The sequence below is a fragment of the Arachis stenosperma genome, chromosome 7 (assembly GCF_014773155.1).
Source record: "Arachis stenosperma cultivar V10309 chromosome 7, arast.V10309.gnm1.PFL2, whole genome shotgun sequence".
NCBI classification, from domain to species: domain Eukaryota; kingdom Viridiplantae; phylum Streptophyta; class Magnoliopsida; order Fabales; family Fabaceae; genus Arachis; species Arachis stenosperma.
The window spans coordinates 26,884,364-26,956,452 of NC_080383.1; the positions used below are offsets into that span (position 1 = coordinate 26,884,364).

Below are 72,089 nucleotides of genomic sequence, written 5' to 3' on the forward strand. Positions count from 1 at the left end.
GAAGCAAGCTATGGTTATCTTGTAAATCTTAGTCAGGCAGACTCAAATGTATATGGTGATGAACGAAAATAACATAAAAGATAAAGATAGAGATACTTATGTATATCATTGGTAAGAGCTTCAGATAAGCGAATGAAGATGCCTTCCCTTCCGTCTCTCTGCTTTCCTACTGTCTTCATCCAATCCTTCTTACTCCTTTCCATGGCAAGCTTATGCAAGGGTTTCACCGTTGTCAGTGGCTACCTCCCATCCTCTCATTGGAAATGTTCAACGCACCCTGTCACGGCACGGCTATCCATCTGTCGGTTCTCAATCAGGCCGGAATAGAATCCAGTGATTCTTTTGCGTCTGTCACTAACGCCCCGCCCTCAGGAGTTTGAAGCACGTCACAGTCATTCAATCATTGAATCCTACTCAGAATACCACAGACAAGGTTAGACCTTCCGGATTCTCTTGAATGCCGCCATCAGTTCTCGCCTATACCACGAAGATTCCGGTTAAAGAATCCAAGAGATATTCACTAAGCCTTGTATGCTTGTAGAACAAGAGTGGTTGTCAGTCACTTTGTTCATGAGTGAGAATGATGATGAGTGTCACGGATCATCACATTCATCAAGTTGAAGAGCAAGTGATATCTTGGATAAAGAACAAGCGGAATTGAATAGAAGAACAATAGTAATTGCATTAATACTCGAGGTACAGCAGAGCTCCACACCTTAATCTATGGTGTGTAGAAACTCCACCGTTGAAAATACATAAGAACAAAGTCTAGGCATGGCCGAATGGCCAGCCTCCCAATGAGGGTTCAATCATCAAAACATGATCAAAAGATTCAAAATACAATAGTAAAAGGTCCTACTTATAGAAAACTAGTAGCCTAGGGTGTACAGAGATGAGTAAATGACATAAAAATCCACTTCCGGGCCCACTTGGTGTGTGCTTGGGCTGAGCAATGAAGCATTTTCGTGTAAAGACTCTTCTTGGAGTTAAACGCCAGCTTTTATGCCAGTTTGGGCGTTTAACTCCCATTTTGGTGCCAGTTCCGGCGTTTAACGCTGGAATTTCTTGAGGTGACTTTGAACGCCGGTTTGGGCCATCAAATCTTGGGCAAAGTATGGACTATCATATATTGCTGGAAAGCCCAGGATGTCTACTTTCCAACGCCGTTGAGAGCGCGCCAATTGGGCTTCTGTAGCTCCAGAAAATCTACTTCGAGTGCAGGGAGGTCAGAATCCAACAGCATCTGCAGTCCTTTTGAGTCTCTGAATCAGATTTTTGCTCAGATCCCTCAATTTCAGCCAGAAAATACCTGAAATCACAGAAAAACACACAAACTCATAGTAAAGTCCAGAAAAGTGAATTTTAACTAAAAACTAATAAAAATATACTAAGAACTCAACTAAAACTACTAAAAACATACTAAAAACAATGCCAAAAAGCGTACAAATTATCCGCTCATCAGTCCGGTAGCTACCCCTGGACAGTCCTTCCGTGCGCGCATCCCTAAGAGTCTATGCATAGATTTTACAATCAATCATCAAATTTAGCTTATTGGGGGAATGTCTGGAGAGTTAAAGTGTCCGGCCACATCTTGCGACGTAGGATCAACAGAGTATCGAATCTCAACCTGGAGCGAGTGGTGGCTACTGGTGCACGAATTTGTGATTCGCACAACTAGCCAGCAAGTGCACTGGGTCGTCCAAGTAATACCTTACGTGAGTAAGGGTCGATCCCACGGAGATTATTGGCTTGAAGCAATCAATATTTATTTTATTTGTCTTAGTCAGGATGTCAACAAAATTGTTTGGATTACTTGAACAATAGAGTTACTTGTTTATAAAGGGCTGTGGAATATGTTGGAGTTTTGGAGATGCTTAGTCCTTTGACTTCAACTTTTCCTTAAAATCCTTCATCACACGCAAGGTCCTTCCATGGCAAGCTCTATGTAGGGTGTCACCGTTGTCAATGGCTACCTCCCATCCTCTCAGTGAAAATGTTCCTATGCTCTGTCACAGCACGGCTAATCATCTGTCGGTTCTCAATCGGGTTGGAATAGAATCCATTGATTCTTTTGCGTCTGTCACTAACGCCCAGCCCTCAGGAGTTTGAAGCACGTCACAGTCATTCAATCCCAGAATCCTACTCGGAATACCACAGACAAGGTTTAGACTTTCCGGATTCTCATGAATGCCGCCATCAATCCAGCTTATACCACGAAGATTCTGTTGGGGAATCTAAGAGATATTCATTCAGTCTGATGTAGAACAGAGGTGGTTGTCAGGCACGCGTTCATGGATTGAGGAAGGTGATGAGTGTCACGGATCATCACCTTCTTCACAATTAAGCGCGAATAAACATCTTAGATAAGAACAAGCGTGTTTGAATGGAAAACAAAGGAATTGTATTAAATCATCGAGACGCTGCAGAGCTCCTCACCCCCAACAATGGAGTTTAGAGACTCATGCCGTCAAAAGTATGTAATTCAGATCTGAAAAATGTCATGAGGTACCAGAAATGTCTGTAAAAGTTGTTTAAATAGTAAACTAGTAACCTAGGTTTACAGAAAATGAATAAACTAAGATAATTGGTGCAGAAATCCACTTCTGGGGCCCACTTGGTGTGTGCTGGGGCTGAGATTAAAGCTATCCACGAGTAGAGGCTTTTCCTGGCGTTAAACTCCAGGTTATGACGTGTTTTGGGCGTTCAACTCCGGATCATGACGTTTTTCTGGCGTTTAACTCCAGATAGCAACATGTACTTGGCGTTCAACGCCAAGTTACGTCGTCTATCTTCGCGCAAAGTATGGACTATTATATATTGCTGGAAAGCCCTGGATGTCTACTTTCCAACGCCGTTAAGAGCGCGCCAATTGGGCTCCTGTAGCTCCAGAAAATCTATTTTGAGTGCAGGGAGGTCAGGATCCAACAGCATCAGCAGTCCTTTTTCAGCCTAAGTCAGATTTTTGCTCAGCTCCCTCAATTTCAGCCAGAAAATACCTGAAATCACAGAAAAACACACAAACTCATAGTAAAGTCCAGAAATATGATTTTTGCCTAAAAACTAATAATATTTAACTAAAAACTAATTAAAACATGCTAAAATCTACATGAAATTACCCCCAAAAAGCGTATAAAATATCCGCTCATCACAACACCAAACTTAAACTGTTGCTTGTCCTCAAGCAACTAGATGAATAAAATAGGTTCTAACAGAAATTAAGAAGTAATAAATATTTTTAGAGTTTTTAAATGAAGCTCAAATTCTTATTAGATGAGCGGGGCTTATAGCTTTTTGTTTCTGAATAGTTTTGGCATCCCTCTGTATCTTTAAATTTTCAGAATGATTGGCATCCTTAGGAACTCAGAATTCAGATAGGATTATTGACTCTCTTAGTGTAGTATGTTGATTCTTGAACACAGTTGTTTCATGAGTCTTGGCTGTGGCCCTAAGCACTTTGTTTTCCAGTATTACCACCGGATACATAAATGCCACAGACACATAACTGGGTGAACCTTTTCAGATTGTGACTTAGCTTTGCTAAAGTCCCCAGTTAGTGGTGTCCAGAGCTCTTAAGCACACTCTTTTGCTTTGGATCACGACTTTAACCACTCAGTCTCAAGCTTGTAACTTGGACCTGCATGCCACAAGCATATGGTTAGGGACAGCTTGGTTTAGCCGCTTAGGCCTGGATTTTATTTCCTTGGGCCCTCCTATCCATTGATGCTCAAAGCCTTGGATCCCTTTTTTTACTCTTGGCTAGTGCTCATGGATTGTGAATATTTTTTTTTGACTGCTTTTTCTTGCTTCAAGAATCAATTTCATGATTTTTCAGATCATCAATAATATTTTTCGTGTTCCTCATCCTTTCAGGAGCCAATATTCATCAAATTCAAAATACAATTTATGCACTATTCAAGCATTCATTCAGAGAATAAAAAGTATTGCCACCACATGTAATTAATTATAATTTTTATTATTAAGAACTCGAAAAATATAGATTACTTCTTTATTCTAAAAAAAATCTTCTACTTTATTCATGCCTGATGATGATGAGAAAAATAAATTATAGCTTAATTGGAAATAAAATCAAATAGACAAACTAAATATCTCCTAAGGTAAATTTCTATAATTATCCTATCACTAAGTTAAAAGCAGGAAAAGGAAAGGAAAAAGAAGAAAAAAAAATTGGAACTCAGCAACCTGTTGTTTTGAGGAGTAGGTGTTCCTCTAATATGTGTGGTGCTTTTTCATGGATTAATCTTTTGGCGCTTCAGCTCCCTTAGATCACGCCCTTGCTCCTCCTGTTCCTTGAGTAGTTTGCAAATCATGCTACTTTGATTATTCTGTTCTTCCTTTATTTGATCCATAGCTTCTTGCAATCTGGAAATAGAAGCCTCAAGATGTTCCCAATATTCGAATTGGGGCAGTTCTGGGAGGGCTTCTTGTGCTCTCCTCTTGGTTGAATCATCTTGTTGCTGTTGTCTGACCATTGATATTCCAGTAATGGGCTTTTCAATTAGGATATATTCAGTTATTCCCATCTTTACTCCAGCATCTTTGCAGAGCATAGAAATTAAGCTTGGATATGCCAATCTGGCGTCTTTAGAATTCCTGTTTGCTATTTTATATAGCTCACATGAGATCAGCTGATGGACTTCCACTTCTTTTCCCAGCATGATGCAGTGAATCATGACAGCTCTTTTGATGGTAACTTCAGAACGGTTGCTGGTGGGCAATATGGAACGCCCAATGAAATCCAGCCAGCCTCTGGCCACTGGTTTTAGATCTTCTCTTTTGAGTTGAACTGGGATGCCAGTTGTACTGGTAGTCCACTTGGCTCCAGGGACGCATATATCTTCCAAGATCTTGTCCAATCCTTTATTGACCCTCATCATTCTCCTATTAAAGGAGTCTGGGTCATCCTTCAGTTGAGGAATCTTGAATATCTCCCTGATTTTATCAGCATTGGTATGAATGATCTTTCCTCTGACTACGGTCTTATGGTCAAAGAGAGCAGCTCCAATGATTCTTTGCCTTTCTGTCTGCCATAGATTAGCATAGAATTCCTGAACCATGTTCCTTCCCACTTTCGTTTCAGGATTGGTCAGAATTTCCCAATTCCTGTTTCGAATCTGCTCTTGGATCTCCGGATATTCATCTTCTTTCAGATCAAATCTGACTTCCGGGATCACTGATCTGTGACACATTATCTTGTAGTAATGGTCTGAATGTTCTTTAGTTAAGAACTTCCCTTGATTCCAAAGTGGCTTTGGAGTGCTTTCTTTCTTGCCTCTTGGGTTGGGTTGTTTCCCTTTAGGAGCCATGATCAAGAGACACAATAGTTTTTGTGATCACGGGTAAAACACACCAAACTTAGAGCTTTGCTTGTCCTCAAGCAAAAGAGAAGAAAGAAGAGGGATAGGAGGAGAGCAATGTGGAATGGTGATGATGAGGAGGGCGCCGAATAAAATAAATAGGGAGGGGGGTGGGAGTTTTTCGAAAAATAAGAAAGAAATAAAATAGAAGATATGATTTTAAAAGATATGATCAGAAAAAGATAAAATTTAAAAAAAAAAGATATGAATCATAATTTAAAAGATATATTTAAAATTTAATTTTGAAAAGGATTTAAAAAGAAAGTTGAGTTTTGAAAACAAATTTTAAAAGAGTTGGATTGGATTGGAAAACCATTTGGTTTTATAAATTAAGATACATTTGATATTTTTGAAAAAGGGATTTTTAGAAATTAGGATTTTTAGAACACTAATTTGGATTGAAGGATGATAATTTAAAATATGTTTATGCAATAAATCATGAATTGAAACATAAAAAATAAAAATTTTGGATTAAAAACGAAATTGTACCTCCTCCCACCATCCTGGCGTTAAACGCCCAAACGATGCATGTTTTGGGCGTTTAACGCCCAATAGTTGCTTCTCCTGGGCGTTCAACGCCCATTTGGTGCTTCTTTCTGGCGTTGAACGCCAGGAAGTCCTTTGTCACTGGGCGTTTTTCTGAACGCCCAGGATGCTAGCAGACTGGCGTTAAACGCCCAGAAGGTGCATCTTTCTGGCGTTTAACACCCAGAAGATGCTCCTTTCTGGCGTTTAACGCCCAGATGGCTACCCTTACTGGCGTTAAACGCCCAGTGGGTGCTTCTGTTGGGCGTTTGACGCCCAAAGTGTTTCTTACTGGCTTTTTCACGCCAGTAAGCTTCCAATTTCCCTGTACTCTGTAACTTCAACTAATTATTATTTCACCTTTGAAGATACTTAGACTCAAACCTGAAACAAAATCAATTAATTAATTAATACGAATAAAATTAAATTTTGTAAATGGCTGGGTTGCCTCCCAGTAAGCGCTTCTTTAATGTCATTAGCTGGACTGTCACTGATCTTCAATGAAGTCTCAGTCTTGAGCATTCTTGCTCGAAATTATCCTCAAGATAGTGCTTAACTCTTTGTCCATTAACAATGAACTTTTTGTTGGATTCATTATCCTGAAGCTCTACGTATCCATATGGTGATACGCTTGTGATCATATATGGACCTCTCCACTGGGATTTTAATTTTCCGGGGAATAATTTGAGCCTGGAATTAAATAGCAGAACTTTCTGCCCCGGCTCAAAGACTCTGGATGACAATTTCTTATCATGCCATCTTTTTGCTTTCTCTTTGTAAATTTTTGCATTCTCGAAAGCATTGAGTCTAAATTCCTCGAGCTCATTTAACTGGAGCAATCGTCTTTCTCCAGCTAACTTGGCATCAAGGTTCAGGAATCTGGTTGCCCAGTAGGCCTTGTGTTCCAGTTCCACTGGCAAGTGACATGCCTTTCCATACACAAGCTGGTATGGAGAGGTCCCTATAGGGGTCTTAAATGCTGTTCTGTATGCCCACAGAGCATCATCCAAGCTTCTTGCCCAATCCTTTCTACGGTTAATTACAGTCCGTTCCAGGATTCTTTTGAGTTCTCTATTTGAGACTTCAGCTTGCCCATTAGTTTGTGGATGATATGGAGTAGCTACCCTGTGGTTGACTCCATAACGTACCAGAGCAGAGTAAAGCTGTTTATTACAGAAATGAGTGCCCCCATCACTGATTAATACTCTAGGGATACCAAATCTGCTGAAGATATGTTTCTGGAGGAATTTCAACACTGTTTTAGTGTCATTAGTGGGTGTTGCAATAGCCTCCACCCATTTGGATACATAATCCACTGCCACCAGAATATAAGTGTTTGAGTATGATGGTGGGAAAGGTCCCATGAAGTCAATGCCCCATACATCAAACAACTCAATCTCCAAGATTCCTTGTTGAGGCATGGCATAACTGTGAGGTAGGTTGCCTGATCTTTGGCAACTGTCACAATTAAGCACAAATGCTCGGGAATCTTTATAGAGAGTAGGCCAGTAGAAGCCACTTTGGAGGACTCTTGTGGCTGTTCACTCACTTCCAAAATGTCCTCCATACTGTGATCCATGGCAATGCCAAAGGATCTTCTGTGCTTCCTCTTTAGGCACACATCTACGGATTACTCCGTCTGCACATCGCTTGAAGAGATATGGTTCATCCCAAAGATAGTACTTTGCATCTGTGATTAATTTCTTTGATTGCACCCTACTGTACTCTTTGGGTATGAATCTCACTGCCTTGTAGTTTGCAATGTCTGCAAACCATGGCACTTCCTGGATGGCAAACAGTTGCTCATCCGGAAAGGTTTCAGAGATCTCAGTGAGAGGGAGGGACGCCCCTTCTACTGGTTTTATTCGGGACAGGTGATCTGCTACTTGATTTTCTGTCCCTTTTCTGTCTCTTATTTCTATATCAAACTCTTGCAGAAGCAACACCCATCTGATGAGTTTGGGTTTTGAATCCTGCTTTGTGAGTAGATATTTAAGAGCAGCTTGGTCAGTGTACACAATCACTTTTGATCCTACTAAATAGGATCTGAATTTGTCAATGGCGTAAACCACTGCAAGTAGCTCTTTTTCTATGGTTGTGTAATTCTTTTGTGCATCATTTAGAACACGGCTGGCATAGTAAATGATGTGCAGAAGCTTGTCATGCCTTTGTCCCAACACTGCACCAATGGCATGGTCACTGGCATCACACATCAGTTCAAATGGTAATGTCCAGTCTGGTGCAGAGATTATTGGTGCTGTAACCAATTTAGCTTTCAGAGTCTTAAATGCCTGCAGACACTCTTTATCAAAGATAAATGGCGTGTCAGCAGCTAGCAGGTTGCTCAGAGGTTTGGCGATTTTTGAAAAATCCTTTATGAACCTCCTATAGAATCCTGCATGTCCCAGAAAGCTTCTAATGGCCTTAACATTAGCAGGTGGTGGTAATTTCTCAATTACCTCTACCTTAGCTTGATCCACCTCTATTCCCTTGTTCGAAATTTTGTGCCCAAGGACAATTCCTTCAGTCACCATAAAGTGACATTTCTCCCAGTTTAAAACCAGGTTAGTCTCTTGGCATCTTTTCAGAACATGTGCTAAATGGTTAAGGCAGGAGCTAAATGAGTCTCCAAATACTGAAAAGTCATCCATGAAGACTTCCAGGAATTTTTCCACCATATCAGAGAAAATTGAGAGCATGCACCTCTGAAAGGTTGCAAGTGCATTGCACAGGCCAAATGGCATCCTTCTGTATGCAAACACTCCAGATGGGCATGTGAATGCCGTTTTCTCCTGATCCTGGGGATCTACTGCAATTTGATTATAACCTGAATATCCATCCAGGAAGCAGTAGTATTCATGACCTGCTAGTCTTTCTAGCATCTGGTCTATGAATGGTAAAGGAAAATGATCTTTTCTGGTGGCTGTATTGAGCCTTCTATAATCAATACACATACGCCACCCTGTAACTGTTCTTGTGGGAACCAGTTCATTTTTCTCATTATGAACCACTGTCATGCCACCTTTCTTAGGGACAACTTGGACAGGGCTCACCCAGGGGCTGTCAGAAATAGGATAAATAATCACAGCCTCTAGTAATTTAGTGACCTCTTTCTGCACCACTTCTTTCATAGCTGGATTCAGCCGCCTTTGTGGTTAAACCACTGGCTTGGCGTCATCCTCCAGCAAGATTTTGTGCATGCATCTGGCTGGGCTAATGCCTTTAAGATTACTAATGGACCACCCAAGAGCTGTCTTGTGCGTCCTTAGCACTTGAATTAGTGCTTCCTCTTCCTGTGGCTCTAAGGTAGAGCTTATAATTACAGGAAAGGTTTCACCTTCTCCCAGAAAGGCATATTTTAGGGAATGTGGTAATGGTTTGAGCTCGGGTTTAGGAGGTTTCTCCTCTTCCTGAGGGATTTTCAGAGGTTCCATTATTTTCTCTGACTCCTCCAGATCAGGCTGGACGTCTTTAAAGATGTCCTCTAGCTCTGATTCAGGACTCTCAGCCATATTGACCTCTTTTACCAGAGAGTCAATAATATCAACACTCATGCAGTCATTTGGGGTGTCTGGATGTTGCATTGCTTTGACAACATTCAACTTGAACTCCTCCTCATTGACTCTCAAGGTTACTTCCCCTTTTTGGACATCAATGAGGGTTCGTCCAGTTGCTAGGAAAGGTCTTCCTAGAATGAGAGTTGCACTCTTGTGCTCCTCCATTTCCAGCACCACAAAGTCAGTAGGAAAGGCGAATGGCCCAACCTTGACAATCATGTCTTCAATCACGCCTGATGGGTATTTAATGGAGCCATCAGCAAGTTGAAGACATATCCTGGTTGGTTTAATTTCTTCAGTTAAACCAAGCTTTCTGATAGTAGATGCAGGTATTAAGTTGATACTTGCCCCAAGATCACATAAAGCTTGTTTGGTACAATTACCCTCTAATGTGCATGGTATCATAAAGCTCCCAGGATCTTTAAGCTTCTCAGGTAAGCTTTTCAGAATGACTGCACTGCATTCTTCAGTGAGGTAGACTTTTTCAGTTTCCCTCCAATCCTTCTTATGACTTAAGATTTCTTTCATGAACTTAGCATAAGAAGGTATTTGCTCAAGTGCTTCTGCAAACGGAATCTTTATTTCAAGAGTCCTGAGATAGTCTGCAAAGCGGGCAAATTGCTTATCCTGTTCCGCTTGGCGAAGTTTTTGAGGATAAGGCATTTTGGCTTTGTATTCCTCAACCTTAGTTGCTGCAGGTTTATTACCTACAGAAGTAGGTTGGGAGGCCTTCTTAGAAAGGTTGTTATCAGCACTTGTATGTGACTGATTCCCCACTGGCATTTGAATGCCAGTGGTGGGAGCTGGAGTGGCGTTAGATGCCACTTCCTTGTTTGTTACTGGCGTTTGAACGCCAGAACCATGCTCCCTTTGGGCGTTTAACGCCGGATTCATGCTTGTTTCTGGCGTTGAACGCCAGGAATGAGCATGGTCTGGGCGTTTAGCGCCAGCTTTGTTCCTCTCTGGGCTCTGATTGTCCTCAGAGGGATTTTGAGTATCCTCTTGTTCATTTCTTGGTTTCCTGCTACTTTGAAGTGAGGTATTTAATGTTTTCCCACTTCTTAATTGAACTGCTTGGCATTCTTCTGTTATTTGTTTTGACAGTTGCTTTTCTGTCTGCTTTAATTGTACTTCCATGTTCCTGTTAGCCATTCTTGTTTCCTGTAATATTTCCTTGAATTCGGCTAGCTGCTGGGTTAGAAAATCTAATTGCTGATTGAATTCATTAGCCTGATCCACTAGACTGAGTTCTGCAGTTACTGTTTTAGCTTCTTCTTTCATAGAGGATTCACTGCTTAGGTACAGATGCTGATTTCTGGAAACTGTATCAATAAGCTCCTGAGCTTCTTCAATTGTTTTTCTCATGTGTATAGATCCACCAGCTGAGTGGTCTAGAGAAATCTGAGCTTTTTCTGTAAGCCCATAGTAGAAGATGTCTAATTGCACCCATTCTGAAAACATTTCAGAGGGGCATTTCCTTAGCATCTCTCTGTATCTTTCCCATGCATCATAAAGAGATTCATTATCTCCTTGTTTGAAGCCTTGGATGTTTAGCCTTAGCTGTGTCATCCGTTTGGGAGGGAAATAGTGATTTAGGAATTTTTCTGACAGCTGTTTCCATGTTTTTATGCTGTTCTTAGGCTGGTTATTTAACCACCTCTTAGCTTGATCTTTTACAGCAAATGAAAACAGTAATAATCTGTAGACATCCTGATCTACTTCCTTATCATGTACTGTATCAGCAATTTGCAGAAATTGTGCCAGAAACTCTGTAGGTTCTTCATGTGGAAGACCAGAATACTGGCAGTTTTGCTGCACCATGATAATGAGCTGAGGATTCAGCTCAAAGCTACTAACTCCAATGGAGGGTATACAGATACTACTCCCATATGAAGCAGTAGTGGGGTTAGCATATGACCCCAGAGTCCTCTTGGACTGTCCATTCATACTTACTTCCATAATGGAATACAAGTTGAGAATTTATATGTTGAGGATTATTTATTTTATAGTAATGGAATAACAAAAAATGGGATATAGATATAAAAATATTTTGAAGATATTTTGTGAAAGAAAATTATATTTTTTTTTAAAAAAAATAAAATTAAAATTTGAATTTTATGATGAAAGAGAAAAACTCACAAAAGACACAAAACTTAAAATTTTTAGATCTAATGTTCCTTAATTTTCGAAAATTTTTGGAGGGAAAACACCAAGGAACACCAAACTTAAAAATTTTAAGATCAAGACACAAGAAAAACTCAAGAACACTTTGAAGATTCACAAGAACACCAAAAACGCAAGAAAGAACACCAAACTTAAAATTTTTAGAAAATCAAGACAAGTTTTCGAAAATTAAAGAAAGATTAATAAGAAAACACCAAACTTAGAGTTTGGCACAAGATTGAATCAAGAAAAATTATTTTTGAAAAAGGTTCCAAAGCGTAAATCCAATTATCAGGAACAACTTGAAGATCAATGAAGAACCAAGAGCAATAACACGAAAATTTTAGAGAAAATATAAAATATGCAATTAACACCAAACTTAGAACAAGACACTAAACTCACGAAAATTAGCAATTAATTAAAAGAAAAATAATAAATTTTGAAAAGTAATTTTTGAAAAGAAACTATTCTATCAATATTGATTTAATGACTCTATAAAAATAAGAACAAAAATAAAAATAAATTATTCCTAATCTAAGAAATAAAATAAGCCTTTAGTTGTCCAAACTCAATAATCCCCGGCAACGGCGCCAAAAACTTGGTGCACGAATTTGTGATTCGCACAACTAACCAGCAAGTGCACTGGGTCGTCCAAGTAATACCTTACGTGAGTAAGGGTCGATCCCACGGAGATTATTGGCTTGAAGCAATCAATATTTATTTTATTTGTCTTAGTCAGGATGTCAACAAAATTGTTTGGATTACTTGAACAATAGAGTTACTTGTTTATAAAGGGCTGTGGAATATGTTGGAGTTTTGGAGATGCTTAGTCATTTGACTTCAACTTTTCCTTAAAATCCTTCATCACACGCAAGGTCCTTCCATGGCAAGCTCTATGTAGGGTGTCACCGTTGTCAATGGCTACCTCCCATCCTCTCAGTGAAAACGTTCCTATGCTCTGTCACAGCACGGCTAATCATTTGTCGGTTCTCAATCGGGTTGGAATAGAATCCATTGATTCTTTTGCGTCTGTCACTAACGCCCAGCCCTCAGGAGTTTGAAGCACGTCACAGTCATTCAATCCCAGAATCCTACTCGGAATACCACAGACAAGGTTTAGACTTTCCGGATTCTCATGAATGCCGCCATCAATCCAGCTTATACCACGAAGATTCTGTTGGGGAATCTAAGAGATATTCATTCAGTCTGATGTAGAACGGAGGTGGTTATCAGGCACGCGTTCATGGATTGAGGAAGGTGATGAGTGTCACGGATCATCACCTTCTTCACAATTAAGCGCGAATAAACATCTTAGATAAGAACAAGCGTGTTTGAATGGAAAACAAAGGAATTGTATTAAATCATCGAGATGCTGCAGAGCTCCTCACCCCCAACAATGGAGTTTAGAGACTCATGCCGTCAAAAGTATGTAATTCAGATCTGAAAAATGTCATGAGGTACCAGAAATGTCTGTAAAAGTTGTTTAAATAGTAAACTAGTAACCTAGGTTTACAGAAAATGAATAAACTAAGATAATTGGTGCAGAAATCCACTTCTGGGGCCCACTTGGTGTGTGCTGGGGCTGAGATTAAAGCTATCCACGAGTAGAGGCCTTTCCTGGCGTTAAACTCCAGGTTATGACGTGTTTTGGGCGTTCAACTCCGGATCATGACGTTTTTCTGGCGTTTAACTCCAGACAGCAACATGTACTTGGCGTTCAACGCCAAGTTACGTCGTCTATCTTCGCGCAAAGTATGGACTATTATATATTGCTGGAAAGCCCTGGATGTCTACTTTCCAACGCCGTTGAGAGCGCGCCAATTGGGCTCCTGTAGCTCCAGAAAATCCATTTCGAGTGCAGGGAGGTCAGGATCCAACAGCATCAGTAGTCCTTTTTCAGCCTACGTCAGATTTTTGCTCAGCTCCCTCAATTTCAGCCAGAAAATACCTGAAATCACAGAAAAACACACAAACTCATAGTAAAGTCCAGAAATATGATTTTTGCCTAAAAACTAATAATATTTAACTAAAAACTAATTAAAACATGCTAAAATCTACATGAAATTACCCCCAAAAAGCGTATAAAATATCCGCTCATCAGCTAGCCACTGCATCTACCCAGGAAAACTCGTATCTCAGATAAGTGAAAGTGTATAAGCCAATAATTAATTCAATATCAATCATTCATTATCATTTTTGTCATTATACATAACACCATTATCATTTTCGCACTTTCTCAACCATAATTCATTACTTCAAAACTTTATTCACCATCAAGTAAATTCCTTCTCTAAGTTTTACCCCTCTCTATGATTTAAAAACTAAATTGGGACTTTAGTAGGTAATTATAGAGGTTTGGAAGTTAGAAAATAGGTTGAAAATCACAAAATTTTTAAAATATGGGTTCCGCGTACTGATGCCATATTTTGCGTATACGGGGGTGTCATTTGCTCAACTCGCGTACGTGACCATTGTCCACGTACGCGAGCCCCTTGGACAGAGGAGATGTCTCGCATCGTGTGGCACTTGCTCGCGTACGCGCGTGCGAGCCTGTAAAACTCCCCTCTCGCGTATGCATGCATACGTCTGCGTACGCGAGATGTCTAGACAGAGCCGAACATCCACGCCGCATGTGTGTTTGCTTACGCATGTCCTCCATAAAGGTTAGAAAGCTACTAAATCCTGCAGAATTCACTTTTGCACACCAAACTTCTGAAGCGCATAACTTTTTCTTTAAAAATTATTTTTTGTCCGTTCTTTTAACGGTGTAAACTTCACGGAACCTATTTTGTTTTAAAATAAGTTTGGAAAAGTTTGAAGATCCAGAAGCTAAGTTAGCCAGCCAAAGTTTGGTCAAAAATAAGTTTTTTCCCAAAAATACAAACCTCTATTTTTACCAACTTTCATTCAAAAACCAAAATCTCACACCACAAATCATCATCAAATATCACAAATATTTATGCATGGTCTAATGTTATACTCTACTTAATATTTTCATCAACATTACCAAACATTAACATAATTACACATTCCAACCAATCATATGGTCGTCTAGCCTAAGTTTTCACATGACATTATATATTATCTACGAGAAACCAAAACATACCTTGGATGATTTTTTCCTAAGCCAAAATCACCTCCATTCTACCGTTCCTTAAGTGTCCACATCCCCAAAGCCTCTCCAAATGGAATTCCAGCCTCCAAGGTTCAATCTCTAACTTTTAATACTGCCAATGGGCCTTAATTCAACATAATTCAATCTATTTCCACAACATGTCACCACAATAAACATCAAAGCTTACTAATTCAATAATCCATAAGGAGTTTAAGAATTTTTACCTTCCTCAAGCATCAATAGAACCAAACCCAATCATTTTCTCAATCTAATTCAAACATAGAACATAAAAATCACATAATTTATCAAATTCAAAATCTTAAATTTTCGAATTCTAGGAGAGGAAGGCTGAGTGATAAATTGAGATTTTCTTGTCAAATTGTTTTAATTGGTTTTGTAGAGATCGATGCAGTGGTCGCGTGATCGCAAACGGTGTGGCGATCGGAACTCTGGATTTGAAGTTATATGAGATTGAGTGAGAGGTTAGGGTTTGAGCTCTTGCTCCTTCCCTTTCATGGAGTTTCAGCGTGTTTCCCTTTTGATTTGGGGAAGAAGAGCTGAACTTTATGTTTATATATTGGGCCACAGGCCCAGTTTGGGTTTGGTTCAATCGGTTTGGCCCGTTGGTCTAGTTTTAGGCCAAATTCTTTAAAATTAGTATTAAAATTCGTACTTTTAGTATTTCTACCTCTTTAGACTAATAAAATTTAATTTTGTAATTTATTTGATTAATAAGTAAAATATTGGCTAATTACTCTTTAATTACGCGTGGTTTATAATTTACTCTATCTAATTCACTACTGCATTGCAAGTTAAATCGATTAAGCCAAGAGAGAAGCCGAGCATCATCATTTTTCTCAATTTTTTTATATTTTCTTGTTTAATTTTAGAAACTTCAGTATTCATTAAAGGGTCATTTTTTAATTTTAATATTGGATAGATGGTTGTATTTTGCTTTGTTATTGGAAGTTAGTCTGTTTCACTCAACTGTGCAAGTCACATTCAAAGAACTCAGAGGGTCAATTTTCATTCACATGAGACCGGACCCTCCGATTTGTACAACCTCAAATCTGAACTTATCACTCAAAAAATTTGATTCTCAAATTTTAATTGATATTTCGTCTAACCCCAAATCTAAGCCTCAGATTTGACTTTCACAACTAAAAAATAAAAAATCACCTCCATATTGAATTAAAATACCCCTAGCTTTTCCATGACTAACGATAACACAACAACAATTGCTATTAAAAAAAATGAGCCTTCTAGCATACTATACCCTTTGAAGCTTATTTTTTTAGTAATGAAAATTGTTATTGTGTTATCGTTAGTCATGGAAAACTTGGGTGTTTTAATTCAATATAAATGTGATTTTTTTATTGCAAAAATCAAATCTGAGGTCACATTGGGAGTTAGGAAAATTTTCAATTAAAATATGAGGGTCAGATTTCTAGAGTGATAAGTTCAAATTTGAGGGTGTACAAATCGAAGGGTTTGATTTGTAGGTAGTTAATTTTTTTATTTTCACCGTAAGACAAATCGATAGGTCAAATTTTAAAATAAAAAAAAATTAAAATTCATTAAGAATGCATTAGGTTTAGCATGGAACGGTGTCGTTTTAAGGTTGCGGGATTTTTTTGTCCCTAAACCTTTCTACCACTTCAACGTGGGACACTGTTACGGCCATGTCAACATAACAACATCCACGTCAGATATCTCCGTTACGTTTCACAATCTCAATTGGACAGAAGGATCCAAATGTCCTGGTTTTGTGAAAGATATCTGACAGTGGAGGCGTACCTACATTCACACTATCTTGATTTGTTGTTCTTAATCTTAATGTGTGATTCTTTAATTTTCTTCAACCAAAATCTACCAAATTCTTATTTATGCTAAATAACAACTCTCTGATGGAGCCAGGGTTGCAAAGTGATTTTGGTATGTAGGAACCAAAAACTTGGAGTTCTATTTATACTTATTTATTGGTTTTCATTAAACCCTAAAGGCCCCAAGTAAAATAGAATCTGATTTTACTCTCATTTAAACCCAAATCAAAAGTAATAATGGTTTATTCTATTTAACATTTATAACCATAAATGAGATTAACTATATATAAATCATATAATATGAAATAGCTAATGTGATTATAATTGATTATATGTATTGCCCACAAATAAATTAAAAATTATAATTTTCTAACAATATAGTGACTCATTTTGTGTACACATAAAACGATCAATAAACAATGATTGTTAATCAACAAATAACAATACATAAGAATGAAAAATCATGTATTTGTTTTCTCAACTAGATTTATGTCGTTTTTGTCTTTTCCGTAGGCTTTTTCCTTCCAAATGTTTGAAACTTCTTCAAAGGTCAATCCTTTTGTCTCTGGCATGTAAATGATCACAAAAATAATTGCAACCACAGTGACTCCCAAGAGAATCATGAAACTCCCACCAAGCCCTATAGCATCAACTACTGAAAGAAAACTAATAGACATTATAACACTACAAATCCAATTCACAGTTGCAGACATGCCACCATATATTCCTCTATACTCTTCAGGATAAATCTCTGAGTTCACTGCCCATGGCACAGGACCCATACCAGGGGCAAAGAATATGATATACAAAGCCAAACCAACAATCGCAAGCCAAGCATATACTTGACTGGCATTGCCATGTCCTATAATAAAGCATTCCACAAAGAGGATGGTCAAAGATATAGCCACACCTGATAAGCTACCAAGAGTAAGCTTTTTACGGCCTGGAGCATCGATAAGATAGATTCCAAGAATTGTGCCACCGGCATTCAAGCCAGAAACAACGAGGGACAAGAACAATGCAGCGTCATTTGGATTATTATTGGACTATAATACATGACAATGCTAATACCGGTAAATTGTTGGAATGCTTGAAGTCCAGCCCCACATATAAACGCAACTCTAATTTCTTTCAGTTTGAACACATCATTGTAGTTAACTTTGACCTTATTTTTCTGTTCTTTCTCCAAGTGAAATTCGAGAATCTCAATCTCATCTTCTAAACGAGGTGATGGGTAAATCTTGGATAGAACATTAGCGGCTGCTTCTTTCTTATTCTGTAGGTTAAAGAAAAAAAATTCACATACAAGAAGAATAACAATGAATTTCGAATATGTTTTACATGTATTGACATGTATAGGTTTTACCTTAAAATAGAGCCATCTTGGGGATTCGGGGAGGAAGATCATAAAAACTAATTGGACCACTGCAGGTGATCCTGCAACTCCGAGCATCCAACGCCACGTACCCGGGACCTACATGCAAAAATTGATTTTATCAGGAAACTATTTTTACTAAAAAGTTAAATTGATAGGAGGAGGTGTATGAATGATTATATCTCTAATACATTCTTTTTTTCAAAAACATATGGTGTGTTTACCTTAATTTTTACATATATAGGTCATTATTATCTTTTTATTTGTCTTATATTAAATTCTTTCTTTTGGAGTCAACAAGATTTGAATTCTAGACCTTTAAATTATAGAAACTACGATACCATGTTGTAAAATTACTTCGCCCAAAAATTTAAGTTTAAAGAAAAAATATATAAATAATTATATCTCTAACAGATTTAATTAGATATCATAAAATCATGATTGAGTACTTAACAAGAAAAACTGTTATTATTGTTGTTACACTTATTATTAACAATCTAGTGGTGGTTAGCAAATTATGTATGCTTACCTTTGTCAAGGCATAATTGATGACAAATGAAAGAAATTGTCCACCGGTAATCATAAGAGCATTGAAGCCAACTAATCCTCCTCTTATTTCAGATGGTGATACTTCTGCAATATAAACAGGAGCAGTAACGGAAGTTGCACCAACACCAAGGCCAACCAAAAAAGGGCCTATTATAATAACATAAGGATTTGGTGCAATCGCCATAATAAGTGATCCTACGGCAAAACAAAAATCTGCCACTACAATAGCCATCTTACGCCCTAAAACATCATTAATGTAACCGCCAATGGTAGCACCAAATATTGCACCAACCAAGGCCATAGCAACAATAAGTTCCTGCAAATATGAACACATAAATACACACAAATATATAAAACATAAAAATAAAAAAGTAAAGTCTATGGTTATTATTATGATGATTATGGTGGCTATCATATTTAAAAGAATTATTTGATAATAAAAATATTATTTTAAATTTTACAATATTTTACGAAAATTAAAGTTACTGTGTAAACGCCATAACAATAGATATCATATTATGCGCCCAAAACAAAAACTAACATTCATGTATAGGTTACTGAATTCTTCTTCTTCTTTTCCTTACCTTTTTCATAATTTTCAATCAATTCCAAAAAGTCTAGCATTGTTAAGTCGTACTGGGTGTCTTATTTTTTTTCACTTAGGTCGGTCTTGTATTTGTAAGATTTTTATTTTTTTTTTCTTTTTGAGACTTTATTTTAAGGTTATGTGGAGATGATATTGTAAATTATCAGATAATTTGACATGTTTAACTGAATGATCTAACAGTTTGTAATTATAGAAGTAGCTATATTTTTTTAATAAATGCTTAATTTTTTTTGCCATGTTTGACTAAATGAAAATCAAATTATCCGCTCATCACAACACCAAACTTAAATTGTTTCTTGTCCCCAAGCAACTGAAAATCAAATAGGATAAAAAGAAGAGAATATACTATAAATTTCAAAATATCAATGAATATTAATTCTAATTAGATGAGCGGGACTTTTAGCTTTTTGCTTCTGAACAGTTTTGGCATCTCACTTTTTCCTTTGAAGTTTAGAATGATTGGCATCTCTAGGAACTTAGAATTTCAGATAGTGTTATTGATTCTCCTAGTTAAGTATGTTGATTCTTGAACACAGCTACTTTTATGAGTCTTGGCCGTGGCCCTAAGCACTTTGTTTTCCAGTATTACCACCAGATACATAAATGCCACAGACACATAACTGGGTGAACCTTTTCAGATTGTGACTTAGCTTTGCTAAAGTCCCCAGTTAGAGGTATCCAGAGATCTTAAGCACACTCTTTTTGCTTTGGATCACGACTTTAACCACTCAGTCTCAAGCTTTTCACTTGGACCTGCATGCCACAAGCACATGGTTAGGGACAGCTTGATTTAGCCGCTTAGGCCTGGATTTTATTTCCTTGGGCCCTCCTATCCATTGATGCTCAAAGCCTTGGATCCTTTTTACCCTTGCCTTTTGGTTTTAAGGGCTATTGGCTTTTTCTGATTGCTTTTTCTTTCTTTCTTTCTATTTTTTTCGCCAATTATTTTTTTATTTTTTTTCACCATTCACTGCTTTTTCTTGCTTCAAGAATCAAATTTATGATTTTTCAGATTGTCAATAACATTTCTCTTTGTTCATCATTCTTTCAAGAGCCAACAATTTTAACATTCATAAACAACAAGATCAAAATTTATGCACTGTTCAAGCATTCATTCAGAAAACAAAAAGTATTGTCACCACATCAATATAATTAAACTAAATTCAAGGATAAATTTGAAATTCATGTACTTCTTGTTCTTTTGAATTAAAAATATTTTTCATTTAAGAGAGGTGAAGGATTCATAGAATTATTCATAGCCTTAAGACATAGTTACTAAATAATAATAATCATGTAATAAAGACATAAACATAGATAAACATATAACATATAAAAAAACGAAAAGCAGAAAAAAAATTTAAGAACAAGGAATGAGTCCACCTTAGTGAGGGTGGTGCCTTCTTGAAGGACCATTGATGCTTTTTGGGCTCCTTTATGTCTCTTCCTTGCCTCTGTTGCTTGATCCCTAGTGATTTTAGTGCTCTTATCTTTATTTGCTCCCAATAGTTGTGTGGAGGATAATTTATCCCCTTAGGTATCTCAGGGATCTCTTGATTTGCAGTCAAATATTCTACCACTGAGCTATAAACCCTTTAGATGAGTCTTTCCATCTCCCATGACTCGGAGGTTGAGGCTTATTGTCTTCCCTTTTTTCTTTTCTTTTTCTTTTTTTTTTTGAGGTTTCTCTGAATTGTTGATTTTTAGTTTCTCTTGACTTTCTCTTCAGAGTCCTTTCAGGTTCAGGATCTGCTTCAATAAGAATGTTCTTGTCCTTGCTCCTGCTCATATGAAAAAGAAGGGAATAGAAAATAATAATAGGGATCCTCTTTGTCCAGATATAGAGGTTCCTTTATGTGAGTAGAAAAGAAGAAGAATAAGAAGGAGAAGAAGAAAATTCGAACTCAGAGAGAGGGGGTTCGAATTTTAGGATGAAGAGAAGTGTTAGTAAATAAATAAAATAAATAGAAAGAGATGAGGGGGAGAGAAATTCGAAAATAATTTTGAAAAATGGGTTAGTAATTTCGAAAATTAAAGGAAGAAATAAAATTAAAATTAAAATTTGAAATAATTACTTAATTAAAAAGAATTTTGAAAAAGAAGTGGGATATTTTCGAAAATTGAAGAGGGAAAAGTAGTTAGGTGGTTTTGAAAAAGATAAAAGATAAAACAAACAAATAAATCAATTAGTTAGTTGAAAAAGATTTGAAAATTAATTTTGAAAAGATAAGAAGTTAGAAAATATTTTTGAAATTAAAGTTTGAAAAAGATATGATATGAAAAGATATGATTAAAAAAAGATATGATTTTGGAAAGATAAGATTTGAAAAGATATTTTTGAAAAGATATGATTTTAAAAGATATGGTTTTAAAAAGATATGATTGAAATTTGTTTTGAAAAAGATTTGAATTTTAAAATCACAATTAATGACTTGACTCACAAGAAATCACAAGATATGATTCTAGAACTTAAAATTTGGATCTTTCTTAACAAGAAAGTAACAAACTTGAAATTTTTGAATCAAAACATTAATTTTTGTTGTTATTTTCGAAAATATGATGTAAAGATAAGAAAAAGATTTTGAAAAAGATTTTTGAAATTTTCGAAAATAATAAAAAATGGAAAAGATATGATTTTTGAAAAAGATTTTAAAAAGATATGATTTAAAAAGATAAGATATTTTTGATTTTTGATTTTTTTTGAATTTTTTTATGATGAGAGAGAAAAACACTGAAAATACTCAATGCATGAAAATTTTGGATCAAAACACATGATGGATGCAAGAACACTATGAATGTCAAGATGAACACCAAGAACACTTTGAAGATCATGATGAACATCAAGAACATATTTTTGAAAAATTTTCAATGTAAAGAAAACATGCAAAACACCAAACTTAGAAATTTTTCATGTTTAGACTCTATGAATGCAAGAATGCATATGAAAAACACCATACAACACAAAACAAGAAAATATGAAGATCAAACAAGAGGATTCATCAAGAACAACTTGAAGATCATGAAGAACACCATGAATGCATTAAGTTTTCGAAAATTTTATGCAAGAAAAAGATGAACATGCAATTGACACCAAACTTATGACTTGACACAAGACTCAAACAAGAAACACAAAATATTTTTTATTTTTATGATTTTATAATTTTTTTTGTATTTTATTTGATTTTTTTCGAAAAACATATAAGAAAAAGAAAATAAGAAATTCAAAATTTTTAATAAGGATTCCAGGAATCTTCGCAATGTTAGTCTAAAGCTCTGGTCCAGGAATTAGACATGGCTTAATAGCCAGCCAAGCTTTCAATGAAAGCTCCAGTCCAAAACACTAGACATGGCTAATGGCCAGCCAAACTTTAGCATACAGCTAATATTCAAATTAGTTTGCCTCTATGAAGATGGTTTTGAAGCCTCAGTCCAAAAGAATTTAGACATGGCTTTACAGCCAGCCAGGCTTCAACATGCTTCATGAAACTCTATAATCCATTCTTAAAAATTCTGAAGAACAGGATAAGTAATATAATTTTTTTTTCGAAATTTAAGAATAATAAAACAAAATAAAATAAAATAAAATTACCCAATCTGAGCAACAAGATGAGCCGTCAGTTGTCCATACTCGAACAATCCCCGGCAACGGCGCCAAAAACTTGGTGGGCGAAATTGTGATTCATGCTTGAATTGTTGTTCAAAATTAATTCTCTAAAGCTCCGGTCCAGGAATTAGACATGGCTTAATAGCCAGCCAAGCTTTCAATGAAAGCTCCAGTCCAAAACACTAGACATGGCTAATGGCCAGCCAAGCTTTAGCATACAACTAATATTCAAATTAGTTTGCCTCTATGAAGATGGTTTTGAAGCCTCAGTCCAAAAGAATTTAGACATGGCTTTACAGCCAGCCAAGCTTCAACATGCTTCATGAAACTCTATAATCCATTCTTAAAAATTCTGAAGAACAGGATAAGTAATATAATTTTTTTTTCGAAATTTAAGAATAATAAAACAAAATAAAATAAAATAAAATTACCCAATCTGAGCAACAAGATGAGCCGTCAGTTGTCCATACTCAAACAATCCCCGGCAACGGCGCCAAAAACTTAGTGCACGAAATTGTGATTCATATGTTTATGTAAAATTCATCACTCTTTTTTTCCTTGGAAATGGCGCCAAAAACTTGGTGCCAATACCATGATTCACAACTTCGCACAACTAACCAGCAAGTGCACTGGGTCGTCCAAGTAATACCTTACGTGAGTAAGGGTCAATCCCACGGAGATTGTTGGTATGAAGCAAGCTATGGTCATTGATGAGCGGATAATTTGTACGCTTTTTGGCATTGTTTTTAGGGTGTTTTTGGTAGTTTTAGTTGAGTTTTTATTATATTTTTATTAGTTTTTAGTTAAAATTCACTTTTCTGGACTTTACTATGAGTTTGTGTGTTTTTCTGTGATTTCAGGTATTTTCTGGCTGAAATTGAGGGATCTGAGCAAAAATCTGATCCAGAGACTCAAAAGGACTGCAGATGCTGTTGGATTCTGACCTCCCTGCACTCGAAGTGGATTTTCTGGAGCTACAGAAGCCCAATTGGCGCGCTCTTAACGGCGTTGGAAAGTAGACATCCTGGGCTTTCCAGCAATATATGATAGTCTATACTTTGCCCAAGATTTGATGGCCCAAACCGGCGTTCAAAGTCACCTACAGAAATCCCAGCGTTAAACGCCGGAACTGGCACCTAAATGGGAGTTAAACGCCCAAACTGGCACCAAAATGGGAGTTAAACGCCAAGAGGAGTCTCTACACGAAAATTACTTCATTGCTCAGCCCAAGCACACACCAAGTGGGCCCGGAAGTGGATTTTTATGTCATTTACTCACCTTTGTACACCTTAGGCTACTAGTTTTCTATATATAGTACCTTTTACTATTGTATTTTAATCTTTGGACATCTAGTTCTTAGATCAGATCTTGGTTCTTCTGGTTCCCTCTCTGGGGCCGAAACCAATGATCACTTTTGTTCTTATGTATTTTCAACGGTGGAGTTTCTACACACCATAGATTAAGGTGTGGAGCTCTGCTGTACCTCGAGTATTAATGCAATTACTATTGTTCTTCTATTCAATTCCACTTGTTCTTTGTCCAAGATATCACTTGTTCTTCAACATGATGAAGGTGATGATTGACGCCCATCACCATTCTCAACTATGAACAAAGTGACTGACAACCACTCTTGTTCTACACGCATCTGAGGCTTAGTGAATATCTCTTGGATTCTTTAATCGGAATCTTCGTGGTATAGGCAGGACCTGATGGCGGCATTCAAGAGAATCCGGAAGGTCTAAACCTTGTCTGTGGTGTTCTGAGTAGGATTCAATGACTGAATGACTGTGACGTGCTTCAAACCTGTAACCTACTGGGTGTTAGTGACAGACGCAAAAGAGTGATTCTATTCCGGTAGGGGAGGGAACCAAACCGGTGATTGGCAGTACTGTGACAGAGTGCGTGCATTAGCTTTCACTGCGCGGATGGGAGGTAGCTGCTGACAACAGTGAAACCCTACACGAGCTTGCCATGGAAAGGAGTAAGAAGGATTGGATGAAGACAGTAGGAAAGCAGAGAGACGGAAGGGAAGGCATCTTCATGCGCTTATCTGAAGTTCCTACCAATGAATTACATAAGTATCTCTATCTTTATCTTTTATATTATTTTCGTTCATCATCATCATACATTTGAGTCTGCCTGACTGAGATTTACAAGGTGACCATAGCTTGCTTCATACCAACAATCTCCGTGGGATCAACCCTTACTCACGTAAGGTATTACTTGGACGACCCAGTGCACTTGCTGGTTAGTTGTGCGAAGTTGTAGTGATCACAATTTCGCGCACCAAGTTTTTGGCGCCGTTGCCGGGGATTGTTTGTGTATGGACAACTGACGGTTCATCTTGTTGCTTAGATTAGGTATTTTTTTTTCAGAGTTCTTAAGAATGAATTCTAGTGTTTCAAGGTGATGTTCTTATCATCACCAAAGCTGATTGATCATCATCAATTTAGCTCTTGAATGCAATGTCTTGCTGAAGCTTAGCTAGCTATGTCTAATTCCTTTAGACTAAAGCTTTAGACTAACATTGCATGATTCCTGGAATCCTCATTAAGAATTTTGATATCTTTATTTTCTTTTCCACTTAATTTTCGAAAAAAAAGCCAAAAAAAATTACAAAATTATAAAAACCAAAAATATTACTTGTTTAAGTCTAGTGTCTCATTTTAAGTTTGGTGTCAATTGCATGTTTCTGTTCTTCTTGCATTTTTCGAATTTATGCATGTGTCTTAATTAATCTTCAAAGTTGTTCTTGATGATTTCCTTGTTTTGATCTTTGAATTCTATTGACTTGAGTGTTTTGTTGTGTCTCATATGCATTAGTGTCAGTAGTGTTCAAACTGCTAAGTTTGGTGTCTTGCATGCATTGTTATTTGATTCTTGTTGCATTTTGATTTCTCCTTATTATTAAAAATCCAAAAATATTTTAATTTGTGTCTTTTCAAGTCAATAATACAGAGAATTGAAGATTCAGAACATACTGCAGAGGAATCACACAGAAAAAGCTGGGCATTCAAAAATGCCCAGTGAAGAAGACAGACTGGCGTTTAAACGCCAGCCAGGGTGCCTGGTTGGGCGTTTAACGCCCAAAAAGGTATAGGTTTGGGCGTTAAACGCCAGAATGTGCACCATTCTGGGCGTTTAACGCCAGGATGGCAAAGGGGGAAGATTTTGTTTTCAAAATCAATTTTTTTCAAGTTTTCAAAGTTTTTCAAAATCAAATCTTTTTCAAATCATATCTTTTCAATCAAATGTTTTCAAAATCAATTTCTTTCCTTTTTCAAAGATACTTACTAACAATTAATGATTTGATTGAACATTTTTTGCCTTTTCTGTTGAGGAAGGTTTTATGTTTGAATCATATCTTTTCTTGTTAGGCAAGTCATTAAATTTTAAAATCATATCTTCTCAAATTGTTTTCAAATCATATCTTTTAAAATTGTTTTCAAATCATATTTTCTCAATCACATTTTTTTAAAACCAATCATATCTTTTTAATCACATCTTTTTTCAAAATAGATTTCAATCAAATCTTTTTAAACTTCTAATTTCAAAATCTTTTTCAAAAATCACTTGATTTCTTTCCCACTCTTATTTTCGAAAATCAATTAGTGTTTTTCAAAAATTTTTCAAAATCTTTTACTTAATTTTTGAAAATTACTTCCCTTCTTCTCACATCCTTCTATTTATGGACTAACACTATCCCTTAATGCAAAATTCGAACTCCATCTTCTTTGATAAGTTCGAATTTTCTACTTCTGTCTTCTACTTTTCTTTTCCTCTGACACCTCAAGGAATCTCTATACTGTGACATAGAGGATTCCATATTTTCTTGTTCTCTTCTCTTTCATATGAGCAGGAACAAAGACAAAAGCATTCTTGTTGAGGCTGACCCTGAACCTGAAAGGACCTTGAAGAGAAAGCTAAGAGAAGCCAAAGCACAACTCTTTTTAGAGGACCTGACCGAATTCTTCAAGGAAGAAGAACCCATGGCAGCCGAAAACAACAACAATGCCAACAATGCAAGGAAGATGCTGGGTGACTTTACTGCACCTACTCCCAATTTCTATGGGAGAAGCATCTCTGTCCCTGCCATTGGAGCAAACAACTTTGAGCTTAAGCCTCAATTAGTTTCTCTAATGCAACAGAATTGCAAGTTCCATGGACTTCCATTGGAAGATCCTCATCAGTTCTTAGCTGAATTCTTGCAAATCTGTGACACAGTCAAGACTAATGGGGGTTGACCCTAAGGTCTACAGACTGATGCTATTCCCTTTTGCTGTAAGAGACAGAGCTAGAATATGGTTGGACTCTCAACCTAAAGAAAGCCTGGACTCTTGGGAAAAGCTAGTCAATGCCTTCTTGGCAAAGTTCTTTCCACCTCAAAAATTGAGTAAGCTTAGAGTGGAAGTCCAAACCTTCAGACAGAAGGATGGAGAATCCCTCTATGAAGCTTGGGAAAGATACAAACAATTAATCAGAAGATGTCCCTCAGACATGCTTTCTGAATGGAGCATCATAGGTATTTTCTATGATGGTCTCTCTGAACTATCCAAGATGTCTTTGGATAGCTCTGCTGGAGGATCTCTTCATCTGAAGAAGACGCCTACAGAGGCTCAAGAGCTGATTGAAATGGTTGCAAATAACCAATTCATGTACACTTCTGAAAGGAATCCTGTGAACAATGGGACTAGTCAGAAGAAAGGAGTTCTTGAGATTGACACTCTGAATGCCATACTGGCTCAGAACAAGATATTGACTCAACAAGTCAATTTGATTTCTCAAAGTCTGTCTGGAATGCAAAATGCACCTGGCAGTACTAAGGAAGCTTCATCTGAGGAAGAAGCTTATGATCCTGAGAATCCTTCAATGGAAGAGGTGAATTACCTAGGAGAACCCTATGGAAACACCTATAATTCTTCATGGAGAAATCACCCAAATTTCTCATAGAAGAATCAAGAGAAACCTCAACAAGGTTTCAATAATAATAATGGTGGAAGAAACAGGTTTAGCAATGGCAAGCCTTTTCCATCATCTTCTCAGCAACAGACAGAGAGTTCTAAGCAGAGTACTTCTGACTTAGCAACAATGGTCTCTGATCTAATAAAGACCACTCAAAGTTTCATGAATGAAACAAGGTCCTCCATCAGAAATTTGGAAGGACAAGTGGGACAGCTGAGCAAGAAAATTACTGAACTCCCTCCTAGTACTCTCCCAAGTAATACAGAAGAAAATCCAAAAGGAGAGTGCAAAGCCATAAACATGGCCGAATATGGAGAGGAAAGAGAAGAGGTGGACGCCACTGAGGAAGACCTCAATGGGCGTGCACCAACCTCCTCTGAGTTCCCCAATGAGGAACCATGGGAATCTGAGGCTCAAAATGAGACCATAGAGATTCCATTGGACTTACTTCTGCCTTTCATGAGCTCTGATGAGTATTCTTCCTCTGAAGAGGATGAGTATGTCACTGAAGAGCAAGTTGCTAAATACCTTGGAGCAATCATGAAGCTAAATGACAAGTTATTTGGAAATGAGACTTGGGAAGATGAACCTCCCTTGCTCACCAAAGAACTGGATGACTTGTCTAGGCAGAAATTACCTCAAAAGAGACAAGATCCTGGGAAGTGCATGGATGAATCCATCATCCTTGGCAGACCCTTCCTAGCCACAGCAAAGGCTGTGATTGATGTTGATAGAGGAGAGTTGATCATTCAAGTGAATGAAGAATCCTTGGTGTTTAAGGCTCAAGGATATCCCTCTGTCACCATGAAGAGGAAGCTTGAAGAGCTTCTCTCAAATCAGAGACAAACAGAGCCCCCACAGTCAAACTCTAAGTTTGGTGTTGGGAGGCCACAACCAAACTCTAAGTTTGGTGTTGAACCCCCACATTCAAACTCTAAGTTTGGTGTTGGGAGGTTCCCACATTGCTCTGAGTATCTGTGAGGCTCCATGAGAGTCCTCTGTCAAGCTAATGACATTAAAGAAGCGCTAGTTGGGAGGCAACCCAATGTTTTATAATTAACTATTTCCTTTTGTTATTTTATCTTTTTTGTAGGTTGATGATCATAAGAAGTCACAAAATCAATGAAAAAAGCAAAAACAGAATGAAAAACAGGAAGAAAAACAGCACACCCTGGAGGAAGAAGCTGCTGGCGTTTAAACGCCAGTAAGCCTAGCAGTTGGGCGTTTAACGCCCAGTCTGGCACCATTCTGGGCGTTTAACGCTAGAAAGGGGCACCAGACTGGCGTTAAACGCCAGAAAAGGGCTAGAACCTGGCGTTAAACGCCAGGAATGGGCACCAGCCCGGCGTTTAACGCCAGAAATAGCTCAAAACGTGGATTTTGATGCTATTTGGTGCAGGGATGACTTTTCCTTGACACCTAAGGATCTGTGGACCCCACAGGATCCCCACAAACCCCTCACCTATCAAATCCCATCTCTCCCTTCACCACTCACCTCCATAAAACCCCACTTACCTCACCATCCAAATTCAAACCACTACTTCTTCACAAGGCCATATCCCTCTCCTCCATTTCTTCTTCTTCTACTCTCTTCTTTCTTCTTTTGCTCGAGGACGAGCAAACCTTTTAAGTTTGGTGTGGTAAAAGCATTGCTTTTTGTTTTTCCATAACCATTTATGGCATCCAAAGCCGGTTCAACTGAGAAGGCATAACCTCAAGCCCATCACTAAGAAGAAGATGGAGCAAACAAGAGACCCCTCTCATCAAGAAATCCCTGAGATACCTCAAGGGATGCACTTTCCTCCACAAGACTACTGGGAGCAAATTAACACCTCCCTAGGAAAATTAAGTTCCAACATGGGACAACTAAGGGTGGAGCACCAAGAACATGCCATCCTCCTCCATGAAATTGGAGAAGATCAAAGGATCATGAGAGATAAGCAACAAAGACAAGGAAGAGACATTGAGGAGCTCAAGCACTCCATAGGATCTTCAAGAGAAAGAAAGAGCCGCCATCACTAAGGTGGACCCGTTCTTTAAATCTCCTTGTTCTTTATTCTTCTGTTTTTCGAAATTTTCACGCTTTATGTTTATCCATGTTTGTGTCTTATGATCATTAGTGTCTTAGTGTCTATGCCTTAAAGCTATGAATATGAATCCATCACCTTTCTTAAATGAAAACTGTTTTTATCACAAAAGAACAAGAAGTACAGGATTTCAAATTCATCTTTAAAACTAGCTTAATTAGTTTGATGTGGTGACAATACTTTTTGTTTTCTGAATGTATGCTTAAACAGTGCATATGTCTTTTGAATTTGTGGTTCATGAATGTTAAAATTGTTGGCTCTTGAAAGAATGATGAAAAAGGAGACATGTTACTGAGGATCTGAAAAATCATAAAAATGATTCTTGAAGCAAGAAAAAGCAGTGAATACAAAAAAAAAAAGAGAAAAAGAAGGAGAAAAACGAAAAAAAAAGGGGAGAAAGAGAAAGAGAAAGAAAAAGAAAAGAAAAAGAAAGAAATAAAGTTGTGATCCAAGGCAAAAAGAGTGTGCTTAAGAACCCTGGACACCTCTAATTGGGGACTTTAGCAAAGCTGAGTCACAATCTGAAAAGGTTCACCCAATTATGTGTCTGTGGCATGTATGTATCCGGTGGTAATACTGGAAGACAGAGTGCTTTGGGCCACAGCCAAGACTCAATAAGTAGCTGTGTTCAAGAATCATCATACTTAACTAGGAGAATCAATAACACTATCTGGATTCGGAGTTCCTAAAGAAGCCAATCATTCTGAATTTCAAAGGATAAAGTGAGATGCCAAAACTGTTCGGAGGCAAAAAGCTACTAGTCCCGCTCATCTAATTTGGAGCTTAGTTTCATTGATAGTATGGAGTCTATAGTATATTCTCTTCTTTTTATCTTATTTGATTTTCAGTTGCTTGAGGACAAGCAACAATTTAAGTTTGGTGTTGTGATGAGCGGATAATTTGTACGCTTTTTGGCATTGTTTTTAGGGTGTTTTTGGTAGTTTTAGTTGAGTTTTTATTATATTTTTATTAGTTTTTAGTTAAAATTCACTTTTATGGACTTTACTATGAGTTTGTGTGTTTTTCTGTGATTTCAGGTATTTTCTGGCTGAAATTGAGGGATCTGACCAAAAATCTGATCCAGAGACTCAAAAGGACTGCAGATGCTGTTGGATTCTGACCTCCCTGCACTCGAAGTGGATTTTCTGGAGCTACAGAAGCCCAATTGGCGCGCTCTCAACGGCGTTGGAAAGTAGACATCCTGGGCTTTCCAGCAATATATGATAGTCCATACTTTGCCCAAGATTTGATGGCCCAAACCGGCGTTCAAAGTCACCTATAGAAATCCCAGCGTTAAACGCCGGAACTGGCACCTAAATGGGAGTTAAACGCCCAAACTGGCACCAAAATGGGAGTTAAACGCCAAGAGGAGTCTCTACACGAAAATTACTTCATTGCTCAGCCCAAGCACACACCAAGTGGGCCCGGAAGTGGATTTTTATGTCATTTACTCACCTTTGTACACCTTAGGCTACTAGTTTTCTATATATAGTACCTTTTACTATTGTATTTTAATCTTTGGACATCTAGTTCTTAGATCAGATCTTGGTTCTTCTGGTTCCCTCTCTGGGGCCGAAACCAATGATCACTTTTGTTCTTATGTATTTTCAACGGTGGAGTTTCTACACACCATAGATTAAGGTGTGGAGCTCTGCTGTACCTCGAGTATTAATGCAATTACTATTGTTCTTCTATTCAATTCCGCTTGTTCTTTGTCCAAGATATCACTTGTTCTTCAACATGATGAAGGTGATGATTGACGCCCATCACCATTCTCAACTATGAACAAAGTGACTGACAACCACTCTTGTTCTACACGCATCTGAGGCTTAGTGAATATCTCTTGGATTCTTTAATCGGAATCTTCGTGGTATAGGCAGGACCTGATGGCGGCATTCAAGAGAATCCGGAAGGTCTAAACCTTGTCTGTGGTGTTCTGAGTAGGATTCAATGACTGAATGACTGTGACGTGCTTCAAACCTGTAACCTACTGGGCGTTAGTGACAGACGCAAAAGAGTGATTCTATTCCGGTAGGGGAGGGAACCAAACCGGTGATTGGCAGTACTGTGACAGAGTGCGTGCATTAGCTTTCACTGCGCGGATGGGAGGTAGCTGCTGACAACAGTGAAACCCTACACGAGCTTGCCATGAAAAGGAGTAAGAAGGATTGGATGAAGACAGTAGGAAAGCAGAGAGACGGAAGGGAAGGCATCTTCATGCGCTTATCTGAAGTTCCTACCAATGAATTACATAAGTATCTCTATCTTTATCTTTTATATTATTTTCGTTCATCATCATCATACATTTGAGTCTGCCTGACTGAGATTTACAAGGTGACCATAGCTTGCTTCATACCAACAATCTCCGTGGGATCGACCCTTACTCACGTAAGGTATTACTTGGACGACCCAGTGCACTTGCTGGTTAGTTGTGCGAAGTTGTAGTGATCACAATTTCGCGCACCAGTCATCTTGTAAATCTCAGTCAGGCTTATCCATATGGTTATGAGAGATTAGATAATTAAAAGATAAATAAAATAGGATAGAAATACTTATATAAATTAATGGTGGGAATTTCATATAGGTGCATGGAGGTGCTTGTCCCTGTTGAATCTCTGCTTTCCTACTGCTTTTATTCTATTTTATCACTCCCTTCTATGGCAAGCTGTATGTAGGGCATCACCGTTGTCAATGGCTACATCCCATCCTCTCAGTGAAAAAGGTCCAAATGCTCTGTCACGACACGGCTAATCATCTGTCAGTTCTCGATCATGTTGGAATAGAATCCCTTGATTCTTTTGCGTTTGTCATCACGCCCAGCAATCGCGAGTTTGAAGCTCATCACAGTCATTCAATCCCAGAATCCTACTCGGAATACCACAGACAAGGTTTAGACTTTCCGGATTCTCATGAATGCTGCCATCAATTCTAACTTATACCACGAAGATTTTGTTTAAGGAATCTAAGAGATACGCGCCCGGCCTAAGGTAGAACGGAAGTGGTTGTCAATCACGCGCGTTCATAGGTGAGAATGATGATGAATGTCACAGATCATCACATTCATCAAGTTGAAGTGCAACGAATATCTTAGAATAGGAATAAAGAGAATTGAATAGAAAATAGTAGTAATCGCATTAAAACTTGAGGTACAGCAGAGCTCCACACCCTTAATCTATGGTGTGTAGAAACTCCACCGTTGAAAATACATAAGTGATGAAGGTTCAGGCATGGCCGAATGGCCAGCCCCCTGAATGATCAAAAGACCGAATGGCCAAAAGATGACTAATACACTAGTAAAAAGTCCTATTTATAATAAACTAGCTACTAGGGTTTATAGAAGTAAGTAATTGATGCATAAATCCACTTCCACGGCCTACTTGGTGTATGTTTGGGCTGAGCTTGATCTATCCATGAGCTAAGTCTTCTTTTGGAGTTGAACGCCAAGTTGTAACATGTTTTGGGCGTTCAACTCTGGGTCGTGACGTGTTTCTGGCGTTTGACTCCAGACAGCAACATGGAACTGGCGTTGAGCGCCAGTTTACGTCGTCAATTCCCGAATAAAGTATAGACTATTATATATTGCTGGAAAGCTCTAGATGTCTACTTTCCAACGCCATTGAGAGTGCGCCATTTAGAGTTCTGTAGCTCCAGAAAATCCATTTCGCGTGCAGGGAGGTCAGAATTCAACAGCATCAGCAGTCCTTTGTCAGCCTTGCTTTCAGAGATTTGCTCAGGTCCCTCAATTTCAGCCAAAATTTACCTGAAATCATAGAAAAATACACAAACTCCTAGTAAAGTCCAGAAATGTAAATTTAACACAAAAACTAATGAAAACATCCCTAAAAGTAACTAGATCATACTAAAAACTACCTAAAAATAATGCCAAAAAGCGTATAAATTATCCGCTCATCACCAGCAGTGAGAGTAATTGCAACAATGTAAGAGTTTTGAAAAATTGATATTCTACGCTCAGGATGTTTTTCTAAGTAATTGAAGTTTCCTGCTCTCCTAGAAATATTCATATCTGCTGCGACCATTTTAGCTTGTTCCTTGATTATCAACTATGGTTACACATACAAGATGAGACATCATTTTATAGGGAATAGAAATGTTTAGTTTGGTATTTTAGTTAGTTCTCTTTCACGAAAATTAGTTATATTTGAAGGCATTTTTTGTTTATTCTAGGTAAGACGGCTAAAAATCCATCACTTGCAACAATGTACAAATACAAAACAGTCAAAAATAAAACTGATTAAAGATATTTATAACTGTAATAAGAAAGACAACTCTTCTATTGTTATAGCATGAGGTAAAATTAAATAATGAAAGTAAGAAGAGGTTTAATTTGTTTTATTTACTTTTTTTGGTAATTACTTAAACAATTACAAGGGTGTACTTGGATGGAAATATTAATGTATTTAGTTAAGGGATTTTCACATATTTAAAATTTAAAACTATCATATTTATTTATATATATATATTGCTCGTTTAAAAAACAAATTGATATCTGTGTCCTATTTAATTTTATTTATAAATAAATCTCAGTAGCTAAATGAGAACATTTTTTATTTGAATATGCAAAAAATCCATGTGACTACGAAAGAAATTCAAATAATGAAAAATATTAAGTTCAGCCTACATATATAAGAACTTAAGTCTTGAAAAATATCTCATTAACTTACCAAATTGACTTATTTCAACATAACAAAAGATACAACAAAATTTCTTATTGGTCGATCGCGTCATCAAGTCCTATTATAACATGTTTATGTAATAATCTTTTTAATCTTTAGAAATGCTTGATAACTGCATTATTCATGCACAATTTATCCCTTACTTATTGTTATATTGAATTTATTTTAATTAAATTATTATAAATAATTAATGCTACTTTCCGGTTGGCTATGAAGTATACACATTTTTTTTATTTGTCGTATTCCTGTGTCGGAGACATTTCGGACACGACATATATCGACACTCATTTGATACTCATGTTTTCTGTGTTCAATCATGTCTTGATAAAAAATAAAAAAAAAATTCAGACACGATTCAATACACTTAAATACCATCACGTGTCAGTTTGTCAAGACTTATTCTTAACATGCATTCTTGAAATGAGTTTAGAAATAATATATATTATTAATTATTAAAAAAATATATTTTAAATATTTATATAATTAAAAAATATTCAAAATAATTAAAAATTAATTTATATTTTAATATCAATAAAATATTAAAATATCATTACAATTTATCTAAAAAATACTTTATACTTTATGTATATATCGTGTTCTCGTGTCTTATAGAAATTTTATATTTGCTTGTTTGCGTGTCATGTGTCTGATAAACCCCATTTGTAGGGTTTATCTTGTATTGATTTTAGGAGATTTTATAACCTTTTACCCACATTTATCCATTGAAATAGCATGGTTTTATAACTTCTCCTTTAATTGTGCTTAAGAGTGAAAACATGCTTTTTAGGTCTTAAAATAGCTAAATCTAATTCTCCTTGATTCCATTAGATGCCTTGATATGTTTGTTAAGTGATTTAAGGCTTAGGAGGCAAAGATTGGATCAAGGGAATGAAGAAAGAAGCATGAAAAGTTGGAGAACTCATGAAGAAATGAAAGATCCGGAAAGCTATCAGGCCGACCTCTTCGCACTTAAACGACCATAACTTGAGCTACAGAGATCCAAATGATGCGGTTCCAGTTGGGTTAGAAAGCTAACATCCGGGGCTTCGAAACGATATAAGATTTGCCATAGTTGCTACACGTATGGTGGCGCACACGCGCCGTTGCTGCCACCTGGTTCACTTAAAGCAAAACGTGGCCAGCGAATTCTAAAGCCTTGTGGGCCCAATCCAACTCATTTCTGATGATATTTAACCCAAGGAGTGAAGAGGGAAACATATGTTAGTTACCATTAGTTTAGGATTAGTTTAGAAGTAGTTTCTAGAGAGATAAGCTCTCACTTCTCTCTAGGATTAGGATTAGGATTAGTTCTTAGATCTAGGTTTTAATCTTTGCTTTCTTCTACTTCTACCTTTCAATTCTTTGTTGTTACATTCATCTTCCTCTATTCTTTTGTTGTAACTTCCTTTATGTTGTTCTTATACTTTGTTGTAGATCCACTTTTGTTCCTTCCTTTCTCTTTCAATTCAATTCAAGGTAAATCATAATAATTGTGTTCATTTGATTTGTTGTTGTTTAATTCCTTGCAATTGAGTAGTGTAGATTTACTTTTCTTGCAATTTTACTATGCTTTCCTTTTATGCCTTCCAAGTGTTTGATGAAATGCTTGGTTGGATTTTAGAGTAGAATTTTATACTCTTGGCTTGGAAAGGTAACTTAGGAACTCTTGAGTTACTAATGTCCAAGTGATCGACGATTGGGAGCCATTGACTCTAGTTCTCACTAATTGGATTAGTGGAGAGTTAGGACTTATGGACTAGGATTGATATAGCTCATTTGACTTTCCTTTACTACTAGTTAGAGGATGATTTAATGAGATTAATCCTTGCCAATTCTCATATTGTGGTTAGTGATTAGGATAGAGATCCTTGACCACCAACCCTTGCCAAGACTATTTTAGGCCTTAGTTTACTTTCTTGCCATTTATCTTTCATGCCTCTTATCAAAACCCCAAAATAACTCACAACCAATAACAAGACACTTTATTGTAATTCCTAGGGAGAACGACCCGAGGTTTGAATACTTCGGTTTATAAATTTTAGGGGTTTGTTTTAGTGACAAACAACTTTTTGTATGAAAGGATTATTGTTTGGTTTAGGAACTATACTTGCAACGAGAATTCAATTGTGAAATTCTAAACCATCAAAAATCCAATCATCAGTGTCGTGTCGTGTCCCGTATCCGTGTCAGTGTCTATGCATCATAACCAGTTGGTAATATCTTTTTCCAAAGCTAGTCATTTATTCATTTCATTAGATAAAATGAATATAGTGATGTCCCTTTCTTCGAAAATTTTGGCATTTTTTCCTCACCAAATTACCCAAACTAGCATCGGTGCCATTTTCAAATCCTTCTTTTTTTTCAGTTGTCTTCTTGCAAGCTCACCCAATTCCGACCACCACTACTATGGTTCTTGATTGTTATTTACTATTGACGCCGCACTGAGATTGGAGACTTGCCAAGCCTGTTTTGCAAGGGGGCAGAGCACTAAACAGTGAAAAGTTGTCTCTCCCTAGTGCACAAGTCTCCTACATTTTCAAATCCGTCGTGGATGTACTGGACTAGAATTCTATTGTAAAGTAGCCTCCAAATGAAGATCTTAAGTTTTGGAGGGAACCGCAAATCTCTTGGGATCCCCTAAGAAATGATTTGATATAATTGCATAAATTTATTATGATAGTAGCCAATTAGGACTACCAGGTATGTACTGTCATCAATGTGGTTAAGGGTGGCAAATGGGTTTAAATCCGCCGGGCCGGTCCGCGCCAAAAAAGACGAGTTGGGCTGGAAAATTGGAACCGCCAAATAGTAAAAGCCCGTCTAACCCGCGTCGCTTAAACTGCAGGCTTTGGCAAGGCGGGGCGGGCTTCCCCACCGAACTTAGCATTTTTTTGGTAATGGGATAATTTTGTATTTTTTAGCCAAAATCTAACTTCCCCCAACCCAACTTACAAGAGAATGAAGATAAAAATTGAATGTTTTGGATTATGTTTATTTTGCTTTGCAGACATTATTTATAATTTTATTTTGGATTATGTTTATTTTGCTTTGAAGACAATATTTATAATTATGTTTTGGATGAAAACTTAGTTTATAATTATATTTATTAGATATTTATAATTACAAAGTCTTTAATGTTTGTGAATATAAAAATTATAATTTTTTTATGCTTTTAGAAATTATAAATTTATTAAAATGATTGTAAAATTATATATATTATTTAATAGTTAATAGTAAAAAAAAGAGAGGAGATTTCGCGGGTTTAGCCTGTCAACCCACAGTTTAGGCGGGGCAGGGTGGGTTTTAGGATCGCCTCACTAAGTGGGGTGGGGCGGGGTGGGCCAGCCCGCCAAAAGTCGGGCTTTCGGCATGGTGGGGCAGGGCGAGGTGGGGTGGACTTCCCCACTTGCCACCCCTAAGTGTGCTATCACTTAATGTGTCATATCAACAAATTTTGACATTATTATTAGTAATAGAAGTGACAAAATGACTAATGTGACTAGTTTAAAATTTTTTAAAGAAGAATTTGATTAAAAATATTTAGAGACCAATTTAAAAAATGATTGATCTTTGAGAAGCAAATTTGGCATTCATAAACCAATACATATAGGTATATATAAATACACTATAGTTTACATGAGACCAGTAACGGAGTTTGAAAAAATCTTTTAGCAGTAAAAAAATTTTATTTATATTAAAATAAAATTTATAAATATAATTATTTTTAAGTTTATTACCAATGTGACAATAAATAAATTATAGACAATATTATAAAATAGGATTTTTTTTATTATAAAATAAAAAAATTTTATTTCTCAAGAAAAATTATTGAAACTTTAATTTCCGGAATCCAATTTTTTTTTTTTATGTGGGGCAAGCTCGCAGTCTATAAAATTCATAAAGTTCGTCGTACCTCCGTCGAACTTCAAACTCCTAAGTTTTTTTTTTGCTGGGGAGCACAATTCCTACTACACCATTGTTAAATATGACTTATTCAGGTGTACTCTTGTGTATTCCTGAAAACGATGATAATGGTTGCCATTGTTGGCGATGTTAAAGAAACCAAGCTTATTGTCTGTCCAATATTCAACTCCACAACTTTCTTTCTCATCCAAATTAAGCCAAACAAGATTTTTTCAAAATTAAGGTGTTGGGAACACCATTCCTACTATACCATTTTTAAATACAGCTTATTTCTATGTACTTTTGTGTATTTTTATGTACTCTTAAAAACCATGATAATGGTTGTCATTGCCAGTTGTGAAGCTTAAGAATTTGAAGTTTGCCAGGGGCACGACAAACTTTATGAATTTTATAGAGTTCGTCGGGGTTACGGCGAACTTGTCCCAAAAGAAAAAAGTTGGATTTCGAAAATTAAAGTTTCAATAATTTTCTTCGGGAAATAAGGTTTTATTATTTTATAATAGAAAAAAATCCTATCAAATACTTTATGTAAGAACTGGAGTTTTTCACATAAAACTGTTTTAATAAAATAATTTTTAGTGCTCAGAGTAGATTCAAAATTTAGAAGTTTTAATTTAAAAATATAAAGGTGAAATTCGATTTCGATGAATTTTTCTGAGTTGTAAAATGTATCTTTTTCGAAAATTTTTTGTAAAAATGCATCCTGGCGCTTAAACTGGCAGTACCGGCTCTAATTTGTCCAGTTCGCGTATTTTGAAAAATAAGATTTTGAAAATTTGATTTATTGTTTTGGAAAGACAAAATAATTTATAATTGAAAACTGGGCACTAATCTTAAAGGTTTATGTCCAAAGTGGGTCAAACGAACCTAAAATGCTACGCGGTTGACCGGGCCAAAGTTGGGCCCAAGTCCAACATATAAAAGCATATTTCAATGAGCTTTAAGCTTATTTTCAACACACACACACAAAGAGAGGGGCGCTGGTTTTGAGAGAAGAGAGGAGGAAGAAGAGCACTATTCATCTCCTCCTTCTTTTGACCATATCTTGAGCTACGGAACTCTGAATGACGAGCCATTTGTGGTCACGTGAAGCTCTTGTCGAGCTCTTCATTTATATCTAATAAAATATGGTAAGAACACGAAACTCATGCTCCATTTTCCTGCCCTAATATTTCTGTATTTTTGGGTTTGATTTTTGAGTAGATTTTGTGATTTTATTTGTTTAGGGGTGATCTTGCATTGGAGTAGTATTGTTAGATTTTACCCCTAATCTCGTTGGGTAAGGTAAGGTTTCACTAAACTCTTGTGTTTAGTTATTTTTGTGAATCCTAAGCTTGATGTTGGTATGTTATATGTGTATGGTTTGTTTGTTGAGTCTTGGAGGTGGTGCTGGTGCTTGAGGCTTGTTGATCTTGTTGGAATCAAGCTTTTGGTGTTTTGCGTACATTGGAAATCGGCCAAGGTATGGTTTTAGTTTCTGTTCCGAGGGTTACCTGAAACTGAAGGTCGATCTCGGACGAGATCTTCTGTACTGGTTGGTGTTAACGTGTCCGACTTGTTGGACTGGCTGCACTGCTGATCCTTCGTCCCCGGAGGGTGGAGGGTACCTGCAAGAGACTCCGATGCTTAAGTTAGCATGGGTATTAAACAGGTATTGAGTAGAATCAGAGTATGAGTTATACCTGGGTTCTCCAGTGTATTTATAATGGTGAGATGTGGCCTCCTGTGGATAAGATAAGTTAGTTATCTTATCTTATCTTTATCTTTAAGTGAGGTCATCTTTAAGGGAACCGCCTTTATCTCTATGGGCTTGGGCTGCCCTTGAATCTGGGACGTGTTTCTCTATTTGGGCCCTTTGTTTGGGCTTTTCTGTGACTTGGCCGAGCACTTTGAGAAGAGGTCGGGTTGTCCTGTCCTGAAGAGGTCGGTCGCTTTGTCTGTAGAACACCCCGGGTCGGACATCTTGACCCAGGATATGAACAGTGCCCCTGCTTGAGCTCGGTCTTCTTTTTGAGGTCGAGTCCTTGACTTCGGTCCTTCTTTAGTGAAGCCGAACTCAAGCATTTTGTCGATTCCTTTGTATAAGCTTTTGAATGTAGAACGTTTTTCTTCTTAAAAGCGCGCGCTTTTATATCGGCGCTTTGGAAACGTGCGAGGGTTTAATGTCTACATTAATTTTAACATTAATTGCCCCGTTTCCCTTTGGCTTTTTTATCTTGATTTTGAAAATCCAGAAACGGTTTCTCTTCTTCGCCCTTTTCGTAACTTCTTCGCATTTCTCTCGCTTTCAACTTTTTTTTCGTGTTGCGGCGTTGTTTGATTTTTCTGAAGCCTCTGCCTGAAGTTTTGCATTTCCGCGTTTCAGCCCAGCGACGTTGCTTTTGCTCGTGTCTTCTCTTTTACTTTTGAGAGAGCAATTCCATATTTTCGCCTTCCCTCTTCAACTTCCTCGAAGCCTGCTGCTTTTTCAGGTTGGTACTAACTTTCTTGCTTCTTTCGCGGCTTTACTTTTAGTTTTCTGGTGAAGCTTTGATTTTGCATGTTTGAAAGTTTGAACCTTTTCATGATCTGGCGTTTATTTGTCGCTGTAAACATGTTTTCCTTGTGCGCTCTTTTGACATTTTCGTCGAGGCTTTCTAGGGTTTTGTTTGTTGCTTCTGATAGAGAATCTGTATCTTGTTCCTTGCTTTGCCTGATCGCTTTTGTTTCTAATTTTGAGAAAGTTCGTACCTTTAGCAATTTCTACTTGGCACGTTTTGACGTTTCAGGAATGCTTTTTTGTTTGGTAAACTGTGATGACTTATGCTTCTGAAAATGCTTGCTTGTTTGAGGTCTTTGTTTTGAAAAATGCTGGGATGCGAACTTCACACTATTTTTCTGGAAACCTTGCCTTGTTACTGCCTCCAAAGGATGCCCCAGGACTTTGGTTTGAGTCTTGGGGTTTTCCTTTTCTTGCTTTTCGTTGCCTGAGAAGTATTGACCGAGTAGTTTTCTCCTTTGTCCGAGATGTTTGTAGTAACCTCATTTTCTTTTCTTACTTGTAGGGTTTAGTTGGCCTCATGTCTTCTCGCAATAACATTGTAGAGATGTCTTCCAGAGTTTCCGAGGGGATGTCCGATTGGCTGGACTCCCTTGTTTTGTTGTGTGTTTCCGTTGTGGACGCTGAATTTTGCACAAAGCTGAGGAAGCGTCATAGGATTTGTGGTAACAATGCTCGCGAGGGGGATTATGAGCTTGTTGCTCCTGATTCTGATGAGAGGGTTTGCTTTTCGACTTCCATTGAGAGGGAGCGTCCCTTCTTTTATGCCTATGAATACTTTTTCAGCCAGTTGAATGTTACTTTTCCTTTTACTGCTTTTGAAACCGACCTGTTGTGGTCGTGTAATATTGCTCCATCCCAGCTTCACCCCAATTCCTGGGGTTTTATTAAAATTTTTCAACTTCTCTGTCGTGAACTAGATGTAACACCTTCCCAGACTCTGTTTCTTTACTTGTTTGTTTCTGTGAAGCCTAGCGGTTCTTCAAAAAAGAAGGCTTCTTGGGTTTCCTTCAGGTCCGCCCAGGGCCACAAGGTTTTTGCTATGTATGATGAGTCTTTTAAGGATTTCAAGAATTACTTCTTTAAGGTTCGTGCTGTTGAGGGGGCCCGCCCCTTTTTTCTTGATGAAAATGATGAGCCTTCTTTCCCTCTAGAGTGGCAGAGGGATGTGAGAGTGTCTCGTTATACTTGGGATATGCTTGATGATGTTGAGCGTGCTTTTGTTGTTGTTCTTGAGGATCTATGGGGGAAACCGCCCCATCTTGATACAAAAAGGTTTTTGAATGACCCATCCTTGGTTCGGACTGTTTTGGGTATTTGTCTGACTTGTTTCTGTACTTATTTCCTTTTTCTTCCTCTTTTGTAACTCTTTGTCGTGACTTGTTTTTGTGTTTTGTAGAGATGTCAAAGAATAACGACTCTATGAAGGCCTTCAAGAGGGCGAAGAAGGCAACTGCTGCTCTGAACATCTCGGCCAAGGTGGCCGGCGAGGGATCTTCACAGGTCCCCCTGAAGCCCCCTGTGCTGAGTTCTCTTGGGCCAAGGAAAGTAATTCCTACTCCCCAGTTTCATCAGGTCGATCCTCCTCAAACTTCTGCTGCTGCTTCTGGTGCCCCACCTTTGAAAAAGCAAAAAACATCTGAACCCTTTAACTTGGATGCTCCGGACTTTGATCCCATTGAATTTGTTGACCAGCAAATTGCCCCCTATGGTGGGCTTTCCATGGACGACGTGTCTCTTTTAAAGCATTTGTATTTTATTACCCAAAATAGTGTGAAGATGGCCCATATGGGTGCGTCTATTTTTCGAACAATTCAGGGGATTCCGATTCATGCTACTAAATCCTTTATGGAGGAGGCCAAGTCAGAATTTGATCGAATCAAGGGTCTGAAGGAGGAGTTGGAGGTGAAGTTGGCCAAGGTGGAGAAGGAACTGGAGGGTGAGAAGGCTAGCTCTATTGCCCTTGCTGCTTCTCTGAAGCTGGCCGAAGACATGGCTTTGAAACATAAGGATAGCTATGTCTCGGCTTATAGGGAATCGGTACGTCTTCGGGAGGAGTTGGAAACAGCTCGGGTCAATTATGGTGAGCTTCAGGGTCACCTTGTGAGTAGCGTAACTGCTGCCTCCGAGAACCTGATGGAGCAGTTCCGGGTTGTTGCTCCTGATGCCGACTTGACTATCATCAGCCTGGATAATGTCGTGAGAGATGGTAAGATTGTCCCTGATAACTAGGATGATGAAGAGACTGATCCTCCCCCAGTGCCTTCTCTTAAGGTGTCGACCTCCTCTGTCCCTCCCGTTACATCTGATTCGGATTGCCAGATTCTAAACCGGGATGATGGGACCGTAGATGCCGTGCCCCTTCAGACTCGTCCTCCTTCTCCTCATACTGATGCTGCCGGGAAAGCTCCCGATCTTTAGCTGATCTTTTTCTAGATATTTTTGTGTAAATAGCCCGGTTTGTGGGCTTTTGAACTTTGTTTTGTTTGACGCTTCTAGTTGTATGTCTTGCAACTCTTTTTGAAAAACAAAAGTAGCTTCTAAGGTTGGTTTTGTGGTGACCTCTTGAAGCTTTTATCGTATTATGCATGATATCTGTTGAAATTTTGCTGTTCTGGCCTCTTTAGATTGTTTGCGTGCTTTATCGTTTGTAGCTTGGATCCTTTTGAGGCTGTGCCTGTGGGAGGGTCCGACTTGTTTCTCGGTTTCCTCACTCTTGTTTGTATTTTTAGCGCCTTATGACCAATTTCTTTATGTTGGTCCCCCTCAAAAGTTATTTTTGTGATCCCCCTTTTCTGGGCCTTTATTCGGTCTCTTTCAGGGATTGTGTTGATAACTTTTTAGTGGTAGGAGTCCGACTTGGTTATTTCGGTCTCCTTTAAGTTATTTTCCGTAGTCCTCTTTTTTTGGATCTTTGTCAGATCTCTTTTCAGGGTCTACTTGTATGACTTTTTTAATGGTAGAAGTCCGACTTGGTTATGTCGGTCTCCTTTAAGTTATTTCTGTAATCCTCTTTCTTGGATCTTTGTCAGATCTCTTTCAGGGATTACTTTTGATAACTTTTAATGGTAGGAGTCCGATTTGGTTATGTCGGTCTCCTTTAAGTTATTTCTGTAATCCTCTTTCTTGGATCTTTGTCAGATCTCTTTCAGGGATTACTTTGATAACTTTTAATGGTAGGAGTCCGATTTGGTTATGTCGGTCTCCTTTAAGTTATTTCTGTAATCCTCTTTCTTGGATCTTTGTCAGATCTCTTTCAGGGATTACTTTTGATAACTTTTAATGGTAGGAGTCCGATTTGGTTATGTCGGTCTCCTTTAAGTTATTTCTGTAATCCTCTTTCTTGGATCTTTGTCAGATCTCTTTCAGGGATTACTTTGATAACTTTTAATTGTAGGAGTCCGATTTGGTTATGTCGGTCTCCTTTAAGTTATTTCTCGTAGTCCTCTTTCTTGGATCTTTGTCAGATCTCTTTCAGGGACTACTTGTATAACTCTTTAGTTTTGGGCTGACTTTTGTTATGTCAGGCCCTTCTAAGTTAAAGTAATCCTCTTTAATAGGGTTGGCCAGACCTCTTTCCAGGGTTTACTTATAACTTGGGTTGACTTGGTCCGATTTCTGATCGTCGGCCAGTCTTTTAAGTTATTATATTAGCTATCCGTAAGACCTCGTCAGGTTCTTTTTTTGGATTGCTTTCGATAACTTCTTACATTATTCTGTGTTCATCTTTGCCGATTTGTAGAAAATGGTTGGCGTCTTTAGATCGTCTTTTGGGTGAATCGCGTTTTCACCTTTATCGGACGATTGTCTTTATCGTGGTCGCACAGTGAATTTGTTTTTCACTTTCTGCCGACCTGTTGCTTTATAATCGGACGATGAATACTTCAGATTAATGCGTCTTGGAATCTTGTAGAATATCTAAATAAACTTTTTTCAAAGAAAAAATGCAAATATATACATGTGGGAATTTCCTTGTTCCTTTAAGTCTAGGTCTCGACATGGTGCCTCATTAAAAAACCTTTTCAGGAAAAAGAGCGTATCCATTTAGTGAGATCATTTTTTCTAACTGTAGTACCTTCTTACGTTGCAGGCGTGCCACGATCGAGGAAGCTCTCGTCCCTCAAGCTCGGACAGTCTGTAGTAGCCCTTCCCCAGTACTTCGATGACTCGGTAAGGTCCTTTCCAGTTTGCTGCCAGCTTTCCTTCTCCGGGTCGAGTTGTTCCAATGTCATTTCTGATTAGGATGAGATCATTCTCTGCAAAACTTCTCGGCACTACCTTTTGATTATATCTGGAAGCCATTCGTCGCTTTAGAGCTTCTTCCCTGATCCGAGCTCTTTCTTGGATTTCGGGTAACAAGTTGAGCTCTTCTCTCTGAAGTTGGGAGTTTGCTCGTTCATTGTAGTGGACTACTGGTGCGCGAAATTGTGAACAATACTTTTTCACAACTCTCATAATCCCCGGTAATGGCTCCAAAAACGTGGTAGCTCAATACCATGGCATTACACAACTTCGCACAACTAACCGGCAAGTGCACTGGGTCGTCCAAGTAATACCTTACGTGAGTAAGGGTCGATCCCACGGAGATTGTTAGCATTGAAGCAAGCTATGGTCATCTTGTAAATCTTAGTCAGGCAAACTCAAATGTATATGATGATGAATGAAAATAATAGAATATAAAGATAGTGATACTTATGTATATCATTGGTGTAAGAGCTTCAGACAAGTGTATGAAGATGCCTTCCCTTCCGTCTCTCTGCTTTCCTACTGTCTTCATCCAATCCTTTCTTACTCCTTTCCATGGCAAGCTCGTGTAGGGTTTCACTGTTGTCAGCAGCTACCTCCCATCCGCGCAGTGAAAGCTAATGCACGCACTCTGTCACAGTACTGCCAATCACCGGTTTGGTTCCCTCCCCTACCGGAATAGAATCACTCTTTTGCGTCTGTCACTAACGCCCAGTAGGTTACAGGTTTGAAGCACGTCACAGTCATTCAGTCATTGAATCCTACTCAGAATACCACAGACAAGGTTAGACCTTCCGGATTCTCTTGAATGCCGCCATCAGGTCCTGCCTATACCACGAAGACTCCGATTAAAGAATCCAAGAGATATTCACTAAGCCTCAGATGCTTGTAGAACAAGAATGGTTGTCAGTCACCTTGTTCATGGGTGAGAATGGTGATGGGCGTCAATCATCACCTTCATCAGGTTGAAGAACAAGTGATATCTTGGACAAAGAACAAGCGGAATTGAATAGAAGAACAATAGTAATTGCATTAATACTCGAGGTACAGCAGAGCTCCACACCTTAATCTATGGTGTGTAGAAACTCCACCGTTGAAAATACATAAGAACAAGGTCTAGGCATGGCCGAATGGCCAGCCTCCCAAAGAGGGTTCAATCATCAAAACATGATCAAAAGGTCTCCCTATATCTCTAATACAATAGTAAAAGGTCCTACTTATAGAAAACTAGTACATAGATTAGTAAATGACAGAAAAATCTACTTCCGGGCCCACTTGGTGTGTGCTTGGGCTGAGCAATGAAGCAATTTCGTGTAGAGACTCTCCTTGGAGTTAAACACCAGCTTTAGTGCCAGTTTGGGCGTTTAACTCCCAATTAGGTGCCAGTTCCGGCGTTTAACGCTGGAATTTCTTGAGGTGACTTTGAACGCCGGTTTGGGCCATCAAATCTTGGGCAAAGTATGGACTATTATATATTGCTGGAAAGCCCAGGATGTCTACTTTCCAACGCCGTTGAGAGCGCGCCAATTGGGCTTCTGTAGCTCCAGAAAATCCACTTCGAGTGCAGGGAGGTCAGAATCCAACAGCATCTGCAGTCCTTTTGAGTCTCTGGATCAGATTTTTGCTCAGATCCCTCAATTTCAGCCAGAAAATACCTGAAATCACAGAAAAACACACAAACTCATAGTAAAGTCCAGAAAAGTGAATTTTAACTAAAAACTAATAAAAATATACTAAGAACTCAACTAAAACTATTAAAAACATACTAAAAACAATGCCAAAAAGCGTACAAATTATCCGCTCATCACAACACCAAACTTAAATTGTTGCTTGTCCCCAAGCAACTGAAAACCAAATAAGATAAAAAGAAGAGAATATGCAATGAACTCCAAAAACATCTATGAAGATCAGTATTAATTAGATGAGCGGGGCTTTTAGCTTTTTGCCTCTGAATAGTTTTGGCATCTCACTCTATCCTTTGGAATTCAGAATGATTGGCTTCTTTAGGAACTTAGAATCCAGATAGTGTTAATGATTCTCTTAGTAAAGTATGATGATTCTTGAACACAGCTATTTAGTGAGTCTTGGCTGTGGCCCAAAGCACTCTGTCTTCCAGTATTACCACCGGATACATACATGCCACAGACACATAATTGGGTGAACCTTTTCAGATTGTGACTCAGCTTTGCTAAAGTCCCCAATTAGAGGTGTCCAGGGTTCTTAAGCACACTCTTATTTGCATTGGATCACAACTCTTATTCTTTCTTTTTTTTTTCTTTTCTTTTTTTTTTTTTTGCTTGCTTTCTTTCTTGCTTCAAGAATCATTTTTATGATTTTTCAGATCCTCAGTAACATGTCTCCTTTTTCATCATTCTTTCAAGAGCCAACATTCATGAACCACAAATTCAAAAAACATATGCACTGTTCAAGCATACATTCAGAGAACGAAAGTGTTGCCACCACATCAAAATAATTAAACTATTGTAAAATTCAGAATTCATGCACTTCTTTCCTTTTCAATTAAGCACGTTTTTTATTTAAGAGAGGTGATGGATTCATAGGACATTCATAACTTTAAGGCATAGACACTAAGACACTAATGATCACAAGACACAGACATGGATAACCATAAGCATAAAAATCGAAAAACAGAAGAATAAAGAACAAGGAAATCAAGGAACGGGTCCACCTTAGTGATGGCGGCTCTTCCTTCCTCTTGAAGGTCCTATGGAGTGCTTGAGCTCCTCAATGTCTCTTCCTTGTCTTTGTTGCTCCTCCCTCATGATTCTTTGATCTTCTCTAATTTCATGGAGGAGAATGGAGTGTTCTTGATGCTCCACCCTTAGTTGTCCCATGTTGGAACTCAATTCTCCTAGGGAGGTGTTTAGTTGCTCCCAATAATTTTGTGGAGGAAAGTGCATCCCTTGAGGAATCTCAGGGATCTCATGGTGAGAGGGGTCTCTTGTGTACTCCATCCTTTTCTTGGTGATGGGCTTGTCCTCATCAATGGGGGTATCTCCCTCTATGTCAACTCCAACTGAATAACAGAGGTGACAGATGAGATGAGGGAAGGCTAACCTTGCCAAAGTGGAGGTCTTGTCCGCCACTTTGTAGAGTTCTTGAGCTATAACCTCATGAACCTCTATTTCTTCTCCAATCATGATGCTATGGATCATGATGACCCGGTCTATGGCAACTTCGGACCGGTTGCTAGTGGGAATGATTGAGCGTTGTATGAACTCTAACCATCCTTTAGCCACGGGCTTGAGGTCATGCCTTCTCAATTGAACCGGCTTTCCTCTTGAATCTTGCCTCCATTGTGCGCCCTCTTCACATATGGTTGTGAGGACTTGGTCCAACCTTTGATCAAAGTTGACCCTTCTAGTGTAAGGGTGCTCATCTCCTTGCATCAGAGGCAAGTTGAACGCCACCCTCACACTCTCCGGACTAAAATCCAAGTATTTCCCCCGAACCATAGTGAGATAATTCTTTGGATTCGGGTTCACACTTTGGTCATGGTTCTTGGTGATCCATGCATTGGCATAGAACTCTTGAACCATTAAGATTCCGACTTGTTGAATGGGGTTGGTGAGTACTTCCCAACCTCTTCTTCGGATCTCATGGCGGATCTCCGGATATTCACCCTTTTTGAGTGAAAAGGGGACCTCGGGGATCACCTTCTTCAAGGCCACAACTTCATAGAAGTGGACTTGATGCACCCTTGAGAGGAATCTATCCATCTCCCATGACTCGGAGGTGGAAGCTTTTGCCTTCCCTTTCCTCTTTTTAGAGGTTTCTCCGGCCTTGGATGCCATAAATGGTTATGAAAAAGCAACGCTTTTACCACACCAAACTTAAAATGTTTGCTCGTCCTCGAGCAAAAGAAGAAAGAAGAGAGTAGAAGAAGAAGAAATGAGGAAGAGGGGGAAGGTGGTGTGTTCGGCCAAGAAGGGTAAGAAAGGGTGTTTAGGTTGTGTGAAAGTGGTTTGAATTTGAAGGGTGAGGTTGGTGGGGTTTTATGAGGGATGGATGTGAGTGGTGAATGGGGGAAGAAGAGAGAGTGTGATGGTGGGGTCCTGTGGGGTCCACAGATCCTGTGGTGTCAAGGAAAAGTCATCCCTGCACCAAATGTTGCTCAAAATCACGTTTTGAGCAATTTCTGGCGTTAAACGCCGGGCTGGTGCCCATTCCTGGCGTTTAACGCCAGGTTGTTGCCCTTTATTGGCGTTTAACGCCAGTCTGGTGCCCCTTTCTGGCGTTAAACGCCCAGAATGGTGCCAGACTGGGCGTTAAACGCCCAACAGCTAGCATTACTGGCGTTTGAACGCCAGCTTCTTCTCCTCCAGGGTGTGCTGTTTTTCTTCCTGTTTTTCATTCTGTTTTTGCTTTTTTCATTGTTTTTGTGACTTCTTATGATCATCAACCTACAAAAAAGATAAAATAACAAAAGGAAATAGTTAACTATAAAACATTGGGTTGCCTCCCAACAAGCGCTTCTTTAATGTCATTAGCTTGACAGAGGACTCTCATGGAGCCTCAGAAATGCTCAGAACCGTGTTGGAACCTCCCAACACCAAACTTAGAGTTTGAATGTGGGGGTTCAACACCAAACTTAGAGTTTGGTTGTGGCCTCCCAACACCAAACTTAGAGTTTGACTGTGGGGGCTCTGCTTGGCTCTGTTTTGAGAGAAGCTCTTCAAGCTTCCTCTCCATGGTGATAGAGGGATGTCCTTGGGCCTTAAACACCAAGGATTCTTCATTCACTTGAATGATCAACTCTCCTCTATCAACATCAATCACAGCCTTTGCTGTGGCTAGGAAGGGTCTGCCAAGGATGATGGATTCATCCATGCACTTCCCAGTCTCTAGGACTATGAAGTCAGTAGGGATGTAATGGTCTTCAATCTTCACCAAAACATTCTCTACAAGTCCATGAGCTTGTTTTCTTGAATTGTCTGCCATCTTTAATGAGATTCTTGCAGCTTGCACCTCAAAGATCCCTAATTTCTCCATTACAGAGAGGGGCATGAGGTTTACACTTGACCCTAAGTCACACAAGGCCTTCTTGAAGGTCATGGTGCCTATGGTACAAGGTATAGAAAACTTCCCAGGATCCTGCCTCTTTTGAGGCAGTTTCTGCCTAGACAAGTCATCCAGTTCTTTGGTGAGCAAGGGAGGTTCATCTTCCCAAGTCTCATTTCCAAATAACTTGTCATTTAGCTTCATGATTGCTCCAAGATACTTAGCAACTTGCTCTTCAGTGACATACTCATCCTCTTCAGAGGAAGAATACTCATCAGAGCTCATGAAAGGCAGAAGTAAGTCCAATGGAATCTCTATGGTCTCATTTTGAGCCTCAGATTCCCATGGTTCCTCATTGGGGAACTCATTAGAGGCCAGTGCACGTCCATTGAGGTCTTCCTCAGTGGCGTTCACTGCCTCTCCTTCCTCCCAGAATGCGGCCATGTTAATGGCTTTGCACTCTCCTTTTGGATTTTCTTCTGTATTACTTGGGAGAGTACTAGGAGGGAGTTCAGTAATTTTCTTGCTCAGCTGACCCACTTGTCCTTCCAAATTTCTAGTGGAGGACCTTGTTTCAGTCAAGAAACTTTGAGTGGTCTTTATTAGATCAGAGACCATTGTTGCTAAGTCAGAAGTACTCTGCTTAGAACTCTCTGTCTGTTGCTGAGAAGATGATGGAGAAGGCTTGCCATTGCTAAACCTGTTTCTTCCACCATTATTGTTATTGAAACCTTGTTGAGGTCTCTCTTGATTCTTCCATGAGAAATTGGGGTGATTTCTCCATGAAGAATTGTAGGTGTTTCCATAAGGTTCTCCTAGGTAATTCACCTCTTCCATTGAAGGGTTCTCAGGATCATAGGCTTCTTCCTCAGATGAAGCTTCCTTAGTACTGCTTGGTGCATTTTGCATTCCAGACAGACTTTGAGAAATCAAATTGACTTGTTGAGTCAATATCTTATTCTGAGCCAATATGGCATTCAGAGTGTCAATCTCAAGAACTCCTTTCTTCTGACTAGTCCCATTGTTCACAGGATTTCTTTCAGAAGTGTACATGAATTGGTTATTTGCAACCATTTCAATCAATTCTTGAGCTTCTGTAGGCGTCTTCTTCAGTTGAAGAGATCCTCCAGCAGAGCTATCCAAAGACATCTTGGATAGTTCAGAGAGACCATCATAGAAAATTCCTATGATGCTCCATTCAGAAAGCATGTCTGAGGGACATCTTCTGATTAGTTGTTTGTATCTTTCCCAAGCTTCATAGAGGGATTCTCCATCCTTCTGTCTGAAGGTTTGGACTTCCACTCTAAGCTTACTCCATCTTTGTGGTGGAAAGAACTTTGCCAAGAAGGCATTGACTAGCTTTTCCCAAGAGTCCAGGCTTTCTTTAGGTTGAGAGTCCAACCATATTCTAGCTCTGTCTCTTACAGCAAAAGGGAATAGCATCAGTCTATAGACCTCAGGGTCTACCCCATTAGTCTTGACTGTGTCACAGATTTGCAAGAATTCAGCTAAGAACTGATGAGGATCTTCCATTGGAAGTCCATGGATCTTGCAATTCTGTTGCATTAGAGAAACTAATTGAGGCTTAAGCTCAAAGTTGTTTGCTCCAATGGCAGGGATAGAGATGCTTCTCCCATAGAAATCAGGAGTAGGTGCAGTAAAGTCACCCAGCACCTTCCTTGCATTGTTGGCATTGTTGTTGTTTTCGGCTGCCATGGGTTCTTCTTCTTTGAAGAATTCGGTCAGGTCCTCTAAAGAGAGTTGTGCTTTGGCTTCTCTTAGTTTTCGCTTTAGGGTCCTTTCAGGTTCAGGGTCAGCTTCAACAAGAATGCCTTTATCTCTGCTCCTGCTCATAAGAAAGAGAAGAGAACAAGAAAATGTGGAATCCTCTATGTCACAGTATAGAGATTCCTTGAAGTGTCAGAGGAGAAGAGAAATAGAAAGAAGAAGGAGAAGAAGAATTCGAACTTTAATTGGATAAGGTTCGAATTGTGCATTAAGAAGGAGTGGTACTCCATAAATAGAAGGATGTGGGAAGGAGGGAAGGAAATTTTTGAAAATTCAATTAAAAGATTTTGAAAACATTTTGAAAATTTGATTGATAATTTTCGAAAATTCAAAGTGAAAAAGAAATCAAGTGATTTTTGAAAAAGTTTGAAATTAGAAATAAAAAAGATTTGATTGAAAACTATTTTGAAAAAGATGAGGTTAAAAAGATTTGATTGAAAAGTTATGGTTTTAAAAAGATGTGATTGAGAAGATATGATTTGAAAACAATTTTAAAAGATATGATTTGAAAACAATTTGAAAAGATATGATTAAAAAAAAATTGATGACTTGCCTAACAAGAAAAGATATGATTCAATCATAAAACCTTTCTTAATAGAAGAGGCAAAAAATGTTCAATCAAATCATTAATTGTTAGTAAGTATCTTTGAAAAAGGAAAGAAATTGATTTTGAAAACATTTGATTGAAAAGATATGATTTGAAAAAGATTTGGTTTTGAAAAACTTTGAAAACTTGAAAAAAATTGGTTTTGAAAACAAAATCTTCCCCCTAGCACCATCCTGGCGTTAAACGCCCAGAATGGTATACATTCTGGCGTTTAACGCCCAAAATGCTACCTCTTTGGGCGTTAAACGCCCAGCCAGGCACCCTGGCTGGCGTTTAAACGCCAGTCTGTCTTCTTCACTGGGCATTTTTGAATGCTCAGCTTTTTCTGTATAATTCCTCTGCAGTATGTTCTGAATCTTCAATTCTTTGTATCATTGACTTGAAAAGACACAAATTAAAAATATTTTTGGATTTTTAATAATCAAAATGCAACAAGAATCAAATAACAATGCATGCAAGACACCAAACTTAGCAGTTTGTGTACTACTGACACTATATGAGACACAGAAACACTCAAGCCAAAAGAATTCAAAGATCAAAACAAAGAAATACATGCATGGATTCGAAAAATATAACAAAAACATGCATTTGACACCAAACTTAAGATGAGACACTAGACTCAAGCAAGAAACATCAAATATTTTTGGTTTTTATGATTTTGTGAAAATTTTTTTGTGTTTTTCGAAAATTAGGTGGAAAAAGATATCAAAATTCTTAATGAGAATTCCAGGAATCAGTGCAATGCTAGTCTAAGACTCCGGTCCAGGAATTAGACATGGCTTCACAGCCAGCCAAGCTTTCAAGGAAAGCTTCAGTCCAAAACACTAGACATGACCAAAGGTCAGCCAAGCCTTAGCAGATCACTGCTCCAAAAGCAAGATTGATGAAAATCAACAAGCTCTTGTGATGATAAGTTGAAACCTCGGTCCAATCAGATTAGACATGGCTTCTCAGCCAGCCAGATTTCAACAAATCATCATGAAACTCTAGAATTCATCTTCAAGAATTTCGAAAAAAAATAAATACCTAATCTAAGCAACAAGATGAACCGTCAGTTGTCCAAACTAGAACAATCCCAGGCATTGTTACCAAAAGCTTGCTCAAAACTTGAACAATCCCCGGCAACGGCGCCAAAAACTTGGTGCGCGAAATTGTGAACAATACTTTTTCACAACTCTCATAATCCCCGGTAATGGCTCCAAAAACGTGGTAGCTCAATACCATGGCATTACACAACTTCGCACAACTAACCAGCAAGTGCACTGGGTCGTCCAAGTAATACCTTACGTGAGTAAGGGTCGATCCCACGGAGATTGTTAGCATTGAAGCAAGCTATGGTCATCTTGTAAATCTTAGTCAGGCAAACTCAAATGTATATGATGATGAATGAAAATAATAGAATATAAAGATAGTGATACTTATGTATATCATTGGTGTAAGAGCTTCAGACAAGTGTATGAAGATGCCTTCCCTTCCGTCTCTCTGCTTTCCTACTGTCTTCATCCAATCCTTTCTTACTCCTTTCCATGGCAAGCTCGTGTAGGGTTTCACTGTTGTCAGCAGCTACCTCCCATCCGCGCAGTGAAAGCTAATGCACGCACTCTGTCACAGTACTGCCAATCACCGGTTTGGTTCCCTCCCCTACCGGAATAGAATCACTCTTTTGCGTCTGTCACTAACGCCCAGTAGGTTACAGGTTTGAAGCACGTCACAGTCATTCAGTCATTGAATCCTACTCAGAATACACAGACAAGGTTAGACCTTCCGGATTCTCTTGAATGCCGCCATCAGGTCCTGCCTATACCACGAAGACTCCGATTAAAGAATCCAAGAGATATTCACTAAGCCTCAGATGCTTGTAGAACAAGAATGGTTGTCAGTCACCTTGTTCATGGGTGAGAATGGTGATGGGCGTCAATCATCACCTTCATCAGGTTGAAGAACAAGTGATATCTTGGACAAAGAACAAGCGGAATTGAATAGAAGAACAATAGTAATTGCATTAATACTCGAGGTACAGCAGAGCTCCACACCTTAATCTATGGTGTGTAGAAACTCCACCGTTGAAAATACATAAGAACAAGGTCTAGGCATGGCCGAATGGCCAGCCTCTCAAAGAGGGTTCAATCATCAAAACATGATCAAAAGGTCTCCCTATATCTCTAATACAATAGTAAAAGGTCCTACTTATAGAAAACTAGTACATAGATTAGTAAATGACAGAAAAATCCACTTCCGGGCCCACTTGGTGTGTGCTTGGGCTGAGCAATGAAGCAATTTCGTGTAGAGACTCTCCTTGGAGTTAAACGCCAGCTTTAGTGCCAGTTTGGGCGTTTAACTCCCAATTAGGTGCCAGTTCCGGCGTTTAACGCTGGAATTTCTTGAGGTGACTTTGAACGCCGGTTTGGGCCATCAAATCTTGGGCAAAGTATGGACTATTATATATTGCTGGAAAGCCCAGGATGTGTACTTTCCAACGCCGTTGAGAGCGCGCCAATTGGGCTTCTGTAGCTCCGGAAAATCCACTTCGAGTGCAGGGAGGTCAGAATCCAACAGCATCTGCAGTCCTTTTGAGTCTCTGGATCAGATTTTTGCTCAGATCCCTCAATTTCAGCCAGAAAATACCTGAAATCACAGAAAAACACACAAACTCATAGTAAAGTCCAGAAAAGTGAATTTTAACTAAAAACTAATAAAAATATACTAAGAACTCAACTAAAACTATTAAAAACATACTAAAAACAATGCCAAAAAGCGTACAAATTATCCGCTCATCAACTACTCGGGGAGATCCTTCTTCGATTTCTATTGGAATCATTGCCTCCACTCCGTATGCTAGTCGGAATGGTGATTCGTTTGTGGCGGAATGGGGTGTTGTTCGATATGCCCATAGGACATGTGGAAGTTCCTCGGCCCAAGCTCCCTTTGCTTCTTGTAGCCTCCGCTTTAATCCGGCCAATATGACTTTGTTGGCCGCTTCGGCTTGTCCATTGGCTTAGGGATGTTCGACGGAGGTGAACTGGTGTTTTATGTTCAAGTCGGCCACCAGTTTTCTGAAGCCTGCCTCTGTAAATTGGGTACCGTTGTCCGTGGTGATAGAGTATGGTACCCCGAACCTCGTAATAATGTTCCTATATAGGAATTTTCGACTTCTTTGAGCGGTGGAGTTAGCCAGGGGTTCTGCCTCGATCCATTTTGTGAAATAGTCTACTCCTACTATGAGGAATTTTACTTGTCCCGATCCTTGTGGGAAGGGTCCGAGTAGGTCGAGTCCCCATTTCACAAATGGCCAGGGTGAGGTCACGCTGATGAGCTTTTCTGATGGGGCAATGTTAAAGTTGGCATGCTTCTGGCATGGTGGACATGTCCTTACAAATTCTGTAGCCTCCTTTTGTAGAGTTGGCCAATAGAATCCCGCCCGGAGTACCTTTTTGGTGAGAGCTTGCGCTCCGAGATGATTTCCACAAATGCCGCTATGTACTTCCTCCAAGACTTCCTTTGTGTTGGAAGTTGGTACGCATTTTAGTAAAGGTGTTGATATCCCTCTTTTGTACAGCGTGTTGTTTATGATAGTGTAGTACTGTGCCTCCCTTTTCAGCCTCTTTGCCTCCTTTTCATCTGTAGGGAGTTCCTCTGTTTTGAGGTAGTTTATTATGGGGGTCATCCATCCTTGATCCCGACCTATTATGGCTAGTATTCTTTCTTCTTCTACTATTGACGGGTTATGTAATACCTCCTGGATGAGGCTCCTGTTGTTGCCCCCTGGTTTGGTGCTGGCTAATTTTGAAAGGGCGTCAGCTCGGGCATTTTGCTCTCAAGGTATGTGGTGGATCCTATATTCCCCGAGTTGTCCTAGCTGTTCTTTGGTTTTATCCAAATATTTTTTCATGGTCGGATCTTTGGCTTGGTAGTTTCCTATTATTTGTGAAGTGATGACTTGTGAGTCACTATAGATGTTGAGTTTCCGAGCTCCAACCTCCCTAGCCAGCTTCAGACCAGCTAATAGTGCTTCATATTCTGCCTGGTTGTTTGAGGCCGGGAATCCGAATTTAAGGGAGAGCTCCAGTTGAGTTCCTTGGTTGTTCTCAACTATCACACCCGCACCGCTTCCTGTTTTATTCGAGGATCCGTCTACGTATATGTTCCATTCTATGGGGATTTCTGGGATATCTGTAAATTCTGCGATGAAGTCGGCCAGGTGTTGCAATTTGATTGCTGTACGTGCCTCGTATTGGAGGTCGAATTCGGACAACTCGATTGCCCATTGTAGGATTCTTCCTGCTAGATCTATTTTCTGTAATATTCCTTTTATGGGTTGGTTGGTTCGAACTTTAATGGTATGCGCTTGGAAATATGGGCGAAGCCGCCGGGATGTGAGGATCAGAGCGTAGGCAAACTTTTCTATTTTCTGGTAGTTCAGCTCGGATCCCTGTAGTGCTTTGCTAATGAAGTATAAGGGTTTTTGCCCATGTTCGTCTTCTCTGACTAGTGCTGAGGCTATTGCCTGGCTCCCTACTGCGAGATATAATATGAGCGGTTCTCCTTCTCGTGGCCGAGATAGGATAGGTGGCCGTCCTAAGAACTCCTTGAAGTCTAGGAAGGCTTGCTCACATTCTGTCGTCTGATGAGCGATAATTTGTACGCTTTTTGGCATTGTTTTTAGTATGTTTTTGGTAGTTTTAGTTGAGTTTTTATTATATTTTTATTAGTTTTTAGTTAAAATTCACTTTTCTGGACTTTACTATGAGTTTGTGTGTTTTTCTGTGATTTCAGGTATTTTCTGGCTGAAATTGAGGGATCTGAGCAAAAATCTGATCCAGAGACTCAAAAGGACTGCAGATGCTGTTGGATTCTGACCTCCCTGCACTCGAAGTGGATTTTCCGGAGCTACAGAAGCCCAATTGGCGCGCTCTCAACGGCGTTGGAAAGTACACATCCTGGGCTTTCCAGCAATATATAATAGTCCATACTTTGCCCAAGATTTGATGGCCCAAACCGGCGTTCAAAATCACCTCAAGAAATTCCAGCGTTAAACGCCGGAACTGGCACCTAAATGGGAGTTAAACGCCCAAACTGGCATAAAAGCTGGCGTTTAACTCCAAGACAAGTCTCTACACGAAAATGCTTCATTGCTCAGCCCAAGCACACACCAAGTGGGCCCGGAAGTGGATTTTTATGTCATTTACTCATCTCTGTACACCTTAGGCTACTAGTTTTCTATAAGTAGGACCTTTTACTATTGTATAGAAGAGCTTTTGATCATGCTTTGATGATTGAACCCTATTTGGGAGGCTGGCCATTCGGCCATGCCTAGACCTTGTTCTTATGTATTTTCAACGGTGGAGTTTCTACACACCATAGATTAAGGTGTGGAGCTCTGCTGTACCTCGAGTATTAATGCAATTACTATTGTTCTTCTATTCAATTCCGCTTGTTCTTTGTCCAAGATATCACTTGTTCTTCAACATGATGAAGGTGATGATTGACGCCCATCACCATTCTCACTCATGAACAAAGTGACTGACAACCACTCTTGTTCTATACGCATATGAGGCTTAGTGAATATCTCTTGGATTCTTTAATCGGAATCTTCGTGGTATAGGCGAGAACTGATGGCGGCATTCAAGAGAATCCGGAAGGTCTAACCTTGTCTGTGGTATTCTGAGTAGGATTCAATGATTGAATGACTGTGACGTGCTTCAAACTCCTAACCTGCTGGGCGTTAGTGACAGACGCAAAAGAGGGATTCTATTCCAGTAGGGGCGGGAACCAAACCGGTGATTGGCCGTACTGTGACAGAGTACGTGAGCATTAGCTTTCACTGCGAGGATGGGAGGTAGCCATTGACAACGGTGAAACCCTACACGAGCTTGCCATGGAAAGGAGTAAGAAGGATTGGATGAAGGCAGTAGGAAAGCAGAGAGACGGAAGGGAAGGCATCTTCATACACTTATCTGAAGTTCCTACCAATGAATTACATAAGTATCACTATCTTTATCTTTTATGTTATTTTCGTTTATCACCATCATACATTTGAGTTTGCCTGACTAAGATTTACAAGATGACCATAGCTTGCTTCAATAGCAACAATCTCCGTGGGATCGACCCTTACTCACGTAAGGTATTACTTGGACGACCCAGTGCACTTGCTGGTTAGTTGTGCGAAGTTGTGTAATGCCATGGTATTGAGCTACCACGTTTTTGGAGCCATTACCGGGGATTATGAGAGTTGTGAAAAAGTATTGTTCACAATTTCGCGCAACAAGTTTTTGGCGCCGTTGCCGGGGATTGTTCAAGTCTTGAGCAAGCTTTTGGTAACAATGCCTGAGATTGTTCAGTTTGGACAACTGACGGTTCATCTTGTTGCTTAGATTAGGTATTTATTTTTTTCGAAATTCTTGAAGATGAATTCTAGAGTTTCATGATGATTTGTTGAAATCTGGCTGGCTGAGAAGCCATGTCTAATCTGATTGGACCGAGGTTTCAACTTATCACCACAAGAGCTTGTTGATTTTCATCAATCTTGCTTTTGGAGCAGTGATCTGCTAAGGCTTGGCTGACCTTTGGTCATGTCTAGTGTTTTGGACCGAAGCTTTCTTTGAAGGCTTGGCTGGCTGTGAAGCCATGTCTAATTCCTGGACCGGAGTCTTAGACTAGCATTGCACTGATTCCTGGAATTCTCATTAAGAATTTTGATATCTCTTTCCACTTAATTTTCGAAAAACACAAAAAAATTTACAAAATCATAAAAACCAAAAATATTTGATGTTTCTTGCTTAAGTCTAGTGTCTTATCTTAAGTTTGATGTCAATTGCATGCATTCATTCATGTGTCTTAAGGATCTTCAAGTACTTCTTGATGATTTCTTACTCTGATCTTTGAATTCTTTTGGCTTGAGTGTCTATGTGTCTCATATAGTGTCAGTAGTATACAAACTGCTAAGTTTGGTGTCCTGCATGCATTGTTATTTGATTCTTGTTGCATTTTGATTATTAAAAATCCAAAAATATTTTTAATTTGTGTCTTTTCAAGTCAATGATACAAAGAATTGAAGATTCAGAACATACTGCAGAGGAATTATACAGAAAAAGCTGAGCATTCAAAAATGCCCAGTGAAGAAGGCAGACTGGCGTTTAAACGCCAGCCAGGGTACCTGGTTGGGCGTTTAACGCCCAAAAAGGGTGCATTTTGGGCGTTAAACGCCAGAATGTATACCATTCTGGGCGTTTAACGCCAGGATGGTGCTAGGGGGAAGATTTTGTTTTCAAATCAATTTTTTTCAAGTTTTCAAAGTTTTTCAAAATCAAATCTTTTTCAAATCATATCTTTTCAATCAAAAGTTTTCAAAATCAATTTCTTTCCTTTTTCAAAGATACTTACTAACAATTAATGATTTGATTGAACATTTTTTGCCTTTTCTGTTGAGGAAGGTTTTATGTTTGAATCATATCTTTTCTTGTTAGGCAAGTCACTAATTTTCAAAATCAAATCTTTCAAAATTGTTTTCAAAACATATCTTTTAAAATTGTTTTCAAATCATATCTTCTCAATCACATCTCTTTAAAACTAATCATATCTTTTTAACCTCACATCTTTTTCAAAATAGTTTTCAATCAAATCTTTTTAAAACTTCTAATTTCAAAATCTTTTTCAAAAATCACTTGATTTCTTTTTTTTTACTTTGAATTTTCGAAAATTATCAATCAAATTTTCAAAATGTTTTCAAAATCTTTTGATTGAATTTTCGAAAATTCTCTTCCCTCCTCCTCACATCCTTCTATTTATGGAGTACCACTCCTTCTTAATGCACAATTCGAACCTTATCTAATTAAAGTTCGAATTCTTCTTCTCCTTCTTTCTTCTATCTTTCTTTTCCTCTGACACTTCAAGGAATCTCTATACTGTGACATAGAGGATTCCACATTTTCTTGTTCTCTTCTCTTTCTTATGAGCAGGAGCAGAGACAAAGGCATTCTTGTTGAAGCTGACCCTGAACCTGAAAGGACCCTGAAGCGAAAACTAAGAGAAGCCAAGGCACAACTCTCTTTAGAGGACCTGACCGAATTCTTCAAAGAAGAAGAACCCATGGCAGCCGAAAACAACAACAATGCCAACAATGCAAGGAAGGTGCTGGGTGACTTCACTGCACCTACTCCTGATTTCTATGGGAGAAGCATCTCTATCCCTGCCATTGGAGCAAACAACTTTGAGCTTAAGCCTCAATTAGTTTCTCTAATGCAACAGAATTGCAAGTTCCATGGACTTCCAATGGAAGATCCTCATCAGTTTTTAGCTGAGTTCTTGCAAATCTGTGACATAGTCAAGACTAATGGGGTAGACCCTGAGGTCTATAGACTGATGCTATTCCCTTTTGCTGTAAGAGACAGAGCTAGAATATGGTTGGACTCTCAACCTAAAGAAAGCCTGGACTCTTGGGAAAAGCTAGTCAATGCCTTCTTGGCAAAGTTCTTTCCACCACAAAGATGGAGTAAGCTTAGAGTGGAAGTCCAAACCTTCAAACAGAAGGATGGAGAATCCCTCTATGAAGCTTGGGAAAGATACAAACAATTAATCAGAAGATGTCCCTCAGACATGCTTTCTGAATGGAGCATCATAGGTATTTTCTATGATGGTCTCTCTGAACTATCCAAGATGTCTTTGGATAGCTCTGCTGGAGGATCTCTTCATCCGAAGAAGACGCCTACAGAGGCTCAAGAGCTAATTGAAATGGTTGCAAATAACCAATTCATGTACACTTTTGAAAGGAATCCTGTGAACAATGGGACTAGTCAGAAGAAAGGAGTTCTTCAGATTGACACTCTGAATGCCATACTGGCTCAGAACAAGATATTGACTCAACAAGTCAATTTGATTTCTCAAAGTCTGTCTGGAATGCAAAATGCACCTGGCAGTACTAAGGAAGCTTCATCTGAGGAAGAAGCTTATGATCCTGAGAATCCTTCAATGGAAGAGGTGAATTAACTAGGAGAACCCTATGGAAACACCTATAATTCTTCATGGAGAAATCACCCAAATTTCTCATGGAAGAATCAAGAGAGACCTCAACAAGGTTTCAATAACAATAATGGTGGAAGAAACAGGCTTGGCAATAACAAGCCTTTTCCATCATCTCCTCAGCAACAGACAGAGAATTCTAAGCAGAATACCTCTGACTTAGCAACAATGGTCTCTGATCTAATAAAGACCACTCAAAGTTTCATGAATGAAACAAGGTCCTCCATTAGGAATTCGGAAGGACAAGTTGGTCAGCTGAGCAAGAAAGTTACTGAACTCCCTCCTAGTACTCTCCCAAGTAATACAGAAGAAAATCCAAAAGGAGAGTGCAAAGCCATAAACATGGCCGAATATGGAGAGGAAAGAGAGGAGGTGGACGCCACTGAGGAAGACCTCAATGGGCGTGCACCAACCTCCTCTGAGTTCCCCAATGAGGAACCATGGGAATCTGAGGCTCAAAATGAGACCATAGAGGTTCCATTGGACTTACTTCTGCCTTTCATGAACTCTGATGAGTATTCTTCCTCTGAAGAGGATGAGTATGTCACTGAAGAGCAAGTTGCTAAATATCTTGGAGCAATCATGAAGCTAAATGACAAGTTATTTGGAAATGAGACTTGGGAAGATGAACCTCCCTTGCTCACCAAAGAACTAGATGACTTGTCTAGGCAGAAACTGCCTCAAAAGAGGCAGGATCCTGGGAAGTTTTCTATACCTTGCACCATAGGCACCATGACCTTCAAGAAGGCCTTGTGTGACTTAGGGTCAAGTGTAAACCTCATGCCCCTCTCTGTAATGGAGAAATTAGGGATCTTTGAGGTACAAGCTGCAAAAATCTCACTAGAGATGGCAGACAACTCAAGAAAACAAGCTCATGGACTTGTAGAGAATGTTTTGGTTAAGATTGAAGACCATTACATCCCTACTGATTTCATAGTCCTAGAGACTGGGAAGTGCATGGATGAAACCATCATCCTTGGCAGACCATTCCTAGCCACAGCAAAATCTGTGATTGATGTTGATAGAGGAGAGTTGATCATTCAAGTGAATGAAGAATCCTTGGTGTTTAAGGCACAAGGACATCCCTCTATCACCATAGAGATGAAGCAGGAAGAGCTTCTCTCAAAACAGAGCCAAGTAGAGCCCCCACAGTCAAACTCTAAGTTTGGTGCTGGGAGGCCCCAACCAAACTCTAAGTTTGGTGTTGAACCCCCACATTCAAACTCTAAGTTTGGTGTTGGGAGGTTCCAACACGGTTCTGAGCATTTCTGAGGCTCCATGAGAGTCCTCTGTCAAGCTAATGACATTAAAGAAGCGCTTGTTGGGAGGCAACCCAATGTTTTATAGTTAACTATTTTCTTTTGTTATTTTATCTTTTTTTGTAGGTTGATGATCATAAAAAGTCACAAAAACAATGGAAAAAGCAAAAACAGAATGAAAAACAGGAAGAAAAACAGCACACCCTGGAGGAAGAAGCTGCTGGCGTTCAAACGCCAGTAAGCCTAGCAGTTGGGCGTTTAACGCCCAGTCTGGCACCATTCTGGGCGTTTAACGCCAGAAAGGGGCACCAGACTGGCGTTAAACGCCAGAAAAGGGCTAGAACCTGGCGTTAAACGCCAGGAATGGGCATCAGCCCGGCGTTTAACGCCAGAATTGGCTCAAAACGTGGATTTTGATGCTATTTGGTGCATGGATGACTTTTCCTTGACACCACAGGATCTGTGGACCCCACAGGACCCCACCATCACTCTCTCTCTTCTTCCCCCATTCACCAATCACCTCAATACCTCTTCCCCAAAAACCCTTCACCTATCAAATCCCATCTTTCTCTTCACCACTCACATCCATCCTTCATAAATCCCCACCAACCTCACCCTTCAAATTCAAACCACTTTCCCTCCCAAACCCACCCATCATGGCCGAACTTCCTTCTCCCCTCTCTCCTATATATACCCTTCTTCAACACTTCATTTTCACACAACCTAAACACCACTTCTCCCCCTCCTTAGCCGAACACACCACCATCTCCCTCTTCATCATTTCTTCTTCTTCTACTCTCTTCTTTCTTCTTTTGCTCGAGGACGAGCAAACATTTTAAGTTTGGTGTGGTAAAAGCATTGCTTTTTCATTTTTCCATAACCATTTATGGCATCCAAGGCCGGAGAAACCTCTAAAAAGAGGAAAGGGAGGGCAAAAGCTTCCACCTCCGAGTCATGGGAGATGGATAGATTCATCTCAAGGGTGCATCAAGACCACTTCTATGAAGTTGTGGCCTTGAAGAAGGTGATCCCCGAGGTCCCCTTTTCACTCAAAAAGGGTGAATATCCGGAGATCCGCCATGAGATCCGAAGAAGAGGTTGGGAAGTACTTACCAACCCCATTCAACAAGTCGGAATCTTGATGGTTCAAGAGTTCTATGCCAATGCATGGATCACAAGGAACCATGATCAAAGTATGAACCCGGATCCAAAGAATTATCTCACTATGGTTCGGGGGAAATACTTGGATTTTAGTCCTGAGAGTGTGAGGGTGGCGTTCAACTTGCCTATGATGCAAGGAGATGAACATCCTTACACAAGAAGGGTCAACTTTGATCAAAGGTTGGACCAAGTCCTCACAATCATATGTGAAGAGGGCGCACAATGGAAGCAAGATTCAAGAGGCAAGCCGGTTCAACTGAGAAGGCATGACCTCAAACCCGTGGCTAGAGGATGGTTGGAGTTCATCCAACGCTCAATCATTCCCACTAGCAACCGGTCCGAAGTTACCATAGACCGGGCTATCATGATCCATAGCATCATGATTGGAGAAGAAGTGGAAGTTCATGAGGTCATAGCCCAAGAACTCTACAAGGTGGCGGATAAGTCCTCTACCTTAGCAAGGTTAGCCTTTCCTCACCTCATTTGTCACCTCTGTTATTCAGTTGGAGTTGACATAGAGGGAGACATCCCCATTGATGAGGATAAGCCCATTACCAAGAAAAGGATGGAGCACACAAGAGACCCCTCTTATCAAGAGATCCCTGAGATGCCTCAAGGGATGCACTTTCCTCCACAAAACTATTGGGAGCAAGTAAACACCTCCCTAGGAGAATTGAGTTCCAACATGGGACAACTAAGGGTGGAGCATCAAGAACACTCCATTCTCCTCCATGAAATTAGAGAAGATCAAAGAATCATGAGGGAGGAGTAACAAAGACAAGGAAGAGACATTGAGGAGCTCAAGCACTCCATAGGACCTTCAAGAGGAAGGAAGAGCCGCCATCACTAAGGTGGACCCGTTCCTTAATTTCCTTGTTCCTTATTCTTCTGTTTTTCGAATTTTGTGCTCTATGTTATCTATGTTTGTGTCTTGTGATCATTAGTGTCTTAGTGTCTATGCCTTAAAGTTATGAATGTCCTATGAATCCATCACCTTTCTTGAATAAAAACGTGCTTAATTGAAAAAGGAAAGAATTGCATGAATTTTGAATTTTATAACAGTTTAATTATTTTGATGTGGTGGCAATACTCTTGTTCTCTGAATGTATGCTTAAACAGTGCATATGTCTTTTGAATTTGTGGTTCATGAATGTTGGCTCTTGAAAGAATGATGAAAAAGGAGACATGTTACTGAGGATCTGAAAAATCATTAAAAATGATTCTTGAAGCAAGAAAAAGCAGTGAATACAAAAAAAAGAAAAAAAAGCAAACGAAAAAAAAAATAGAAAGAAAGAAAAAAAAAAAGAGGAGGAATAAAGTTGTGATCCAAGGCAATAAGAGTGTGCTTAAGAACCCTGGACACCTCTAATTGGGGACTTTAGCAAAGCTGAGTCACAATCTGAAAAGGTTCACCCAATTATGTGTCTGTGGCATGTATGTATCCGGTGGTAATACTGGAAGACAGAGTGCTTTGGGCCACGGCCAAGACTCAATAAGTAGCTGTGTTCAAGAATCATCATACTTAACTAGGAGAATCACTAACACTATCTGGATTCTGAGTTCCTAAAGAAGCCAATCATTCTGAGTTGCAAAGGATAGAGTGAGATGCCAAAACTGTTCAGAGGCAAAAAGCTAAAAGCCCCGCTCATCTAATTAATACTGATCTTCATAGATGTTTTTGGAATTCATTGCATATTCTCTTCTTTTTATCTTATTTGATTTTCAGTTGCTTGAGGACAAGCAACAATTTAAGTTTGGTGTTGTGATGAGCGGATAATTTGTACGCTTTTTGGCATTGTTTTTAGTATGTTTTTGGTAGTTTTAGTTGAGTTTTTATTATATTTTTATTAGTTTTTAGTTAAAATTCACTTTTCTGGACTTTACTATGAGTTTGTGTGTTTTTCTGTGATTTCAGGTATTTTCTGGCTGAAATTGAAGGTTCTGAGCAAAAATCTGATCCAGAGACTGAAAAGGACTGCAGATGCTGTTGGATTCTGACCTCCCTGCACTCGAAGTGGATTTTCTGGAGCTACAGAAGCCCAATTGGCGCGCTCTCAACGGCGTTGGAAAGTAGACATCCTGGGCTTTCCAGCAATATATAATAGTCCATACTTTGCCCAAGATTTGATGGCCCAAACCGGCGTTCAAAGTCACCTCAAGAAATTCCAGCGTTAAACGCCGGAACTGGCACCTAAATGGGAGTTAAACGCCCAAACTGGCATAAAAGCTAGCGTTTAACTCCAAGACAAGTCTCTACACGAAAATGCTTCATTGCTCAGCCCAAGCACATACCAAGTGGGCCCGGAAGTGGATTTTTATGTCATTTACTCATCTCTGTACACCTTAGGCTACTAGTTTTCTATAAGTAGGACCTTTTACTATTGTATAGAAGAGCTTTTGATCATGCTTTGATGATTGAACCCTATTTGGGAGGCTGGCCATTCGGCCATGCCTAGACCTTGTTCTTATGTATTTTCAACGGTGGAGTTTCTACACACCATAGATTAAGGTGTGGAGCTCTGCTGTACCTCGAGTATTAATGCAATTACTATTGTTCTTCTATTCAATTCCGCTTGTTCTTTGTCCAAGATATCACTTGTTCTTCAACATGATGAAGGTGATGATTGACGCCCATCACCATTCTCACTCATGAACAAAGTGACTGACAACCACTCTTGTTCTATACGCATATGAGGCTTAGTGAATATCTCTTGGATTCTTTAATCGGAATCTTCGTGGTATAGGCGAGAACTGATGGCGGCATTCAAGAGAATCCGGAAGGTCTAACCTTGTCTGTGGTATTCTGAGTAGGATTCAATGATTGAATGACTGTGACGTGCTTCAAACTCCTAACCTGCTGGGCGTTAGTGACAGACGCAAAAGAGGGATTCTATTCCAGTAGGGGCGGGAACCAAACCGGTGATTGGCCATACTGTGACAGAGTACGTGAGCATTAGCTTTCACTGCGAGGATGGGAGGTAGCCATTGACAACGGTGAAACCCTACACGAGCTTGCCATGGAAAGGAGTAAGAAGGATTGGATGAAGGCAGTAGGAAAGCAGAGAGACGGAAGGGAAGGCATCTTCATACACTTATCTGAAGTTCCTACCAATGAATTACATAAGTATCACTATCTTTATCTTTTATGTTATTTTCGTTTATCACCATCATACATTTGAGTTTGCCTGACTAAGATTTACAAGATGACCATAGCTTGCTTCAATAGCAACAATCTCCGTGGGATCGACCCTTACTCACGTAAGGTATTACTTGGACGACCCAGTGCACTTGCTGGTTAGTTGTGCGAAGTTGTGTAATGCCATGGTATTGAGCTACCACGTTTTTGGAGCCATTACCGGGGATTATGAGAGTTGTGAAAAAGTATTGTTCACAATTTCGCGCACCATCGTCCATTCGAACTGTTTTCCCTTTCTTAAAGTAGCATAGAAGGGAAGAGATCTTATCGCAGCTCCTGCTAAGAATCGAGATAGAGCGGCTAACCTTCCGTTGAGTTGTTGTACCTCTTTGATACAGGTTGGGCTCTTCATGTTGAGTATGGCTCGACACTTGTCTGGATTTGCTTCAATCCCCCTTTGTGTGAGCATGAAGCCCAAGAATTTGCCGGCTTCTACTGCGAAGGTGCATTTTACGGGATTGAGCCGCATGTTGTGTTTCCTGATAGTAGAAAACACTTGAGTCAGGTCGGATAACAGTGTATCTTCGCTTTGTGTCTTTATCAACATATCGTCTACATAAACTTGCATAATTTTTCCGATGTGATCTGAGAAAACTTTATTCATTAGCCTTTGATAAGTAGCTCCTGCGTTCTTGAGACCAAAAGGCATCACGATATAACAGTAGTTTGCTTTCGGTATTAGGAACGAGGTTTTTTCTTGATCTGGTGGGTACATGGGGATTTGGTTGTACCCTGAATATGCGTCCATGAATGAGAGATACTTATATCCTGATGAAGCGTCCACTAGAGCATCGATGCTTGGGAGTGGGTAGGGGTCTTTTGGGCAGGCTTTGTTGAGGTCGGTGTAGTCGGTGCACATTCGCCACTTCCCATTTGACTTTTTCACTAAGACGACATTTGCTAGCCATAGTGGATATTTGACTTCCCTTATGAACCCGGCCTCAAGTAGCGCTTGTACTTGTTCTTCTACAGCCTGAGCTCGTTCTGGTCCAAGTTTTCTTCGTCTTTGTTGTACCGGCCGGGATCCCGGATCGACTGCCAATTTGTGGCTCATTAGTTCGGGATCAATACCTGGCATGTCGGCAGCTTTCCATGCGAAGAGATCAACATTATCTCGTAGGAACCATATTAGCGATTCCTTTACGTCTCCTTTCAGGATCGTGCCAATATTAGTTGTTTTATCCAAGGTGTCTCCGATCTGGATTCTTTCTACTTCTCCTTTGGGTTGTGGTCGGAATTCTTCTCGCCTCTGAACTCCACCGAGCTCGATTGTGTGGAACTCTCCTCCTTCACCTTGAAGGTTTAGGCTTTCGTTGTAACAACGACGTGCCATTTTTTGATCTGCCTTTATTGTAGCTATCCCTTCCGTAGTTGAGAATTTCATACATAGATGTGGGGTTGAAACTATTACGCCGAGTTGATTTAACGTTGTCTGACCTATTAAGGCATTGTAGGCTGAGCTTACGTCGACCATGATGTAATCTATCTTGAGTGTTCGGGACTGGTTCCCCTTTCCGAAGGTTGTATGCAGCGATACGTATCCCAACGGTTGAACTGGGGCATCTCCTAGTCCGAACAGGCTGTTCGGGTATGCTCTTAGCTCTTTTTCGTTTAGACCGAGTTTGTCGAAGGCAGTTTTGAATAAGATGTCTGCAGAGCTTCCCTGGTCAATTAATGTACGGTGAAGGTTGGCGTTTGCCAGTATGATCGTAATGACCATGGGGTCGTCGTGTCCCGAGATGATTCCAGATGCGTCTTCCTTGGTAAACGTAATTGCTGGGATGTCTGGGACTTCCTTTTTTCCTTCGACGTGGTATACTTCTTTGAGGTGTCGCTTTCGGGATGATTTGGAGATTCCTCCTCCGGAAAATCCGTCGTGTATTACGTGAACATGTCTTTCCGGTGTGCGAGGTGATCGTTCAGATCGTCCAACATCCTCATCCCTTCTTCTTTTTCTTGGTTCGTCATCCCGATTGGCCAAAAATCGATCTAGCTTTCCTTCTCTTACTAGTTTTTCTATGACGTTTTTCAAGTCGAAGCATTTGTTGGTGGAATGCCCTCAAAGTCGGTGATACTCACAGTATTCATTCCGATTTCCTCCTCCTCTTTTGCCTTTAAGTGGCCGAGCTGGAGGGATTTTCTCTGTATGGCAGACTTCTTTGTAAACATCTACCAAGGATACCCTAAGAGGAGTATAGTTATGATATTTTTTGATTTTCTCTCCGGAGCGATCTTCCTTTTTCTTAGATTTTTTATCTCGGTAGGTAGAGCTGAACCTTGAGGCTTCGACAAGTCGAGAGTTTTCCTCCATGTTGATGTATTTTTGTGCCCGTTCTTGTACTTCGTCTAAGGATGTAGGATATCTCTTTGATATAGATTGGCTAAATGGTCCTTCTCGTAGGCCATTTATAAGGCCCATTATGGCAGCCTCTGTTGGTAGACTTTATATGTCCATGCATGTTTTGTTGAATCTTTCCATGTAGTTGCGAAGGCTCTCCCGATCTCCTTGTTTGATCCCTAGGAGGCTAGGTGCATGTTTGGCTTTGTCCTTTTGTATGGAGAATCGGGCCAGGAACTTCTTGGCCAGATCGTCGAAACTCGAGATGGATTTTGGAGGTAGGTTGTCAAACCATTTAATGGCTGTCTTGGTGAGAGTTGTTGGAAAGGCTTTGCAGCGGACTGCATCTGAGGCATCTGTGAGGTACATTCTACTTCTGAAGTTACTGAAATGATGGTTGGGGTCCGAGGTGCCGTCGTATAGAGTCATATCCGGAAGCTTGAAATCTTTTGGAATTTTGGTCTTCATAATTTCTCTGGTGAATGGGTCTTGATCTTTCTGAGACCTATCTTCTGCGGATGATCGAGTAGCTTTAGTTTTAAGATCGGCTTCAAGTTTTACAAGCTTATCTTCTAGTTCTCTGCGCCACCTTATTTCCCAGCGTAGATCTTCTTCCTTTTCACGTTGATGTTGGGCTTCTTTCTCGAGTTGCTCCAATCGATTTTGAAGTGCTTCTATTATTCCTGGATTTGATGAATTTTTGTCTCCATTGGTTTCTGGAGTATCTTTGAGTATTGTGTCCGCGTTTTTATACGGCGTTCTATCTTCCAGACATGAATCGTGGTCGTTGTCATGGTCATCTGCCATGTCAATGGGATGACTTCCAGGTTCCCCGGCAACGGCGCCAATGTTCCGAGGGTTACCTGAAACTGGAGGTCGATCTCGGACGAGATCTTCTGTACTGGTTGGTGTTAACGTGTCTGACTTGTTGGACTGGCTGCACTGCTGATCCTTCATCCCCGGAGGGTGGGGGGTACCTGCAAGAGACTCCGATGCTTAAGTTAGCATGGGTATTAAATAGGTATTGAGTAGAATCAGAGTATGAGTTATACCTGGGTGCTCCAGTGTATTTATAATGGTGAGATGTGGCCTCCTGTGGATAAGATAAGTTAGTTATCTTATCTTATCTTTATCTTTAAGTGAGGTCATCTTTAAGGGAACCACCTTTATCTCTATGGGCTTGGGCTGCCCTTGGATCTGGGATGTGTTCCTCTATTTGGGCCCTTTGTTTGGACTTTTCTGTGACTTGGCCGAGCTCTTTGAGAAGAGGTCGGGTTGTCCTGTCCTGAAGAGGTCGGTCGCTTTGTCTGTAGAACACCCCGGGTCGAACATCTTGACCCAGGGTATGAACAGTTTCCTTTATGTAATACGTAATATTTTGTGAACCTTAGGCTAGTTGACCTTAAGATAGGATTGGATGCTTGGGTGTATGTTTAATTGTATGTGACTTTGATGATTTGAAGATAATTTGTATGGTGGTGATGATGATATAGAGTTTTGGGTTGTGGAATATATTAATCTTGATGTTGATTGTTGGTAATTAATAACTATGAAGATTGATGATGAATATTGTGATTTTTTATTGTTTATGAGGATTCATGGAAAAGTGAATGTTGATAATGATTGCTAATGTTAATATTAATTGAGGAGGAGTATGAATATTAATGTTGATGACAATTGGTGAAGGATGTGAGTTTTATGAGAATAATGTGAGGAATAAATATTTTGATGAATTTGAGTACTGTTAGATATTATTTGGTGATGATTATTGAAATTGATGAGGATTTGTTGTGGTTATTGATGTTGTTGTTAGTTGATGATGATTATGAGTGTTTATGATGGTTTTAGATGTTGATGATTAAGGATTTTGATTGTGTTGAATGGTGTAATTGGGATATTATGGATGGTTGAGTTGGGAGAAGAATGGTATAGACTTTTATATTTATATTAAAATAAAATTTATAAATATAATTATTTTTAAATTAGTTACTAATATGACAATAAATAAATAACTATATAGATAGATATTTTAAATTACTTTAGAAATTTTAGAATTAAAATTGTTAAATAAATAACTATATAGTTAAAAGATATTAATTTTACTACAACTAATTCCAACATTATAATTATAAAACTAAGTTGATAATGAGAATAATAAATCATAACGAGAATAATATTTTAATTTGTAAAAGTCTATTGAAATCCAAGTCTAAGATGTTATTGTAAAATAAATAACTATATAGATAAAAGAAATTAATTTTACTACAACTAATTTCAATATTTAAATTATAAAATTTTGTTGATAATGAGAATAATAAATTATAATGAGAATGAAATTTTAATTTGTATGAATAAGCCAATAAGGCCTTTAATTTGTGAAAGTCCATTGAAGTCCAAGTCTAAAATGTTACTATATAAAATTAAAATGATGGAATAAATACAAAAAGTAAGAATTGATCCCACAACTTTAATGTAAAAGTGTAAAACTTAAACTAATTAAGCTACATTTGTTCCTCTATAATAATTTTACTAATTTTTTTATAAAAACTTTGGGAGGGTCAT

The 72,089-nt window shown here is 39.0% G+C and overlaps 2 non-coding genes and 1 pseudogene across 2 annotated transcripts; all 3 read right to left on the reverse strand.

Annotated features, from left to right (window-relative positions):
• Window positions 1–17,019: 17,019 nt before the first annotated feature.
• LOC130939609 (inositol transporter 1-like) lies at window positions 17,020–18,816 on the reverse strand (annotated as a pseudogene).
• Window positions 18,817–27,085: 8,269 nt separating this feature from the next.
• On the reverse strand, window positions 27,086–27,193 carry LOC130942543 (small nucleolar RNA R71). Its single transcript, XR_009071111.1, has one exon. It is a non-coding gene; the product is annotated as a small nucleolar RNA R71 (small nucleolar RNA).
• Window positions 27,194–61,048: 33,855 nt separating this feature from the next.
• Window positions 61,049–61,156, reverse strand: LOC130943244 (small nucleolar RNA R71). Its single transcript, XR_009071770.1, has one exon. It is a non-coding gene; the product is annotated as a small nucleolar RNA R71 (small nucleolar RNA).
• Between the last annotated feature and the right edge of the window lie 10,933 nt (window positions 61,157–72,089).